Source organism: Mytilus galloprovincialis, chromosome 3 (genome assembly GCF_965363235.1).
Source record: "Mytilus galloprovincialis chromosome 3, xbMytGall1.hap1.1, whole genome shotgun sequence".
In the NCBI taxonomy this organism is placed as follows: Eukaryota; Metazoa; Mollusca; class Bivalvia; order Mytilida; family Mytilidae; genus Mytilus; species Mytilus galloprovincialis.
In genome coordinates, this window is record NC_134840.1 from 6,463,886 (window position 1) to 6,535,974 (window position 72,089).

Here is a 72,089-nt window from a genome sequence, read left to right on the forward strand (position 1 = left end):
TCTGACCTCGACCCCATTCAATGGAACAGTGATCAAGGTTACAATTACATAATTAGGTTCTTTCTCAAATACTATAAGGATTGTAATGGGTATATGCCAGTCTAGCAGGTTTCTTTTTTCAATGTTAAGTTTTTGTGTTTTAGTCTGGTTTTTTTTCAAGAACTATAAGAAAAAGGTAAACTAAATGTGATGTATGAAATGAATGTAAGGTGCGGAAGCCTGTCTGACATGTATCATCTGACTTTGACCTCATTTTTATGGTTCATTGGTCAAAGTTAATTTTATATTTGTTTTTTCCCTTCTGTTTTTCAAGTACTTTAATCAATATTTCAGCTTTGTTTGGTGAATGGAATGATTGTAAGGTGGAGATATATCTCTGGCAGGTACAATATGCCTTTGACCTCATTTTAATAGTTCATTAGCCAATGTTAAGTTTTTGAATGTTTTTCGATTAGCATACTTAATCGGTCAACTATATTTCGTGTTTACTAAATTGTAAGGTGTATATGTAAGTCTGACACGATTTATCTGACCTTGTCCTCAGTGCCATAGATCTCTAAAAATGTTAAGTTTCTGTAGTTCTTTTCAGAAAAACCTTAATCTTGATAACTTTTTATTTAAAATCAATGGTCAGAAAAGCAGTCAAGACGTTTTAGTGTGTGAACTCGTGTTTACATATCGGGTGTTTAGTGTCCCCTTGATCTTTTACCTTCGCTTTGTTAGTTTGTATAGATACAAGATGTGGTACGAATGCCAATGAGACAACTCTCCATCCAAGTTACATTTTGTAAAAGTAAATCATATATATAGGTCAAAGTACAGTCTTTAACATGAAGCCTTGGATTACACCGAATAGCAAGCTATGAAGGGCCCCAAAAATGACTATATATATAGTGTAAAACCATTCAAACAGGAAAACCAACGGTCTAATAATACTACCAGAAGACCATTACTAGACGTCCAGTAATGGACTTCTGATACTACTATTAAAAGGAAGAGACCAATTTCATTGAGCCGCAACTCCTCTGAAACCATAAAAAGGCGGAAATATTTGTGATATGACGGCATCTTCTAGTTTATATATATAAAAAAAAGAGAAACAAGAAACACTTAAAATGAATGAACCACACCCACAAACGACAACCACTGAATATCAGGTGTCAGGAGAGGTGCAAACGAGTGCGGCCGGTTTAAACGAACCTTCATCCTTACATGAAACAATAGTGTAACATCAAAACATGGACAGACACACTATAAACTTATCAATTGAAATGGCATAACTCAACAAAAAGACATTATAACAAAAAACAAGTGAACATACACTGAACGAATAAATTTGATATATGACACAATGTAAATAAAAAATCAATAAAACAAGGGGTGAGATGTTAAACAATTCCAGAAAGACAAAAAACAAGTGAACATACACTGAACGAATAAATTTGATATATGACAATGTAAATAAAAAATCAATAAAACAAGGGTGAGATGTTAAACAATTTCAGAAAGACCACTATAACCTTGGACAAAAAAGTATCCATTGTTTTTTTTATTTTTTAATTGTTTCATATTTATCCAGGTTAGGGTCTTTTATGATATACTGAACAGTATGTTTATTTTTTTGTGACTGTTCTCAAGACCCTACAGTACCCTATAGTTGTTTACCCTTTCGTCCTTGTTTACTCCTCATTTTATGTAACATTATATATATATAGCACTTAATGTCAGCTGGTTATAATAACTCCAGCTACCAGTTAAAGTGTGATGCGCAACTTGATTAGAGGTGGAAGAAAGCAAAGGGACATTAAAAATTCATCCTTAGTAAAACAGAAACTGACCCTGCTGTTGAATTTAAAGACATTTTAACTGCTCACATACACAGGCACTTGTCTCAGATTTTTTTCCCTCTATATTTTTCCTTTATATTACACAAGATACTTATCTCGCATTTTTGAAAAATGTCAGCCGGTCGCGAAAATCCGTGCAATGCCGATTTCTCGGTTGTCAACCCCACTAAAACTTGTTATATCGAAAATCTTATGCTGAGTTCACACGTAATTCATTCTAATTCGAATTACTATGCACGTCAAATTCTCTTTACTGTCCTAACGACGTTAACTTTTAATTCGTATTCACAAAAGTGTATTTCTAATTAAGAAATAATTCCTTCATGTCATGCTCTATTATCATCTATGCTCATTTTAACATGGATAGGCATTATATTTGTCGATATTTTACACTGAGCACTATTTCGATTCTAATAGGACAAATACAGTATTTTTATAGGTCGAAGCGTGTGTAATTACCATAAAAACGTTTGGCCGTTCCCGTTTCCTCCTCAAGGAGTCATAAAGATATATAATAAAAGTTTATGTTAGCTGTTTAAATGTATATATTTTAAAGGATAACGATGGAAATAAAGTTAATATAAACAGTAAGTTCGTGCTCATGCGTCAAACATATTTTGTGCTCATTAGAACACGGCTTTGTTTACAAAGCGTAATAATGACGTCATATTAAAATGCAAATTAGACTAGTAATTCGAATTCGCCAATTCGAATAAATTCGAATTAAAAAAGAAGAGTGTGAACCCGATTTGCGAATTTGATTCGAATTTAATTCGGATTAAATGTCCGTGTGGACGAGGCATAAGTTGATTTTTCTACACAACCGACGCAAGTATTATAACGTGAGTTATTTTTTCCGGTATACATATTTTTTTCAAACTTTTTTTTTTTTTGGGGGGGGGGGGGCGTATTTTAAATCTTGATTTAATGAAATAAAAAAAATAATATTATCTCTTTTGTTGCATTTTTAACAAAGCTTTCGCATACATAGCGAATGGTACAAAAAAAAAAAAAAATTAAAAAAAAATAAAAAAAAAAATAAAAAATTAAAAATTAAAGATTAAAAAAAAAAAAAAATAAAAAATCACAGATTAAGAATAAAAAATAAATAAAAAAATAAAAAATAAAATTTATTTAAAAATGATAAATACATAAGTGCAGTAGTCAGTATAAATGTATTGACGATTGAAGTATAAAACCAGCTTAATAAATAAATAAATGTCCGGTTTCAATTTCACGAATAATTTTGCATAAACACCGATAACAAGGGGAGATAATTCACAGGAATACGGTGCACCCTCAAAACCACGCCCAAAATTTGTTTGTAAACAAGTTTCATTTGGAATTGACATTTTAGTAAGTTTTTGTCTAATATAATGTAGTATGGAATTACCACTCAGTTATTTGTAACTAATAACAAAAAGTAATGTATAACAAATAAAATACGTAAGCATGGTAGATGGAGAAAATGCCAAAAATTAAAGTCCAGAGACTACACCCCAAAAATTAAATGGTAAATACCCCCAAAAATAACAAAATGATTTTAATTATGAAAAATCAACATGTTTGAACAACCTCTCAAATGAGGTATATTCCTAAGATTAGGGACTGTCCTTCAGAAAAGCGGCCAAAATGACTGTTGTAGAAAAGAAAAAGAAAAATTTTGATTTTTTAACTTGAAAGGGAAAAAATCATATTGACAACTGGTTAATCTGGCTTCATATTACTATTTAGTTTTGTATTGAGAAAATTCACTACACAAGGCTAGCTTGACAAATGTTTTGTTTTATCATCTGCTTTTAAAGATGAACTTTCAGACCAAATAAACCGTAACGTATTTACACTTTCAGACCAAATAAATGTATTTACACTTTTGGTATTTAGCTGCGAATGCTAGTCAATTCTTTCCAAGTGGGATTCGTTCCTAGCCAGTTCGTTCCAGATTTGGACAATTCATACCAAGTCAATTGTCAATTCGTTCCAAGTGATTTAGTTTATTATTAATCAGACTTACCAATTTGTTCCAACTTTTTTTGATAATGTAGAATTATATGTCCGTATATCACTGTATTTGTGTAAATCAACCTACAGTGCATGGCAAAAATCGGCAATTCCTTGTCAATTTTTTTATATATATATATATATATCATGTATATATGTCATATAAAAGATCGTTTTTCATTAATAACTTTGAAACCTTTTATGGTTCGATTTTAACAAAAAATTGGTTGAAAAACGCAGATATATGTGTATAATATTTAAGAAATAATTCATGGAAGCCATAGATTGTTGGAAATTTACACATGGCTTGGGCCGTGATATTCGAATTTTATCCTGAGCGTTAGCGAGGGATAAAATTAACGAATATCACGGCCCAGGCCATGTGTAAATTTCCAACAATCTATGGCTTCCATGAATTATTTCGATTCTAATAGGTCAAATACGGTCATTAAAAAACTGAAGCGAGGGTGGGTATGCTGTGTATGTGGCTGTTCTTTTTTACTCCCTGTTAGATAAAGCTCAAATATCTTTATAAATATGTAACTTGCGTAGGTTATTTCGAGAATAACTGCTAGAAAAAAACTTTTTCATTCTTTAAGTTCTCAAACCCAACATTTGTCATTTTTAATTTACATGTTTTTCTCGTAAGCTTCCGTCAAATTAAAAGTTGACATTTTGTAACTAAGGAGCCGCCATGTTGACTTGCTGAAATGGGTAAATATGCGACTTATGCAATAGAATAGAAAACAAAACAAAACCTACCTCAAAAAATCAGTTTTAATACAATATCATACGAATTCCGATGGTTCACGTAACAGAAAACTTTCAAGTTTAGCAGTTTTGTATGACGTCATGTTTTGAAATGACTTAAATGCGCCAAAAAGATTAATAGACTTTCGCGGAATTTTATTTAATTTTTATTTTGTTGATTTCTCCGAGCTCTTGTGCATTACTTCTTTTTATTATGCATACGAATAAGAATAAAAGTTACTTTGTCTTTTTTAATTGCACTTTTTAAAACAATAAAATCGGCAAAGGATCTGCAAATAGGTTCCAATACATTTAGATTTACGTGGGAAGGATATTGTAACAGCCATTATTATGCATATCTCTGAGTCTGCGCTAAGTATATTTTATCGAGAATTTTATCACAGTGTTGTTTACAAAGCTAAAGAAGCACGTCATATTAGAATTGTTTATTTAGTCATACATTTTTTGGCCGGGTTGTCTTTGTTTTTATTTTTTTTCCTTTTTTCCGGTCAACTTGTATCATATTTCGTAACTGAGACTACTGTAAGTAGAAAATCTAAATGTCTTATGCAATAAAAAATAATCTAAATGTCTTATGCAATAAAAAATAAGTTTAAGGTTTAGGGATAATCTAAATGTCTTATGCAATAAAAAATAAGTTTAAGGTTTGTATCCTTTAGTATTTATGAACAAAACGATGACACCAAAACACACGAAGATTCCATAATGGAATATAAAAATAATATATGGAATTAGAAATCTTTTAGAACATTTATGTTTCAATTTTTTTTTCATTGGTTTGAAAGAAGTTGACCTATCAAAAATATGTATCATAATTCCACACTTCCAAGCCCATACTTTTGTTTTTTTTTTATCTTTCTTTGAAGTTACTTTTTTTCGGTTTTGTACAGGAAACTGAGTAAAATTTATCTTTCCTCCCAATAAATAAACCATAGATTTTTTTTTAGATAGGTATTTAAATGTATATAAGTACAGCCTCAAAAATTAAACTAATAAGGCTATTAAAATGGTTAATATTGTTTAATATTGTTCTTGAATAAGTTGGAACAAACTGACCAGTTTTTGAAAAAAGCTTTTTAGTTGTGACATCAAATGTTTTGAATTTATGATGTCAAAGTTTACGGGAACCTGTGTGGTTATATGTAATGGCGGACAAATTTGCATACAAGGGTAAATATGTCTATTTAGACTAGTACACTGTAACTATGTTGTCTTGGGATTTGCCGTCAGTGGCGGAACCAGAGGGGGGTTCTAGGGGTTGGAACCTCTCTATTTTTGGGACGATTAATGCATTTAAATGGGGACATACAGTTAATAAAAATGGCAATAGATATAGGAAGATGTGGTGTGCAATGCCTATTTGTTTTGTCTAGAGTGAAAGTAATTCAACATTCTGATAAGGTCAGTTAGTCAAGATTACTGGCAGACTGTGAATCAGCTGTGAAACTGTACGAGTTTGATTTTCCTTGAAGTCTTGAATCAGTTTATATTCTGGAGGACTTGAAGCTTGAAAGAATAATACATGGCAAAATCTGTATCATATGTCGTATCATCCTGAGACATCAATATCAGTGTGATACAGCATGTGATACAGATTTTGCCATGTATTATACGCTTTATCATATATTTCAACAGAAGAGTATTATATTATATGAACTGTTTTCTGATCCATAGCACTGGGTTACCTTCAGTTCTACTTTTGTCTTGTTTCAAAGGCCTTAAAAGAACTGCTCAATTACTTATCCGAAGCACCTGGGTTACCTTACAATTTGCGTGCTGTTGTTTTAAAAATATTTTGTTTATTATTGTATTTATTTGTGTGTTTTGTATTTTTATGCCCCACCTACGATAGTAGAGGGGCATTATGTTATCTGGTCTGTGCCTCCGTTCTTCCGTCCGTCCGTCCGTCTGTGGTTCCGTTCGTCCGTCCAGGTTAAAGTTTTTGGTCAAGGTAGTTTTTGATGAAGCTGAAGTCCAATCAACTTGAAACTTAGTACACTTGTTGCTTATGAGATAATCTTTCTAATTTTTAAGCCAAATTAGACTTTTGACCCAATTTCAATGTCCAGTGAACATAGAAAATGAAAGTGCGAGTGGGGCATCCGTGTACTTTGGACACATTCTTGTTTATAGATGCATTTAGTGTGCCAATAAATATGAAAACTTGACGTTCGTGACGTCACATACCAAACAATGACGTCATTCAAAAAATTTACCTATTTTGAGGAAAATTTTTCTTTAGCAAAAAAAACAAAAAAAAACTGACTTTATGTAAAAAAAAAAAAAAATAGTGGTGTGATAAAGGGTATGCGATAAAGGGTGCGCATCAAAGTTATGCGATATGGATTAAACAGCAGGCTATTTATCAAATGTGCAAAACTACTGTATTTACTACTAAACATATGATAAATACATGTATAGTACATGTACATTATATGTATTGATAATTTGCAATACATTTTGATAAATTTACTTTCTATAAATTAAATCCGACTATTTAAATTTTCACGTATGATTTTAATTGTACTTGTTCAATGTAATATAAGTTTAATTTAGTAAAAATAAAAATGTCGCGAATTAAGTGTCCATTTAAATCAGACGTGAGTGTTAAAGACATGACGTAAAGTATGTTGTTCCAGTATCTAGGCACAATAGTAAATAAAGAGTTTTCAATTGTATATTAAAAAACCGGCAGATAATCTATAATTAGCTCACAGGTCAATAACCAATATCTCTAGGTTAATATCAGCCATTCAGGTAAGAGGATAAATTGGTTTCAGATGATAATTGATAAAATAATGTAAATTTGTCACATTTGTAGAAACTAAATGATCAATTAATAGACATGTTTAACTTGTGCTTGTAAATAAGTTATTACAACATATACAAGCTAAATTTTGAAATGATACCAAGTAAGATATAATACTTGTAGAACAGGTAACTGAGGTTGTACCTTTAAAACAGTTTTTTGTTAATGCATAAACTGGCTTTATAATAAGTGCTCTTTGTGAGTTTAAAATGCATTTACATTTACCTCATTTATTTCAGTGGCGTATCCAGAACTTTTCATAAAGGGGGGCCGCTGACTGACCTAAGGGGGGCTGCTCCAATCATGCTTCAGTGATTCCCTATATAATCAACCAATTACTTTCCACTAAAAATAAACCGCATAAGCCTAAAAAGGTGTTCCAAATATTTAAATATTATATAAAGAAATGATGAAACATGGCAATTACACATGTATTTATAAAGTATTAACACTGTCATGAGGAAGGTATTACATAAGACCTATTTTATAATCCCTTCTTTTCAACCACCATTTAAAGTGTGTAAACATGTACATTGTACTGCACAGAAGTTCTCCTACATTGATTATTTGAGCTATAACTGAATTGAAGGAAGTTTAATTAAAATGGGGAAACTCATTGGCCCTACACATATATTATAGAATAGAAACCTGTAAAAATTTAAAAATTAAACAATTGTTTAGTTTATTTGGAGTACTAGAAAAGAACTCTCTAGCTAGGTTATGTATGAACACCATGACAAATGATAAAAGCCTGATCATATGCTGCCAATGAGACTATTCATTGTGGTGTGGAGTCAACAAAACTCTTTTGAACCAACACAAGTAACAATGTCCGAAAGTAATCTTTATATTAAGTTTATATTTCTTAGCTGCTTATATAATTATTACCAAAGGGTTGTTGGGGTACAAATGTATACATTGTAATTGTTTGGGTTGACATTTAAACTTCTTTAATCCAGCATTGGAGCTTTTAGGGGTGGGGCACCAGTGGCGGATCAAGAACTTTTCCTAAGGAGGGGCCCGCTGACTGACCTAAGGGGGGCCCGCTCCAGTCATGCTTCAATGATTCCCTATATAGTCAACCAAATTTTTCCCATGAAAGCTAGGGGGGCCCAGGCCCCTGGATCCGCCTATGGGCAGTTTCATCCTATTATGATAAGGATTCATATGTGTAGCTTAAACAGAACCTCTCCCTTTTCATATATTTTGATTGTATTTTTTTTTATTAGAAATATACTTTTAGCTATAATCATGAATGGTGATTATGTTATTTTATAGATGAATAAATTTGACAAATATCTAATGCATTAATCATATTCATTATTGATAACTGGTTTTAATCATACATGTACATTTATTTTTATGTAGAGTACTGACATGTGACAAGTTTCAGGTTCTGATATGATTATCATATATATTATAAATATTTGTTTCCATTATTCATGTTATTATTCATGGGATACAAATGTTTGTGCATTATGTGGGTATAGGTGAACCACAAATTTCCCATAGGCTTGTATACTGCAAATTTTTCTAAACCTTGAAATCAAATATCCATGAAACTAGCCATATATTTCATCCTACTTTCTCACCCTTACCACCATACATTAACAAGCTTGAATAAGCTAACTATTACAGCATGTACAGAGACTAAAGCCTCCCACTCATTAAATAGTAGGTACATATAGTCACTCCTTGATTTGCTCAAAATTTAGTATTCTGTTCATTTGTTTGAAGACTTTTTTTTTCTATTTGACAAATTCCATTGTGTCATGATTTTTTCTGTCTTTCTCTAATATGCATGCTTTTATTTTGTCACATAAGTTTGTCAAAAGTTCAGGAATCGCAAACAAAGTTGTTACTGAATTTAAAAAGTCTGATGCAAGATATATCTGTCTAGTTTTCTATCAAACCCTGTATGAACAAACTTTGTATCCACAACTACACTTAAAGCACTTGATAGCTTGAACAAGTTTATAGTTACAGTGGGATGATACCTTGTACATTGTATGAAGACGATTCATGATAACAAATATCTGTAGAATTAAATAGGCAGCCATTATATAATATGGAACAAACATGTGTACTCCACTCGTACTCCACAATAAAATAGGCAGCCATTATATAATATGGAACAAACATGTGTAATCCAGAATAAAATGTATAATACCAATTTCACAAATGAGCATCAAATTTTCTTAGATAATTTTTAGCACTTTAGTAGAACATGATGCTATGTTGCTGAAGATGGAAACATCTAGGAAACATCATGTATGGCAGATAGGATTTTATTTGTAACTTTAGGAGTCTATAAGGATGGCTGTATTAATTTTAAGGATCCTCATCATTTTAAATAATTCAAAAGTAAAAGCAAAAATTTCCTGTTAAAAGGAAGGTTAAAACTATTGAATAAAATGATATCCTCTCCTTTAGTACATATTAAATTAAGATGGAAAGTTACTGATTAAATTTGCAAACACTTGTTCTAAACTTCATAACAAAAGAACAAAGTAAGGCTTGTTAATCATGGTGGCAGTAGTGGGGAAATCACTTAAACAAATTTTTTTTTCAAACAATTGTTTAAAAATATTTTTGAAACCATTGTTTAAAAAACATTTCTTAATTCCCTGAAATAGTCGTACATGTAGGACATGCTGTGAATTCATTATCATTCGTGGAATAGCAATTATTGTGGATTTTTCAGGTATAGGTACATTTGTACATTACAACATTTAAAAACACAAATTTAAGATGAAATAGCATTGAAAATACAGTTTTCCTCAATCCTCTATATTTGGTAGCCACAAAAGTAAATGAATTTACAGTGTATTTATTATCATTTTTAATTTAAAATTGCTAGAATGTACATTAACAATGATATGGAGCATAAAAGTAAAGGTAAATAGACGGCATCATGTTTTAAAAGAAGTTATTACTAGAAATTTATATATTTTGATGAGGTTTCTTCCTGAATGGAACAGGCACACTTTCTTTTCAGATGATGATAATTTTATATATCCTCCATTTTACAGAGGTCATATATATAGTGTACAACCTCTAACCTATAGATGTCATTACTGTTGTTTGTTTGTTTGCCGTTGGATCTCATTGAAACATTCTCCAAATTATTAACGCATACCATCATAATTTTAAAAAAAAACATGAAAAATTTTAAGATTTTAATGTCTGCTGTAAATGTTGGTATAAATGACATAAAGCAGTGTTTATTTCTGTCAGGAATTATTTAAGGAATGACTGTAATATTTTTTCTGTCTATGAAGAAATAACATAAAAAATTTGGTGCACACTGAATAACGCGCGAAGCGGGTTATTTAACAGTGTGCACCACATTTTTTATGTTATTTCGAATAGACAGAAAAAATATTACAGTCATTTCTTATAATTTAATTTTAAATTCCATTTTATACCGTAGAAAACCATGAAAAAACGTTGATGACGTCACGGTCACATGACTAAATTATGTCTATGGGCTCATAACAAAATAACGTCAGCCAATCAGAAGACGCGTTACATCCAAAATTAAATTATTCTGCTATATGAATAAAAATATAAAACATGCAATTTATGTATTCATATATTTTATTTTTCAGTATTTTTGGAAATAAGAAATAATAAAATAAAGAATGTCCTATCCAAAGGCAGAAATGGCAGCTGGTGCAGTTCCCCCAGGTCCTGCCCCTGTTGTGGCACAGCCTGGAGCAGGTAGGAAACTTTTTATAATATCTTAATCTGTCTCAAACATTCGTGTCAAATTATGTCTGAAGACTATTTTTGGGTCTTACTTGGGATGTTGGACATCAGAGGGCAGTACATTATAGAAACCACAATAAATTGCTGACGACTTTGGTGCAGAAGATTTTATCTGAATATTGCCCCAAGGAAAAAATAAATAAATTGGAAGTTAGAGCAATTTTGAACTACCTATTTTAAGTCTATTGAAAACATCCGTGTCTGTTGTTTACTTTTCAGTCAACACTGCACAATAAGAAAAAAATGTCAAACATTCAAATAACTTGTTATATTTTATATCTTCTTGGGTTAATGTTTACTTCTATTCACAAAAATAAAAACCACATGAATTTCCAAACTTAATCAAATAGTTATTACAATGAAATAAACACCTAAGTTGCTGTTTAAAGGTATGCAGCAGATAAATTTACAAATGATGGCAGGTGAGATCTGCAATAGTGTGCAGCTAATATTTATCTTGTAACGGGTAAACTCATTGTATACTTACATCTACATATCAATGTATACATGGGAACTTCAGTTGTCAGAATTTATTTGTCATTTGTATTAGTTAACCCACTGAAACAGTTCAACTCTCATTTGAAATTATGAAAATATTTTTATATTTTAAGTGAAGGGGGCATTAAGTTTTATCTTGTCCGTCTGTCCATTCATCAGTACCTCCAAAAAATGTTTTCCTTTCTCTAACTTCAGTTTATCTCAACTAAATGGTATGAAACTTATACATAATGTTTACTACAACAAAATACTGATCAAGTATGAACTTTTGGGGGCTTCACTTTAACTGTTCTAGAGTTATGCCCTTCACAAAAGGAAAAATTGCTGAATTTTTCGTTTTAGTTCTCTAAATTAAGTTTGCATCAACCAAATTTATGAAACTTTTACACAATACTTATTACCACAAAACTCAGATCAAGTACAAATTTGGATAGGGTCACTTTTACTGTTTTTCAGTTATGTCCCTTTATAACATTATAGTCATCATATGAAATGCAAGCAGGACATCATCTTTGTCTCATGGACACATTCCCGTTTATTTTTTCTCCAGTGTTTGACCATTGAAGTTTTACTGTATATTAACTTCATTTTAACTCTCATGTTGTCATATTGTAACAGCTTATTGCTAATGCTATTAGTGGTTCCTTCTGTTACTTATGTCTGTATACGGGAATCTTCTATGTGAGAGTTTAAACTATTTATGATCATCTGGACCTAAGTTGTGGCAAATATCTTGCAGTTACATCTACAGAAATTTCGAATTTTGAAAAATAGAAATGTCACAAAACTTACTGAATTTTTTAGTCCTTGTTATTAATTTCACTAGGCAACATATATGTTTATATTGATCAGATGATCTGCACATTTATATTGTGCAATACCAGCAAGGAGACACACTGTTTAATTCAAAATTTGTTTAATAGTTATTGAGTAAAGCAAAATAGCCAAAAAGCTTCACATTGTGTCAAGCAAGCAATATTTTATAATATCTTTATGAAAAAAAAACTACAGAGTGACTAAACAAAGTGGTAAAGGTACAAGTAAGTACTCAATGAACATATGATAATGTTCAGTACTATAGATAGATATAGGAAGATGTGGTATGAGTGTCAATGAGACTACTCTCCATCCAAATAACCAGAATCTACAGTTGTACGAGAAAGTACAGAAATACATGTAGCAAGTTGCTTATCACAGTTACAATGCCAAAATGAATATTCGAAAACTTAGTTGATACAATTACAAATGAACTATTAAATAGCAAGCTAACATAAAGATGATCAATGAAGAAATACAAATGTGCACACATTTATATTTTAAAATTGTTTTTAAATTTTGATGCTGTCTTAAATTTGCTTGTGTTTAAATTTTAAGCTTCATCTGATGGTATGCTAGCTATATATATAGCATGATGCTATGTAGAGGCATACAATGGTATGCTAGCATGATGCTATGTAGAGGCATACAATGGTATGCTAGCATGATGCTATGTAGAGGCATACAATGGTATGCTAGCATGATGCTATGTAGAGGCATACAATGGTCCTATGCATGCTGGTGTACAACAAGATTCCAATTGTTGTTCATTCATTTTACATCTAACTCTGTTGTTTTGGTTTAATATTAAGTAAACAATTTAATTAAAAGCTGATTTAAAGTAATAAGAAACTTTGTCTACATATATTTTATAAAATAATGCTGTGCCACCAGAGACATATATTTTATAAAATTATGATGTGCCACCAGAGACATATATTTTGTAAAATTATGATGTGCCACCAGAGACATATATTTTATAAAATAATGATGTGCCACCAGAGACATATATTTTATAAAATAATGCTGTGCCACCAGAGACATATATTTTATAAAATTATGATGTGCCACCAGAGACATATATTTTATAAAATAATGATGTGCCACCAGAGACATATATTTTATAAAATAATGATGTGCCACCAGAGACATATATTTTATAAAATAATGCTGTGCCACCAGAGACATATATTTTATAAAATTATGATGTGCCACCAGAGACATATATTTTATAAAATAATGATGTGCCACCAGAGACATATATTTTATAAAATAATGATGTGCCACCAGAGACATATATTTTATAAAATAATGATGTGCCACCAGAGACATATATTTTATAAAATAATGATGTGCCACCAGAGACATATATTTTATAAAATTATGATGTGCCACCAGAGACATATATTTTGTAAAATTATGATGTGCCACCAGAGACATATATTTTATAAAATAATGATGTGCCACCAGAGACATATATTTTATAAAATTATGATGTGCCACCAGAGACATATATTTTATAAAATAATGATGTGCCACCAGAGACATATATTTTATAAAATAATGCTGTGCCACCAGAGACATATATTTTATAAAATTATGATGTGCCACCAGAGACATATATTTTATAAAATAATGATGTGCCACCAGAGACATATATTTTATAAAATAATGATGTGCCACCAGAGACATATATTTTGTAAAATTATGATGTGCCACCAGAGACATTTTATTACAAATGGATTTAATGTATGTCTCTGGTGCCACTAAATCATCCTCGTAGTTAGTTTTTCGTCTGATTGTCTTACTAACAATGTTACACTAACCGTTAGCTACATGCTTTTATTGTGAAATTACTCCTCCTTTTCCTTTTGGTGTTATGAATAAAAATTCAATCAAGAAGTATATTGCACTATATGTTTACAATGAAAATAAAAAATAAGGCATGATTTGAATTCGAATTTGTTTTGCTCAAAATCAATATTTGTTTTTTTGGTTATTTTCTAAGGTAAAAAGCATGTTGATCTTCCCATGTGCATGTACAGTATCAAGGCATTCCTTTTAAAATAGCAATATAACTCTGATTTTTTGGTTCTTTTTAATGTACTCTTGCGCAAGTATTTTCTTCTCTTTTTTTTTCTGGGAACATCATCATTTTGCATTACATTTATTACTTTTCCTCCATTATATCTGATGAAAGCAGGCATTCCTTTTCCTCCAAACACGTGTGATTTGCGAAGACTGCAGGTATTTCTTTTCCTCTGAAATCCGTGATTTGTAACGAAATGTAGGCATTTTTCCCTCCGAACACTGATTTGTGATGAAAGCAGGCATTGTACTTTCCTCTGGACTCCATGATTTGTGATGAAGCTTGCATTTATTTTCCTCTGAAGTTCGAACACAATGATTTGTGATGAAAGCTGGCATTTCTTTTTACAAATTCCATTGCCAATATTTGTGCTGTATATAGCAGATGAAATAAATATAATACAAGGTTTATAACTTGCTTGAAGAAATTGAAAAACAATTAATTTTACACCTATAACATGTTTTGTAAGTGAATATAAATTAATGTTGGGTAATTTTGAAAAGGTTGATGACTGTAATTTAAGATATATATAGACTTTTTATGAACAAATGGAATTGGGAGATACATACACAAAAAAAGAAAGCACACACAAAAAAATAAAACCATAAAAGGCATGATACAATCAGAAGATATACTAGTACCATATTTGCTGAGATGTCAAATAGTTATCCAATTCAATGAGACATGTATTGTTATGGAAGAAAAATAGAGAAAAATAGTTAAAAAACCTTCAACAGGAGTGGGTTTTGGAAAAGTGATTGAAAACATTCTTTCCTGTTCACTTTATGTGTTGGTTTTACTTGCTTTTTATGAGTGATGTCTCTAGGTATTCTTTTCTTTCTTTCTCTCTGACGTTTTGTTTTGAATTTTGATATTGTAACTTGATGTTGTACCTTTACAGCTGCACCAACACAATGGGCCGCGGCAGGACAAGCCCCTCCCGGATGTCCAAAGGGACTGGAATATTTGGCATCGGTAGATCAGTTGTTAGTTAAACAGAAAGTTGAGGCAATAGAGGGTATGTATATATATATATTTATAGGTACGTCAGGACAGAATTGGACGACGGTACCACAAGGTGAATTTTCATGTCCTAAAGGATTAGAATATTTAGCATCTGTTGATCAGCTTCTTGTCAAACAAAAAGTGGAGGTTTTGGAAGGTAAAATTAACATGAAATGAGATAATCATTAGATAATGTTTTCTCTCCCAGTTTCTACTAAGAAGTATAATTTAAAGTCATCCCTTTTGTAATATGAAATTCAGAGAGATATCTTTATTCAAACACATTTCCCATAGACAACTTATACAGCAGTGTATAAGTTCCAGACCGTATTTGGACCGTACGCGTACGGTCTGGACCGTATGCATACTTTTTCAAAATACTCATTCGGTCGGACCGTACACGTACGGTCTGACTATTATTAAAAAGTTGGTTAACTTTATTAGTTACAAATGCATATAGCAGATCAACATAACTTAACTATCAAATTAATATAAAAAAGTTCAATTGTAATTGAAACAAAATTTTATATTTTAACTTTTTTTAAATTCACGCTTATTAAATCTGTTAGTCTCTTGTATTAAGCATGTCGATCAGTAATACATTAATTGAATTATGATCACTGAAATTGAAGATATCGGAGGTAAACATAATCTGGGAGGTCAATTGTTCTAGAATATTTAGCAACTTTACCAAAAAATGGAAATGCAAAGGAACATGCATGAACTGCATACATGGAAACGAAAGAATATTACGTTACTTGAATTGTGTCACCTTGGGCGAGAGTACCAAAATAGGATTCAGATATAAAATTAAACAAATACTTAATTTCAATTGTTGGTTTGTTCATTTTATCTATCTAATTGTAATAAATTATCAATAACAATTTGTAAAACTAAAAACAAAGAATGTGATAAATGCTTGTTTCAATTTAACCCATATGATCAAAATAACATGTATGGTCAGCTCGTACTGGACCGTACGCGTATACTCATACGGTCCAAATACTCATATGGTCTGGAACATACACATAAGAGAAGGCTCCTAGAAATGCCAATTTTCAAAAGCAAAAAAAAAAAAGAATAAAAAGACATTCCTAGCAGCTTCTGAGTGATCTAATTCAATTATAAATATCTGCTGAATCAATACACATACATTTTATCTTATACTAATTATTCAATTAGAGATTAATATTAAGAAATGAATAATTAAAGTACTGAATATTCTATTGAAAGGCAACAAAGTAACTTGTGATGTCATAATATTAATATTGACCTTATTTCATGCAAATTTTGAGTTTCAACTTCTGCAAATGAAATGCTCTCAAGACAGTTATAAATGTATTATTGAAAATTAAATGGTTTTGATTTTATTTTACTCTAGAATATCTTGTAAATTGCATCACTAATAAAATAATTCTGTTTATTTTTCAGCCATAACTGGATTTGAAACAAACAACAAATATGAAATAGTGAATTCTCTGGGACAGAGGGTATACCAGGCTGTAGAAGGTACGATAGAATGTCATATATGGAATCATAAAGACCTGAAATTATATATATATAACCTCCTCAATTCTTTTAAAAATAATTTGTTTCTGTGTCAGACAGTAGATTTGGAACATTCTTGAACTTTTTGCCCTACTTATATTTTTCATTTCAAATCCAATTCAAAAAGATAGTTTATATTAATATTTCTATAAATGAAAACTGCATGAATTTTTGTTACGGAAAAATTAAACATATACTGCTTAGGCCTTTTTTTTTTAATTAGTTGGTTTACGGATCCGCCGACCCGATTTTGTTTAAAAGTGAAATAAAATTAAAATTTTGATTTCGTGTTGTTTTTTATTCCGCTGACCCGATTTTTCGAGTGCTGTGAATAAAAAAATCCGAGGCGTTCCAAAACGTTTTGTCTGTGTCAATAAAGCGTTTGTAGTGAACGGCGTATTTTGAAAAGCTTCGAAATGACGCAGACGAATTCAAAAACCCAACGAGGGAGGACCATGGAGTCTGACGGCTTCATCTACTTTCAGTTGAATATTAACTTTGATGGTCAACGTACTGAGAGCACTTTTATCTTGGGTTTGAACCTTGACCCGGTCAAATCAAAGACTTAAAAATTGGTATCTGCTGCTTCTTCGCCAAGCACGCTGCAATTGCAATTATTAAAGGAGTCAGAATAATGTGTTTGGGTAAGGTAACATATCTTTGGGGGAACTGTTACCTTGTGAGCTACCACATTTAAATTCTGGCTCAGTGTGTCAGTTTAGCATTTCATTTCTCATTATCATATTCTCATCCTAATTATGCATCTGATTAGCCACTAGACATTAAACAACAATTGACCATCCATCCATCAAATGCAAAGCATATCAAGATAAGAGCTAAACTATTTCTCCTCCTCAACCCCTGTAATGTCATGAATGAACAGCATTTTTTTTTTTTTTTTCCTCCAACTCAAATTTTTCAGAACAGTTATACGTGAACAAAAAAAAATCTAAGATTGCTATTTTATTTTTATTTTTTTTTACCTCCTCCGACCCTAACCTTTGACACTAGTTGTCCGTAAACCAACTAATTAAAAAAAAAAAGGCCTTATTATGATTAGATAAATTTGTTCTCTTCTACCCAGTGTACATAATACATGCCAACAACCTTCTACCCAGTGTACATAATACATGCCAACAACCTTCTACCCAGTGTACACAATACATGCCAACAACCTTCTACCCAGTGTACATAATACATGCCAACAACCTTCTACCCAGTGTACATAATACATGCCAACAACCTTCTACCCAGTGTACATAATACATGCCAACAACCTTCTACCCAGTGTACATAATACATGCCAACAACCTTCTACCCAGTGTACATAATACATGCCAACAACCTTCTACCCAGTGTACACAATACATGCCAACAACCTTCTACCCAGTGTACACAATACATGCCAACAACCTTCTACCCAGTGTACATAATACATGCCAACAACCTTCTACCCAGTGTACATAATACATGCCAACAACCTTCTACCCAGTGTACATAATACATGCCAACAACCTTCTACCCAGTGTACATAATACATGCCAACAACCTTCTACCCAGTGTACATAATACATACCAACAACTTTTAAATCTTTAAATAGTTTTTATATGACCGCAAAAATTCATAAATTTTTTGGTCATATATTGGTATCACGTCGTCGTCTGCATCCCAAGACAGATGGTTTCCCGATAATAACTTTAGTATTAGTACATAGAAATCAATAAAATTTTAACACAATGTTTGTAACCACTAAAGGAAGGTTGGGATTGATTTTGAGGGTTATGGTCCCAACGGTTTAGAAATTAGGGGCCAAAAGGGGCCCAAAACAAGCATTTATCTATTTTCAGGACAAGAAGTTGTGTATTAGTATTTCATTAAGTGTATGGATCTCTCTGAAATTTTACTTCAAGGTTTCTCACTACAACGGAAAGGCTGGAATTGAGTTTTGGGGTTCTTTCTCCAATGGGGGAGGGGGTTTCAATAAATGAGGTTTCAAAAAAGGGGCCCAAATAAGCATTTTTGTAGTTTTCAGTCAATAACTTGTGTTTAAGTGTATAAATTTCCCTGAAAATATACCACAAGTTTCCATACTACAAAGGGATGGTTATGGGGGGTTATGGCTCAAATCATTAAGCAATTAGGGGCAAAAAAGGAGGGAAACAAGGGTTTTTCTGGTTAAAGGACAATTTAGACAATATAAAAGCAGTGTAAGGGAGGTAATGCAATTAAAATTTAAAGAATACTGTTATATATATGTTTGATTACTTGATTACCTCCCTTACACTGCTTGTTTTCAAAAGGTTCAAGAAGAAATCTTCAATTGCACAGTACTGTGCAATAGATTTGTTAGATCTATGACCACATTTATGTTGTGACAAAAACCTATATTATGTCAAAAATTTGATCTCAATCAAAATTCAGACAGTATCAAGCTTGAAGATTGTGACAAAATTTGCCCCAACTGTTCAGGGTTCGACCCCTGCGGTTGTATAAAGCTGCACCCTGTGGAGCATCTGGTTCAGAGTTCTTTTACTGTAATGTTTTCAGATACCTGTTGTTGTACAAGAAATTGTTGTGGATCTACTAGACCTTTTGATATTAAGATCATGGACAATAGAAATACGGAAGTAATACATTTATCTCGAGGCCTCAGATGTAGTTCTTGTTGGTGTCCATGTTGTTTACAGGTATGATAGAAAAATAATCTTATTATCTGAGAGAAAAAAAACATTAGAATCAAACCTTTTTAAATGGACATAAAAAAAGCTAACATTTTTCTTGAAGTAAATATCTTAAGGAACCACAGAGTAAAACCTTTTAAGATTTGAATCAAATTTACAGAAATCAGCAAACAGATTCAATTAAAATTTTCATCTGAGCCTTTAAGAGATGTGTTCAAGTGATGCATTTCTCAGGAATTTTTATAATGCATATTTACTGGTTTGAAATGACAAGTAAGTGGGAATAAATTGCTTGGACTTGTGAGACATTTGATATGAAAAATACTCAATAGACCTATTTTAGTGGCGGTAAAAATTTGGAGCCTAGCTCAAATTGTAGATGTCATAGGCTACTCGGCCTGTGTGTATTTTCTTCCCTGATATTAGCTGGCATTTTGAAAATTACATGTAAATCATGTTGCATTTACTAGTAAACATAACAAATCAGGTAAAGGTAAACTAATGTAGAAAAAATCAGCTAAGAAAAAGAATGTAGTAAACCCATGTGTCAAATCAATTAATAAATCCTTTATGTCTTAATTTGTATAATTCTTTGTTAGCAAATCAATATTTTTCATTTAATCTTTAATTGTTTCCTACCATGGTCTATGCACATGTAACATACAGTAGGAATTCTTTGTACAGAGCATCAGCTAAGTGAATTGTTGATTAATTAATATAATGCTTATCCATGTTAAAATGAGCATAGAGCACAAACTATACAATTTACTCTTTTCTAAAAGGTGAATTTAGAAAATTTAAAACAGATCGTCAGACATATTCTAAAGGCAATCTTTTGATTTGAATAATCCAAGCATTTAAAATACTCCACTTTTTACATGACAAATAGATGATCAGATACATGTAAACTAACTTTTCAAAGGATTATCTATAATTTTCTAGCAAGCAACACCAATAAAAATATCATTTTTGATCTTTCTTATTGTTCAAAATACAACTTATGTTGTAATTTTTATCGTCAAGTCATACACATACTCCCCATATTCTATTTGAGTTTGAATGTGACTTTGTTCACAAAGCAAAAGAAGAATGTCATATTAGAATGGTTTTTTTAAACTTAATGGGGCTTGTAGATATATCACTGTCAACCACTATTCTCTAAATTACTTGTATATTTTTCAGCGAGTAACAGTTGAAGCGCCACCTGGCCAGGTTGTTGGATATGTTTCTCAGGCTTGGAGTTTGTGTAAACCTAGATTTAAGATAGAGAATGCAGAAGGAGAGACTGTTTTGAGAATCAAGGGACCATGTTGTCAGTGGGAGATGTGCGGGGATATTGAATTTGATGTATGTTAAAGTATATTATGAGATGTAATATTTAATTTGACTGATTAGGTTCATGTCACCAGTATTTTCATGTTCACATTTATTAAACATATTATTGTTGTTAAGCTAACTAAAACAAAAGTAATTTTACATGTTTGTGAAAATTTAGACTTTAACATGGTGTTTTAAAGTTTTTGAGAAGCACATTTTAGATTTTTTTCCAATTATCACTATACAAAAGACATTAAGGTTAATGTATAGGCACATTCAAGACAGAAAAAAGTACCTGAACTCAAATTGTATTTCTTTATATAGGACAATTATATCCTAGAAATTGCCATGGCAAAGAACATCAACAAAATATTTCAAACAAATGTGAGAATGTTTTTTCTTCCTTTGAACTTTTATGACATTTTGTTTATAACATTTACACAGGTACACACAGAAGATGAGACGACCTTTGTAGGCCGTGTCACTAAGCAATGGACAGGACTGGGTAAAGAATTGTCTATAGACACTGATAACTTTGTTTATAACCTTTACACAGGTACACACAGAAGACGAGACAACCTTTGTAGGCCGTGTCACTAAGCAATGGACAGGACTGGGTAAAGAATTGTTTACATACGCTGATAACTTTGTTTATAATATTTACACAGGTACATACAGAAGACGAGAGGACCTTTGAAGGCAGTGTCACTAAGCAATGGACAGGACTGGGTAAAGAATTGTTTACATACGCTGATAACTTTGTTTATAACATTTACACAGGTACATACAGAAGACGAAACAACCTTTGTAGGTCGTGTCACTAAACAATGGACAGAACTGGGTAAAGAATTGTCTATAGACACTGATAACTTTGTTTATAACATTTACACAGGTGCATGCAGAAGACGAGACGACCTTTGTAGGCCGTGTCACTAAACAATGAACAGGACTGGGTAAAGAATTGTCTATAGACACTGATAACTTTGTTTATAACCCTTACACAGGTGCATACAGAAGACGAGACGACCTTTGTAGGCCGTGTCACTAAACAATGGACAGGACTGGGTAAAGAATTGTTTACAGACGCTGATAACTTTGGAATCTCCTTCCCTGTTGATCTGGATATTAAAATGAAAGCTGTTATGATTGGTGCAGTATTCTTATTAGTACGTATTCTCTTGTTAGAATGTCAGTTGTCTAGTATTGTTATGCCCTTATTCTCTAGTTAGAATGTCAGTTGTCTAGTATTGTTATGCCCTGTCTTTGATAGTAGAGGGTATTATATTGTTGGATGTACATGCCTTTAAGTCATAAAACTTTTGAGTCAGTTTTTTGTACTCTATACTCCAAAATCAACCAATCAAAATGCTGGATTTCATGTTTCGAGCATGATTTTTGTGCTCCGAGCACTGAGCAAAGTTTTATGAATTCAACTCCAGATCTGTCTATTAATGTGAATAAGAAGATGTGGTGTGATTGCCAAAGAGATATATATCCACAGGAGACCAAATGACAGGGTACTTATACATCTCTGCAACAAAAAGACACAAAGTACAAATTTAAGAATCCGAGAAAACTTGCTGTTACTAACAGCTTGTTTTTAAGGTCATTAGCAGTTATATCAAAAATCATGCATCTAAGATTAGAACATCAATCAGTACACATCCAACATCCAATGAGTTTATGTAAAGAAGTCATTAATAGTCAAAGAAAAACATGAACTTGTGCAATGCCAAGATACAGGTATGTGGTGATTGATGTATGTATATAAAAATAATATTTAGTTTGCTTTTAATTTACTGAGAACAAAATGAATATTAAAACCAATATTTGTCTATATGTTCAAATTCCATATTCAAATCAAGTAAGGTAGTTCACTTTGAAGTTGTGGTCTCATCAACTTGAAACTTACATAACTTAGTACAAACAGATGTTCTATATGATGTTACAACTTTAAAAAAAAAAAACAAAACTTATTTAATAAATATAGATCAATGCAAACAGTTTTTGTCTCGCCTTGACAGAGTCAATAAGCGAGACATAGGTATGCTGTTTCAGGCATCAGTGACTTCGTCAACAATGTATTAGTTTGTGATTTGATCTAGTTTATGGTGAACCACAAGTGGTAGGTCAACCATATTTGGTAAGCATTGGCACATCTCATTTCCATGGAGATTATTTGGCCCTACCCCCTCAGTCATGGTCTATTGACTTTGAAACTTTTGCTTATTTTACATGTATTAATTTGTGATTAGGTCAGTTCAAGGGGAACCATTAGTGGAAGGCCAATGTTGATTGGTATTCAGTTGTATAAGCATTGGCACATCTCATTTCCATGGAGAATATTTTGCCTTGTCCCTCAGTCACAGTCTAATGACTTATCTTAGTTTACATGTATAAGTTTGTGATTAGATCAGTTTAAGATGAACTGTTAATTTTAATTCAAGAATATTTGGTATGCAAATTTATTTACATTTGCAAGTATTGTTTCCATGGAGATTATATAGCCCCACCCCCTCTTCATGCTTCATTGACTTTGAAACTTTTACATAGTTTAAAAGTTAATTTTTGTATTTAGATTTGGGAACGACTTGTAATAAGTCAATGGTATTTGGTATGCAGTTGTATTAGCATTAGCAAATCTCATTTACATGGAGATTGTTTAGCCAAGTAACTCAGTCATGGTTCATTGACTGAATATTTGCATAACTTGTTTAAGATGTTAAAGTATTGCTATTTTGATTTCAACATTTGCATAATCAAAATTACAAAAAGGCGAGACATATCTCTGAGATAACAGTTTATTCTATTTAGTGGCAGAAAAAATGAAGGAAAAGAATAAACATTTGGGATAGACTATTTAGAAATAAGAAGTGTGCAGCCCAAAATAGAAATAGTGAATATTTAAAAGGCATAAGAGTAGTTATCTCAAGAATAAGTGTGCCACACTAGTAAATACAGTTTGTTTACAAATCAGATATCTTTTTCATGTCATTATCAAGTTGTTTCCCTTCTACCATTCACCGAACAAATGTGCAAGTTTATCTATAAAGACTAAGGAAGGATATTTCAAAGTTTTGATTCGATCCTAAAGACTTACAGACCACAAAATTTTTTGTTTAGCATGTTTAGCTGACCTTGTTCACAACTTTTAAAATACACTATTTATTGATTTTTTTTTTAATCTGTAGGATTTTATGTTCTATGAAAATAACAAGAAGAAGAACCAGAAAGATGCTAAGAAGGTATGATTCATTTAATTTCAAACACAATTTAAAAAAAAATAATTTGATATCATGATCATTAAGGATATCTTGATGGAAGACCTATAAGACTCAGCTTGGGTGTCTGTCACAAATTGTTTCAGCTCTTTGTCTTTAAAATTCTGTTGAGTTCAATGATGAAATTTGGCAGGATTATTTATTCAACACTACCAATGTGTAACATACAAGGGAGAAAACTGAAAGTCATTGTTAAAAACTTAATACAAATTTGCTGCCCCTTTGCATATGTTCAAATAAACTTTTAAGCAATCAACCCATGGAGTCTGTAAGTGACATATCCAAAACCTCATTTAGAATATGTGAAGTTAATTTATTCCGAAATAAGAAAAAAAAATCTTTTATAAAAATGAGAGTTCAAAATCTTATCTAGGAATGTGATTGGAAGACAGAATTTAGAACTCTATTAAAAATGTCAGTTATAAAATTGAGTAACTTCATTCAGAAAGAAAACATAAAAAAACCCTGTATAAAATAATGGAGAAAAAAATGTCAATTTCAAAATATGCTCATGTGTATTAAAGTCATAAGAAACCTCAAATTAAAAAAAAATATGCATATGTTTTTTATAACTAAATAGATAGTTTTCATTATACAACTTATGTACATATACTTTTTTTCTGAGGAAAATTCTTTAATTTGTCCACATTTAGAAGAAGTTTTCTTATTTTTAATTGCTTCTTTCCTTCCAGGAAGCAATTTGCTGACATAATTTCCGTATGCATTAGGACCTAAGCGTAACTCTCCTCGTAAAAATCCGGTGATCACAATACGCATGGATCTGTCATTAAAATAAACAATTACCTGATTGTACATGTACATGTTAAACATGTGCTCAATACCCATGCTTTTTGTTATTTGTTTACTATAAGGTGACAATCGGTAAACTTCGGCTTCAAAACACGGCATTTAATGAGCAGCCATATTTGTTAAATCATAACAGAAAGAGAGAAAAAAAATTGACGATTATACGATATATTTGCGTTAAAAATGATAAATTTGTGCACAGATAAAATATATACATGCTTTGGTTCAAAAATTGGATAAAAAATATTTTTCACCACTCACTAGTTTCATAAGACTTTAAACAAGTTGAAGTATTTCAGGACTCAAGAGGTGGTTATTATCAGTATATTACTTTTTATCTTTTTTGTGTAGGAAACAGGCAATGTTTCAGATAATGCTGTTACCGATATCTAGGTGAAACAAAGTTCAACAATATTTTTTATATAAAAACTGGATATATTTGGTCATTGGTTCTACAGATTTATTTAAACTTAACTATTTTATTCAAACCCAGATACACATTTATAAATGATAACTTATATAAGAAAGGCATGTTTTAGAAAACTTATTTAGGAAGTGTTTGGACAAACAGATTATGATTAACTGCATGTATATTAAGTGCATGTTCCTGTAAATTAAATGTTATATAATTACGTAATAGTTTGGTTTAAAGATTAAATGTAAGCAGGCTGGACAAAGTTGTTGTTTTTATCTATAATTAACCTAAAAAAGAAATAAGAAATACAATTTACTAATGATAAAAAGTGTATAAATTATTTACATATATTTGTTTCCATCATTATGTTGATAACATGAAATCTATTGCATAAAAATGTTCATCACGTTACAGAAAACGTTCTACCATGATATGTCAGTTACTGTCAATTTAGAAATTATTGTATGCATTTATTATTGCACTTTTTTTTAAGAAAGGACAAAACTGTGAGACTAGATAATGCGATTTCAAGAAAATCTGCATCAGATATCTGATGAGTGTTTTCATTATTGAGATACTCACCAAAATCCACTTATTTGCACCAAAAAATGGTGAACAAAAATTTCTGTATTTACAGTAATTTGAATGATAGAAAATGGATTTAATTTTTATCTTATATAATCATACAATGGAATTTTGTTTACAGGTCATGGGATAAATACATGCCAATATTGGGTTGGTACCCATTCTTTACACATGTAAATCTATAATTATAATATGCTAGAACTGTGTGCTGCATTTTAATAAGCTAGTAATGCTATGTCTGAAAGATGTCATTGAATGTGTCAGTTTTAAACTACTTCTGAACTGCATGCTGCTTTTTAAAACTAGAAAATGAAAATAAAACCTGATTAGTTAGAATTAATGATAGATCCTTATGATAAAAAGGAGGGAAAAGAAACTTCTCTCATTTAGAAGTAGTATCACTGAATCCTAATTGTCTTTATGATAATATAACTAGATGACATATTATATTTTATTTCAGTGGCTATGATGGCTTACTATTATTACTTGTTTTGGAGATTTACTATTTACTTAAAACTATTTTGAGTCCAATTAATTTTGTAATTATTTTGTTTTATTTTGGTAAGGACAATTTCTATTGAAAAAGCCCAATAAAGAGCTATGTAAAACAACTTCTTATAACATGCCTTCATGGAATGTGTCTAAGGTATGCATGTAATACTGCAAAAATCTGAACTTCTTTGTATATGTTCTAGTTAAATGTTATGGGGACAAAGTCCCCAATAACGGTAGAAAATTCAATTAAAAAAAAAAAAAAAAAAAAAATCGGGAAAATTTTCCCGAAATTTTCATTGTACTAATGAACTCAAAATCGGGGAAATTTTTTTTATGTTATGTTTTGAATTCCTGCATCTGCGCAGAAATCTGCAATGTACTTCCTTTTTACAGTCTCGTTTGCATGAAATTTTGAGTAAAATATATATTTATCAGTCTAGTATAAAATAGTAAGGAATTTCATTTTTAATAATTCATTGATATGAAAAAACGTTACCTTATGATAGCGTTTCTTTGTTTACATTGCATATGACGTCATTACTTTTAAAAATAACGTCACAACTAAAATCCCTAACAACAGAACCAAAATCGGAAATGTTACGGTATTTTCGTTTTGAAATTAAGTTATGTTTAAATTTAAAAAAATCATACAGACTTCGTCCCCTTTCACAGGTAATGCCTGCCTCATATTACTTTTCATCACAATGTGATTCCAACATGGCATTTTTTTCATTTAATTTACTATATCATTTGACTGTGTTACTTTAAGACCTTTAAACAATTGCTGTATATTTTTTACTGTGACTGTAAACAAATAAATTTTTTGATGTTTCATGTATCTGAAACTTAACCTAGACATAATTGTGATTTCAAATATGAATTTTGTTTTGTTGTTAGTTGTTTGAAAAGATGCAAATTTTTATGATTTTGTTTTTTTTAATGTTTGGCGGGTATTTTTCTAGATTCATCAATTAATGAGTTAAATAATTTTGGTAAAGAAGTAGAAGTATTTGATATTAAATAATTTGATAAGTGTTGTTTTTTTCTGTTATAAGCAGGTGCTGCTTGTTACGCAATATGCAAATTATATAAAATGTGTATATGTGTTTACAGTGATTACATATTAGAATTAATCATTTTACTTACAATAGTAATAAACGGCATGATGATGAATATCTCAAGTCTGACTCTGAAATTCAATACAATGCATGCTTCATTTCACCAAAGCTTATATGTGTCTTCTAACATGCAAAGCCATCCTATAAACTTACAAACAAGATAAAAATAAAGTGAAAGTTGTGTTACTAAAGAAAATGTGTTTAATGAAGGCAGTAACAGATATCAGCTATTATGTATCATGATAACTACTTACAAATTAAATATTGCATTGTGTATAATTATGACATTTTGTTTACAGGTTACAGGATAATTACACACCTATATGGGTTGGTACATACATGAATACACTTATATCACTGTAGATATGTTAGAAATGTGTCCTACTTGTTGGCTTTTAGTACTATTATTATGCATGTTGACATAGTTTTGTTACTTTAATGAGATAACAAATTCCTGTAGCTGCATGATCATAACCACTATTTTTTAATTAGCTTTAACACATTGTAGTTTATATGTTAATCCAGGATTTTGTGGCATTTGTTTTTGGTGTCATGCAGTTCTCTTTATTTTATTTTGTAATTCATTATTGTAATAGTTTGGTTACTGTGAATTACATTTCTGCTTTTCAACTTTGGTTTTCATTTAAGTTAATTTCCAAATTTTTGATGCAGTAACATTTTGTTCACTGTGATTGATTGATTATTTGAGTTTTGCATTCTTGGCTATTTCATGCTGTCCCATTTTTATTGGTGCACAACCATTACCTTCTACAAATTCCAGTCAATTTTAAGAGCACCTTGCCACACATAGGTTACAACTCACAAACTCAGTGTTGACAGACAACAGATAACAATTTAGACCACTAGGTCACCAGTGGTTCACTGTGAACTTTAAGTTATACTTGAGCAACATTGGTTAAATATTTAGATCATAAATCATAATTCAAAATCAAATGATTTTTTCACCTTGACATATTGTAAACAGTTTTTGACTTTTTTTACATGCCAGGACAGCTCCTAATATTTAGTCTTGCAATAAGTGGATGTTTTATCCCATAGATAACTGGACATCTAACAAACACATTATCAGTCTACGATACAGACTGACCTATTTATATAGATATCTGTTACAGTAACAATTTTTTCAATGGAACTGTTCGTAACAAATTATTTGTTATTAATGTGATTTGATAGGATATTTGATAGTGATTGATTATGTCATTATAAACTCCTTAAGATAGTCTGACTTATACATCTATGTCATTATAAACTCCTTAAGATAGTCTGACATATACATCTATGTCATCTTATACATCGATGTCATTATAAACTCCTTAAGATAGTCTGACATATACATCTATGTCATTATAAACTCCTTAAGATAGTCTGACATATACATCTATGTCATTATAAACTCCTTAAGATAGTCTGACATATACATCTATGTCATTATAAACGCCTTACAGACTGACTTCTATCATCATGATAGGTCAAAACGCCTTACAGACTGACTTTATCATCATTATAGGTCAAAATGCCTCACAGACTGACTTCTATCATTATGATAGGTCAAAACACCTCGCAGAGGGACTTCTATCATCATGATAGGTCAAAACGCCTCACAGATGGACTTCTATCATCATGATAGGTCAAAATGTCTCACAGACGGACTTCTATCATCATGATAGGTCAAAACGCCTCACAGACGGACTTCTATCATCATGATAGGTCAAAACGCCTCACAGACTGACTTCTATCATCATGATAGGTCAAAACGCCTCACAGACGGTTTTCTATCATCATGATAGGTCAAAACGCCTCACAGACAGACTTCTATCATCATGATAGGTCAAAACGCCTCGCAGACGGACTTCTATCATCAAGATAGGTCAAAACGCCTCACAGACTGACTTCTATCATCATGATAGGTCAAAACGCCTCACAGACGGACTTCTATCATCATGATAGGTCAAAACGCCTCACAGACGGACTTCTATCATCATGATAGGTCAAAACGTCTCACAGACGGACTTCTATCATCATGATAGGTCAAAACACCTCACAGACGGACTTCTATCATCATGATAGGTCAAAATGACTCACAGACTGACTTCTATCATCATGATAGGTCAAAACGCCTCACAGACGGACTTCTATCATTATGATAGGTCAAAACCTCATAAGTTTTATAGATAGTAGTCTCCTCAATATAAAAAAATTGATTGGAAACTAAATCTTAATTTGCTTCCAAGGTTTCATCCATAATTGTTATAGAAATAGATGTCTAGCTTATGTTGGAGTTTGATGATCCTCTTTATTGATATTTTCCCTCTTAATTTCAGAGTTTGTATCATTACCCCCTATTTATTTATGATCCATTAAAATGAAACAGAAGTAAGATGATCATGCATTCCAGTAATCCTAAACATGAGTAACTGGTTATTCAATTTGAGCTAGCCAAATATAAAACATAAAACTGAACTCTGATTTACTCAGTTTTTGATAATGAAAATAGATGCTTAGAAATCTTATGTAGATTTTTTATCAAAAAAAAAGGGTTTCAATACTCTTTCACTCTTTGGAAATATTTTCATGGATGACACCTTAAGTAAAATGGCTAGACATACTAATGATACCACATATGCTTTGATAGTTACACATGTTTATTTCAGATGTATGATTAAAGGCAGATCTAGGTATGCCCCTCACAGTGTTTCACAGACAAAATAATCACCACAAATACAGCTTGGTCTTCTCAGAATTAACTTCGTATTGTCTTCTCAATACTTTAATACATGTGTCATTAATATCCTTTCCTATGTTGTGTGCTTCTTCATCAATTTAGTTTTTTTCAACCTGAAAGAAAGTATAAAAAAGATTTGATGTTAAGAACAAATGCCTCTGTAATTTATTTAAATTTTCTATTTTAAGTTGTTCAGTTACTATCATCTACTAAACCAGTTACTCACCTTGTGACAGGCAATGAAGAACATAAAACACTATATATTTAAACATCTTTAGCATTCAAACTTTTAAATCTGATAGTTCCTGTTATTCTTTTTATGTATTAGAAAACAGTCCAAATATTTTAATTTGTCACATTAAACCTGTGCATGATGGGCACATGAAAGTGTGTTATATATGTGGTATCAGGTATTGCTTACACAAAGGTCTGCATTGCAAGCACTCATAATGATTGCAGTATTTTTCCAGTTAATTGCTACAGATTTTATTACATAGATTTATGTTTTCATAACCTCATCAAAATGTGTATTGATTCTTCTTTTCTCATTGCTTCTTTCTTTAACTGTATTTAACAAATTTATAGTGCATTTTAATTAATTATGCTTTGTAAGAATAAATAGCATTTCAGGAAATTTCTAATGACTAATGTTAAAGTATGACAGTAAAGAAATGAAAAACATTCTTGTTAAATGACATTGACAAATCTTTTGTGAATGACTTAATGCATTGATGTATATATTATCCATTTTGCTTGTAGTTTATGATATTAAAATATTTCAAAAATAAATAAATAAAAAATATTTACTGTTCTATACAACAATAAGTTTTTAGCTTGAATTGAATTTCAGAGTCAATATTAAATAACTGTTGTTTTTTTTCTGATTTCAGATGAAACACTGATGCATCAGTAGCCTTGAGAAGAATCTGCTGGAAGAACTCATTTATTTTGCACAATTTCATGTCTTTCAGTGTAGACTTTACCATTCTTCAGTTTTGTTACTGAATTCCCTGATTAGCTATAATTTTATGAGATGCTCTTAAGATATATATCATAACTTTATATTAGTTTTACTTGTATTATTTCAAGTTTCTCATCTATTTGTACTTTATCATGACAAACTTGTTGCAGCTTTTTTGTAATCAAATAATGAAAATCTGAATTGTGTTAAATGTCATGTCTAATAAATTTCAGATGACCAAAAAATTTAAGGTTTAAAAGAAAAGAAATAGAAAAAAAATTAGTAATCAAAATGAACAAACCACAGATTAAAAAAAAGACAACTATATGCATATCATTATGTTTCATAAAATAACAATGAACAGTCCTTAATAAATGTATAACCCAATTGTGAAAGTGTAATTTGCTTATGTAAACATTGCTTAGTAAATTTATTTAATTCATGTATCACATACAACCATATGCTAATGTACTGTAAAGAACTTTTACGTTCATTATTGCTTCTCGTAGCTGGATGTCAAAATTTATAATGAAATGACAAGGTTAAATAAATTTACCCAAATTATTTGAATTTCAGCAGAAAAAAAGGCAATTTCCAAAATAAGTTTTACTTTATTTTCAAAGTATTGTTTTATCAGATGAGTTCACCAAAGTTAAGATTTGATCACATTTACATTTTAAGATTCTGCTTTTAAAATTTAAGTTTTTTTTTATAAAATTTAATATTAGCTTTATCATTTGGTTGAATTGTTCACATTGTATGCCAAATTTTGCATATTTTACTGTGATTAACCAGTTGGTTGTTATTTGAGAAGACACAATGTAGTATCAAATGATTAGGGGCATTGTATGTCTTGTTTATGTTAAATATGTAAATTTCAGTACATATTCAAGCAAATTATACTTGTAGTAACAAATGCACATTAATGTATTGCTGGCATATGCAATGAGTTGTAAGTTACATTAAGGTTAGAAATGGGAACAAGCGACTACTTTTTTATCTTTAAAAAGTATTCTTTATAACAGATTTCATTAAATTTTATTGTTTCACTGATAAATTTTATACATACATACAAGATGATGACAAAATTGATTTGCTGATTGGAAAGAAACATATGATACTCAATATGTGTAAGATTTCTTACATACGAGTGATTTTACCTTAAAACATGTCATTGATACCATTAAGGGTAGAAGTAATATAAATAAGAACCTCCCCTCCTTTGCACAATCTTTTATATTGAGATATGTTTGTTCATCCAATCTGTAGTTAGTTACACTTCATGTATCTGATAGATGTTATCTCATATAAATTCATTGAGTTTTGTGGTTACTGAGTTTACAGGCCTCTACTAAACATTGAGCTTAAACATAAAGTTTTCATCTTTAGGGGTTTTCTATGCTCTTTGGCTACAGTTTATTTACAAATATAGTACCGTTATTTTTTAACTGGCCTACTATTTTTGACTTGCATTTGTGTTTTTTGTTGATGAAGCCTCATCAGATCAGACAGTAACTATATACTTGTATTTTTATACATCAATTTTATTATCTAATATATATACTTTAAGGCAGGCTTTGTTGTAACTATTAACAACTAAGTTTATTTTATATAATTGTTCTTATAGTCATGTGTTGTTTTTACACCTTTTTTTTCTTTTTACAAGATTTTTTTTTTATTCTATTTATTCTTGTATAAAGGAGATATGTTTGTCTGTTTGTCTTTTTCATTCTCCACATTATTTAAAGTATTAGAATTTCTTTTTCTCATTTCATCAAATATATAACGTAATACTTCATACTAACTGTAGCCAGATTAGGTATTGATGTTTTGGGGGTTGCTATCCTGTCTAAAATGACCATTTGTACAAATGAAAGTATTGAAATAAGCTTCACTGCTGTTATTAGCCCATATATATGTGGATATAAAAACGTTCGTAATAGGGAAATACATACAGACAGCAAAGCAAGTAATTTAAGTAACACAAATGTAATAAAATAGATTTTTAAAAATCATACTTTGAATAGGGAAAAACCTTAAGTATATTGTTAAAACCCATTTTTGTCAATATATCTTTTGCTCTGTCCTTTCTTTTACTTCAAACACTCACAGATTTATATATTTAAAAAATTAACCCAGATGTTGTTGTCTCTACATATTATATTTCCATGAGGTTTTAAGACAACCGCAGCATACTTCGGTATCCATCTTGGTTACTCTACCAGCTTTTCCGTTAGAAGGTGTTGGTTCACTCGTCACAAATTTAAAAAAATTGATTTTTTTAGGAAATTTTGCAAAGTGCATGTACTGTTTTATATTCTGAACAAAATTTATTGTATTGAGTTACAGACTGTAAATTCTTTAATGTATAATTTCAGCATTAGATTTATATAATTGTCTGAAATTTACATTGTATTTATAAAAGTTTATTTATAGATGATTATTAAAGAAATTTATTTGTATGATACCTAACTATGATCATGTACATAATGGTGTTGGTAGCAAGTACTTAGCAACTACAAAATTACATCAAAACGACTTTAGTGACTCTCGGTTTGCATGGTAATAATTTATATACGGGAATAACCATATTTATATTTTTATTTTGTGTTTTTATCAAAATTAATATGAAGGTGTAGTGGAAAAATTGAAATCCACTGTCATATATGACCAACCTTAATTCATTTTATGGTTCTAAGAAATTTTCTTTATACGTTTTGTATGAAGATACATTTAGTTTCTTTTGTGCACATAAGAATCAGTGATTCACCTAAATTCTACTGAATATTTTCTATGTTATAATATTCAAATTTAACAAATACATTTTTATGTAAGTGTAAAGTGAAATTAAACAAAAATGTTTTGTTAATACATAATGTTTAATCCTTTGATAGACACTTGGTCTAAAAAAATTCTAAACATGCAAATTGTGATAGACATGCTTTGTTCATGTATCAGTTTAGAGATCCAGAAGTTTTATCCCCTTAAGCATTCAATTTGGGTATTTTTTTTGTCTGCAATAGACAATTTGTGTCATTTAATATTGATTGAACTTCACAAATTATTTGTGTGTTCAAGCTTTGCTTTTGTCGTATTCCCATAGATGTAAGACTACACTTGTATTAATCCGTTATTTATGTATAGTAGTATTATAAGTCTTTGTAATTTATGATATTAAAAATTAAAGGAAATTCATTCTAACTTTGGTATAAATTGAAGATCTTTGCAAATTTTTGTCTTGCTTGCAATGATTTCCTTCACATGATTGAAGAATCTGGTATTATTAAGTCTCCCAAACAAAGTTTGGAGACTTATTGTTTTTGGTCAGTTCTTATTATGTCACCCGATCGACAATGTCGGGTGACATATTGCTTTTTCTCTGTTTCTTTGTTATTATTATTATTCTTCCAACTATTTTGTCCGCCACTTTTCTCAGAGCCAATGGAACCAATCTTAATGATAGTTAAGTATAATAGGGAACACAAAATTGCGGGTTGCAGTAGGGTCTAAGACCATAAAAAATGGCTGCCGTTTCCATGGAAACAGAACAATTGTGAAAAATTCCACTTTTTGTTTTTTTGGAATAATTTGGAGATGCTTTAACTCAGAATCATCATATTTTAATACAATGAAGGTGCCGCCCATATACTGGTTTTGGATAATTTTGGCAATCATTGGAACTACTATGTTGCCATGGATACTACACCAAAAATGTCAAAAATATGGAAATGCTCCAAATTTTTTGAAACTTCACCATAACGATGAGCAACTTTGGTAGATGTGGAATTTGGCGTTGGAATTTCCAAAATGTCTGCCGTTTCCATGGAAACAATGCAAAAAGGTCAAAATGCTCCAAAAACTTCCGGGTTTGGTGAATAACTTTGGTATGCTTGAACTTAAAATCATCAAATTTTTACACAATATAGTTGTCCACTATATACAGGTTTTGAATGATTTTGACAATCATTGGAACTACTCTGTTACCATGGATACAGGATCAAATATCTCAAAAATTTCAAAATGCTCCAAAATTGATGAAACTTAATATTATAGTTGACTGGCAAGTCCGGATGAGACTTTTGACTTTGGAATTTCCAAAATGGCCACCGTTGCCATGGAAACTGCAAAAAAGTCAAAATTTCTCAAAATGCTTTGAATTTAATGAAACTTGATATTATTGTTAACTGCCAAGTACAGATGAGACTTTTGACTTTGAAATTTTCAAAATGGCTGCCGTTGCCATGGAAACAGCAGAAATGTGATTTTTTTTAAAATGCTCTGAATGTACTGAAAATTTACAGAAAGATGTATTGCCATAAATATATGCACATTTACTGTTAAACCATTTTGAAATGGCTGCCGCTTAGTGGCAATAGGGGAAGGGTGACATCCGCTATTGCTTGCAATGGCAATTCTAGTTATTTTTATTATTCTTCCTCTTCCTCTTCCTCTTCCGCCACTTTAAAAAATGAACTTGTCCGCAGCGTTTCTCCAAAACCGCTTGTCAGATTGACTTAGGATTTCGTAAAATGGTAGACTAATATGTCTAGGTGAGCCATCAATCTTTCGTTTGTGCATTGGGGTCTATTAAGGGCTATTTTGGGGGGTAGAAAGAAGGGAGGGTTTTACTATAGAACCCTATGGGATTTTATTTTCTAAAAATTTCAAATGAATATAACTTGAAAACTGTAAGTGGTAGATACATGCAGTCTTCAGAAATGATTATAGGACAATAAAACAAATCACATAAAATATAGGGGGAGTCCCTGGGAGTTCATCCCCACCCCCTTCAATTTGAGAATATGCTTATATCTTGTAACTGATCCAGATCCCCACCCCTAAACCATATATATTCCTGATTGGGACAATAAAACAAATCAAATGCAATTAAAGGGAGGTCCCCGGGGGTCATCCCCACCCCGTTCAATTTCATAATGTGCTATTATCTTGTAAATGGTTCAGATCCCCACCCCTAAACCATATATATTCTTGTAGGGGCCAATAAAACAAATGAAATGAAGTTAAAGGGAATTCCCTGGGGGGTCACCCCACCCCCTCTTGTTTGAAAACTTGTAAACGGTCAACATCCCCACCCCTAAACCATATATATTCTTGTAGGGGACAATAAAACAAATGAAATGAAATAAGAGGGAAGTCCCTAGGGGGTCACCCCACCCCCTCTTGTTTGAAAACTTGTAAACGGTCAACATCCCCACCCCTAAACCATACATATTCTTGTATGGGACAATAAAACAAGTCACATGAAATTAAATGGAAGTTCCTGGGGGTCACCCCCACCCCGTTCAATTTGAGAATGTACTATTATCTTTTAAGCGGTCCAGATCCCCACCCCTAAACCATATATATTCTTGTAGGGGACAATAAAACAAATGAAATGAAATATAAGGGAAGTCTGGAGGGGGTCACCCCACCCCCTCTTGTTTGAAAACTTGTGAACGGTCAACATCCCCACCCCTAAACCATATATATTCTTGTAGGGGACAATAAAACAAATGAAATGAAATTAAAGGGAAGTTCCTGGGGGTCGCCCCACCCTGTTCAATTTGAGAATGTGCTATTATCTTGTAAACGGTCCAGATCCCCACCCTAAAACCATATATATTCTTGTAGGGGACAAAAAAACAAATCAAATGAAATGTAGGTAACTTCCCTGGGGGTCACCACCACCCCCTCCTGTTTGAATACTTGTAAATGGTGGAGATCCCTACTCGTAAGCCATATATATTCTTGGGACAAAAAATCAAATCAAATGAACATATGAATGGCGAGTTATGGGAGCTTTGTTTGGGAGACTTCGTAACAGCATCCTGTTACAATTACTTCTTGTTTTATCTATAAAATTTTAGATAATAATGACGAAATCGTCCCACGACTCCTGTTTGGAATATTGCACATTAATGAGGGTTTTTTCCATTTTTGCGTTTACCTTTCATGATAAAAATTATAATAGATAAATAGACATTATAAACCACTCAAATGATCAGCAAGGAAAGATCTACTAACAAGTCAGCTGATGTAGGTAGTATACTGTCACACTTTATATGTGTGGATACCCTTATATAATGAGGATTTTTTAGCCCTCTTTTAAGAACATAGAGACAAATTAAACAGACAAAAAGATCAACAAAACAGAGATTTTTGTCATGAATTCTATTCTTGTCTACAATGTTAGAGTGTTTCCTTTGTTGAATATGCACAAAGACCAAGTTAAGCTACCCATGCTCTTAAGAGCCTCTAGTTTGGTCAACTATGTATGGTTTTGTATAATCCTGTGGAAAAAATCTGTTTTGGTTGCCTACATCTTGAATTTTCTTTCAGTTTTGTTTTCTATTGTCTTCTCTCGACCATCAGACTGAAATGTAGGCTAGCTGTTTTGTTTTGTGTCTTACACCTGTAGTATGTTTTCTTCAGTATTAATAGTTAATTAAGGCTATCTTTGGTTCTTAATCTAAAATTGTCTGTTGATTGAGTATTGTCTTCAGATTGGTCTGTTATGTGTAATACTATTACCTTTTTCTGACTTTTTGACTGTATTTTCTTATCTGAAATTGGATTCTTTCTTACAGTCAAGGTTGTTTGTTGGTTAGAATCCTTTCGAATGGTCTGGGGGTTTTTTTTGTGTAACATTCACAATTTTTTTTCTTGTCTACAAAGAATTGTCTGATATGATTTGTTGTTGTAAGTGTGTATTCAAAATTTGATTTTATCCACAGTGTTGTTGGCTATAAACGTTTTTTTTTATATGCCTCATGTCTGTTGATGAGAAGTATTGCTATCTTGTTGCTCAGAATAAGTCTTGTTTTGTTTGTATCAAATCTTGTTCAATCCCAAAGAAACGCTAGTCTGTGTTTTTTTGTTGTCCTGCATGGTGTCCTGTTTAAACATTATTATATTTATTGTAGTATTAAACCAATTTTAAGACGTTTTGGCCATAGGCCTTCTTCAGGTTCTTCAATTTTCTTTTCAATGGCCAAACGTCTTAGAAATTGGTTTAATACTTCAATAATGTTAATATAAAACAAAAGATGTGGTATGATTGCCAATGAGTCAACTGTCCACAAGGGACCAAAATGACACAGACATTAACAACTACAGGTCACCGTGTGGCCTTCAACAATGAGCAAAGCCCATACCCCATAGTCAGCTATAAAAGGCCCCGATATGATAATATAAAACAATTAAAACGAGAAAACTAACCCGACCTACGTGAAAATCTAATCTATTTGATCAGCTAATTTCTTCATAAACTGTACATGCATTATTTCTGTATTATTTGATAATAAACTCATCATAGATACCAGGACTAAATTTTGTATATACGCCAGACCCGCGTTTCGTCTACAAAAGACTTATCATTGACGCTTGAATCCAAAAAGTTAAAAAGGCCAAATAAACTACGAAGTTGCAGAGCATTGAGGACCAAAATACCCAAAAGTTTTGCCAAATACAGCTAAGGCAATCTATGCCTGAGGTAGAAAAGCCTTAGTATTTCAAAAATTCAAAATTTTGTAAACAGTTAATTTATAAATATAACCATATCAATGATAATTCATGTCAGCACAAAAAGTGTTGACTACTTGGCTGGTGATACACTCAGCAGTGGCGTCGACCCAGTGGTTGTAAATAAACTCATCATATATACCAGGACTAAATTTTGTATATACGCTAGACGCTCGTCACATAACCGATCACATCCACGTTGCATGTTTGCATGATAATGGGTAGGTCGATGCCACTGCTGGTGCCACAACCCTGGCCGATATGGAAAAGGCCATGTATTAATCTCTATATCTAAACAAGTCTAAATTAAAAACTATGTTCAAACCTATGATTGCGTTGAATAAAAACCGCAATTTTTATACGTGTGCATGTAAAACAAATTTAGTTGTAGAAGGGTCTAAATACAGCACAAACAACATTTTCCAAAAGACCAAAAAAGTGAAAAAGTATATATTAACAAAACGCATTCGACTAACAGGACGAACAACTGATGTTCTTAAACCCTGCCGACTGCCATTGGCGATTGCCAAATAAATTGACCACAAGATGTATCAAAATGGATCTTAATATTAATTCAATACTAAACAGAAAACAATAAACTTGCGGCAAAGATGTAACATTGTTATACCACAAACATGAGGTACAAAAGTGTGTAAACTAGATCTGGATTTCGACAATAAATGTCTCTTCAGTGATGTTAGGGATTGTAACGGTATTTAGAAGACCATATAATTTACCCAATTTAGGATAGCCTCTTGAATTTTAAAGAGTCAAAATAGGATGAACGGATCATATAAACTGGAGGGAAAATATGATACAAGCCCAAACCAAAAATATTAACAAGTCTAAATTGAAAACTATGATTGCTTTGGATAAAAACCGCAATCTTTATCTATATATATATATATATATATATATATATATATATATATATATATATATATATATATATATATATATATATATATATATATATATATATATATATATATATATAAATCTATAAAAACGACCAACCAGCAAATTTACTATGTACCGGATCGTCTAGAATAGGCGATACTATGCAGATAAGGAAAAAATTATATCAGTCTAAAAATTTGCACAACGGTACTGATATAAGATGTTATAATACGAAAATGTTGTTATTAAATCGTGTTGACAAATATTTCGGCTCAACAAATGGCCTTCTTCAAGTGTCACAAGTTTTAACAATACTGATACATAATGTATAAGGTGTAAAAATAGATCAGTAATAATACAGGTAAGTTTTGGTCGATTGATTTTAATCCAAAATCTTGAATATCATAATATAAACAAAACACTATAATTCAATATACGTGACTGTGTATATTAACAATAAAAATGAGTGAAAAACAAAACTGTTAGTATTTCTTATTGATGCCGTTTGGATGATGTACATTAAGTTCCTTTATCCAAAAGCTTTCCCGAACCTGTCGCTGGGCATCACTCCAGTGAATGTTCTGTTCAATCACTAGAATTTTCATGCGGTTAAAGTCATCAGGTTTGTGACCCGACTGTCTGAAGTTCTGAGAAACTGGGAGAAGTGGCTTCTTAGAGATATCACTCCTATGGCCATTGAGGCGTTTGTGGAAAGGCTGCTTTGACTCACCAACATATTGGAGGCCACAAACCGAACATTCTAGTATGTAAATAACATTCATACTTTTGCAGGTAACATTGCAAAATATCTTATAGTTGTTTTCGGTTGCCTTACTGTGAAATGTTGATGAATGCTGCATCTGTAGGCAGCATTTGCAGCGTTTTTCTTCACACGAACGACATTCTCCAGAAGTACTTCTATTATCAGACACTTCAGCCCGTACCAGCAGGTTCCGCAGACTACTAGGTTGCCTAAAAGCTATCATTAGAGGCTCGGGAAAAATCTTGGATAGTTTGGAATTCTTTTCAACTGATTTCCAATGCTCACGAATGACACCAAAGCTGTTTTTGAGAGATGGGTGGTAAGTAAGAACACATGAAGTCCTTTTATTTTTCTTTTTAACTTTGTATTCCAATAGTTCACTCCTGGGAATTGACTCCGCTTTCTGAAAGCTTTTTTTGATATTTCTGTGTTTGTAGCCCCTTTTCTTCAAGCGAGTTTCAAGTTGACGTAGTTGTCTTATAGTTGTTTCTGTGTTGGAACATATTCGCTTGACTCTAAGTGCCTGACTGTATGGAATGCTCTTGGTAAGATGCATATATATATATATATATACATTTGTATATATAGATTGCCTAACAATGTAATTTTAACACACTATTTAGTATGTAAATATAAGAATGTTTAAAATATTTACAAAATGATGAAAATAAACGCAATATTTCGCTAGACCAACTAGCTTTATCAAGCGTGCATCTATCCAGGTGAAATCGGATGTAGATGATAAGAAACTTTTGCAGCTCAACGTCTATGTTACACTGAACTGCCTTCAAAATAAGAAAATTTTAAAAAGAAAATTTTGCAGCTCAATGTATATGACCTCTTGCATTTAGCTGCTTTGAAAATAAGAAAATTTTGCAGCTCAATGTACATGTTGCACTTGGATTTAGCTACCTTAAAAATACATAATTGGTAGTTGAAGTTAGCAACGTCCATTGGCCAATATTACGGGATAAAAAGGACGATGCTTTATTTTAATTTATTCTTTATCTTTCCTGTATCTTTTTTCGTCTTTTTCGTTAAGACCATCAGGTTCTAAAGTGTGGAGTTGGTGGATCCAAAAGTTTTCTCTTCTCCTTCTCGCCGTGGTGTCCCATTCGGTGTTGACTTCTATAATTTGGAAAGTGACATTATCAAAAGGATGTTTCGTTGAACGAAGATGTCTTGTGAGAGGACAGTTTTTGTTGGTTTTGTACGATGAACGATGGTTATTGAACCGAATATTAAATTTGTCCATTGTTTCTCCCACATACTGAATGCCACAAGTGTCACATGTTAATATATAAATTGAGTTCTCCGTTTTACAGTTGGAATTAGAGTAGATGGTATAATTTTGTTTAGTAACGGAGCTGATGAAAGAACTGCTTGTATTGGCAGCTTTACAACACAAACAATTCCTTCGACCACATTGTTTGTAGCAACCGGGCGATGGATTAGGCTGCTTGGTTAATACAGATGTCACTAATTTTTCACGGATGTTTTTAGGTCTTCTGAAGGCCATGACTGGTGGTGAAGAAAATACTTTTTTTAGATTTAAATCATTTTCTATAATTTTCCAATGCTTCTGAACAATGGATGACACATTTTTTAAAATCAGGATGGTAAGTGAGTACAAGGGGTGTTCTATTAGCTGCTTTATTCTTATCTTTGTACTCAAGAAGTTCTTGGCGACTAGTTTTGTTTGCTCTTTCGAAAGCGCTATCAATAATGTTGTTATTGTATCCTCGAACAACTAGATGTTTACGAAGTTGTCCAAGTCTAGCATTTTTCGTATTTTCAGTAGAGCATATTCTCTTGATTCGCAATGCCTGGCTGAATGGGATACCACGGGAGCAGTGTTTAGGATGGCAACTTTTAGGAGAAAGGAATTGATGTTTGTCCGTTTGTTTGGTATGAAGGTCCGTTATAATGGTTCCGTTCTTGATGTAACTCGTAGTATCGAGGAAGTTTATTTTCTCCATAGATGATTCATATGTAAATTTTATTGAATGATGGAAAGAGTTGCAGTGTTCTAGAAATTCATAAAGATGTTCTTGTGAATCTGTCCATTTGAAATCAATATCGTCAATGAATCGGAACCATGATAAGGGCTGATATGGAGCACTAGCCAAGAGGCGTTTTTCAAGTTGGCCCATAAATATGTTGGCATATGACGGGGCCATTTTTGTGCCCATACTAGTACCGTCTATCTGGAGATAGTGTTTTTCATTGAAAGAGAAGTTGTTATTCTCCAGTACTAGTTTCAGAAGTGTAACAAGGCACTCAGTAGGAGGATTTTTTTCACTACGAGTGTTCCATGCCTCTTCACAGGCTGCTATTCCTTCGTCTTGTGGAATGTTGGTATATAAAGAAGACACGTCCATGGAAGCAAGTATAGTATTGCTTGGTAAAGGATTGAGGCTTTCCATTTTCTTGAGATAATCAGTTGTATCTTGAATGAATGATGGTAGTTCTTTCACATGAGGTCTTAGATGTGAAAGAACTATTTATATATATATACATGTATATATATATGTATAGTAGTCCTTATGGCTGTGGACATTCATTGTTACAACCTTTTTCGGTCTCATTGAATGTTTTTGGTTTTTAATTAACCATATAGTACTCATCCGTTTCACAGTATCAAAGCTAGCAAAAATCTGAAATATTCGCAATGTTTAAAGAAGCTGTCCACCTAGCAGATGTGGTACTACGACAGGAGTCTATCGACTCCTAATGTTAAATCCTGCAAAATGATAATTTTCCGGCTCTTAAAAACTAAAATCACAAAAAAAATGAACTCCGAAATTCACTAATCAAATGTCAAAATCAAAAGCTCAAACACATCAAACGAATGGATAACAACTCATATTCCTGACTTAGGTACGGAGCATAACTTTTTTGGAATTTTGGGTCATCAATGATCTTCAACTTTGTAATTATTTGGCTCTCTAACTATTTTGATCTGAGCGTCACTGATGAGTCTTATGTAGCTTATTCTTTAGTTTTCTATGTTGTGTCATGTGTTCTATTGTTTGTCTGTTTGCCTTTTTCATTTTTAGCCATGGCTTTGTCAGTTTATTTTCGATTTATGAGTTTGACTGTCGCTTTGGTATCTTTCGTGCCTCTTTTATGTAGACTAAACGCGCGTCTGGCGTAACAGATTATAAGCCTTGGTACGTTTGATAACTATTGATATATCGCAAGTAGAAAATGGTGAATTGAACTTGGATTTATAGCTAGCTTATTAACTACCACTTGTATGACAGTCGCATAAAATTCCATTACATTGACAACGATATGTGAACAAAAAATATAGACATATGTAAAATGTGAAAAATAGGGACACAGCAGTCAACACTGTGTTATAATCTTAATCATCTTAAACTGATGTCAGGAAAACTTAATTACAAGAGTTATATCGTTACTTCGGAACAAATATTTGTTAAAAAGTAAAAAAATAGAGTCGAACTTCTTTCTGTTTATTCAAAACCAAACAAACACATTCAATGAGACCGAAACAATCAATGTCCACAGCCGTTAGGACTACTATATATGTACATATTATATCTGTCATACAAGTGAGAGGTTTATCTAGCTATAAAACCAGGTTTTTAATACACCGTTTTCTACATAAGAAAATGCCTACACCAAGTCAGGAATATGACAGTTGTTATCCATTCTTTTGATGTGTTTGAGCTTTTGATTTTGCCATTTGATTAGGGCATTTCCGTTTTGAATTTTCCTTGGAGTTCAGTATTTTTGTGAATTTACTCTTCGCAAAGTAGAACAGGATTCATAATATCACATATATAACAATGCATGATTCATTAAGTCGTGAAGTTCTTAAAAAATTTCAAATACATAATTGTTAGAACAACACTGATAACACGCTAATTGGTGCGCCTAAAATTAATCTATTCGAAGTTCAACTCAGAAGAAATAATTTGATGTGAAAGAATTTGTTTCACTGACAGTTAAATCCATTTATGACTATTGAACAGCGGTATACTACCTTTGAGTAATCGTAACCAATTTTCCGTAGACTAGATATCATGTAAAGCAAAGCTCAATCTAAATGTAAACAGGCGGAACTTAAAATAATAGTGACCTTCTGTCTATTAGCAATTTAAAATGTTTTTTCTTTTCTTCTAATGAGGTCAATATATATTTACTCTTAATATTTCTAGGCCATAAAAGATCTAGGCCTCCTTCCACTTTCTTATTTTAATTAATCGTTTCCTTATTGAAAACAAATGGTTTTCAATGAAAAAGGCAACCTTCAGAGGAACATAAAAAATAAAAATGCATGATTTCTGACAACATGGATCATCTGTTTCTTATTAGTTAGCTTACTGACATGATATTTTGTGTCGTGCGAAGAACAAATAAAGTCATCAAAACTTTAATAAAACTCATCATGATATCCACTCATAAGTTAGTGCGCCAGGCGCATATTTTTTTCTTTATACGAATCGCCAGTGGCGCTTACATAAAAAGTTTGATGGGCAAATCAATTAAGAAGTTAAAGAGCATTGGAAATCCAATGTTGCAATATGGAAAAACATTAAACAATACAAAAGCAAAAGTTGTGACGTAAAGTCTGTACCTATGCCACTTTTAAATACATTATGTATTCCCTAATGGCTGACCTGATTGTCCGTTAAAGGTTTTGCCGAAATGATTTATTCCTTCAGACTTTCGGTTTTGATTATTTTGGCTCCTTTCTTCCCTTGTTATTGGCTGTTAAAGGTTTTGCCGAACTAGTCTGTTCCTACAGACTTTTGGTTTTGATTATTTTGGTTTCTTTTTGCCATGGCAATTGTCTGTTAAAGGATGTGCCGAACTAGTCTGCTCCTACAGACTTTTGGTTTTGATTATTTTGGTTTCTTTTTGCCATTGCAATTGTCTGTTAAAGAATTTGCCGAACTGGCCTGTTTCTGCAGACTTTTGGTTTTGATTATTGTATCTGTTAAAGTTTTTGCTGATATGATATATTCCTTATGAGTTGGTTGGGATTGTCTAGTCCTAGCATAATACAGAATGTCCGTTTGCGTGCTTAGCCCATGTAGGATAGTCTTTTTTAGTGTTACTCACCTTGTATTGTGTATATTGGTTGTGTTTTAAGTTATTCAGCCCATGTAGGATAGTATGTTGTCTAACCCAGGCTGGATAGTCTGTTTTGAGTTACCCACCTTGTATTGTGTATATTGGTTGTGTTTTGAGTTGTTCAGCCCATGTAGGATAGTCTGTTTTGAGTTACCCACCTTGTTTTGTGTATATTGGTTGTGTTTTGAGTTGTTCAGCCCATGTAGGATAGTCTGTTTTGAGTTACCCACCTTGTATTGTGTATATTGGTTGTGTTTTGAGTTATTCAGCCCATGTATGATAGTTTGTTTTGAGTTACCCACCTTGTATTGTGTATATTGGTTGTGTTTTGAGTTGTTCAGCCCATGTAGGATAGTCTGTTTTGAGTTACCCACCTTGTATTGTGTATATTGGTTGTGGTTTGAGTTGTTCAGCCCATGTAGGATAGTATTTTGTCAAACCCCGACTGGATAGTCTGTTTTACTTGTATAACCCAGGCTGGATAGTCTGTTTTACTTGTCTAACCTAAGCTGGATAGTCTTCTTTACTTGTCTAACCCAGTCTGGATAGTATGTTTTGAGTTACCCACCTTGTATTGTGTTTATTGGTTGTGTTTTGAGTTGTTCAGCCCATGTAGGATAGTATGTTGTCAAACCCAGGCTGGATAGTCTGTTTTACTTGTATAACCCAGGCTGGATAGTCTGTTTTACTTGTCTAACCCAGTCTGGATAGTCTTCTTTACTTGTCTAACCCAGTCCGGATAGTCTTCTATACTTGTCTAACCCAGTCTGGATAGTCTTCTTTACTTGTCTAACCCAGTCTGGATAGTCTGTTTTGAGTTACCCACCTTGTATTGTGTTTATTGGTTGTGTTTTGAGTTGTTCAGCCCATGTAGGATAGTATGTTGTCAAACCCAGGCTGGATAGTCTGTTTTACTTGTCTCACCCTTACAGGGTAGTCTGTTTTGAGTTGTCTCACCCTTACAGGGTAGTCTGTTTTGAGTTGTCTCGCCTTGTATTCTGACGATTTGTTTTGTTTAGAGTTTGACCCATGTGGAATACTTATTCTGTTTTGAGTTATCTAGCCCTGACAGGATAGTCTACCTTAAGCATTCACTATTATCTTCTAGATTGTTTTGGTCCTTATACTTTATAATCGCACAACTTACACATGCTTCATTTGATTTAATTCACTTTACGACCTCTGTTATCGAATGAAGGGCAGGTTCACAATTTCATAATACAATTTTATTATCTAACATCCGATTTACTCTCAATAACTGTATCACTATTTTAATCATGGGGTCGTTGCTATTAATACGTTATATCATCGTATTACAAAATATCCAATTTTCAGTTAAAAATTAAAAGTACAACATTTTTGAAAGGAAGATTTCTTAAGGCAGAGGACTACTTGGTATAACGTATTGTAATATGACGTTCAATTAAAAAAAGGTAAGATCTTAAGCAGACAAAATACTTCCCTGTTCTCCGAGTAACAGATTTGTATTTTATCTTATGGAGGTTATATTGTATCTTTTTGATTTTTATATACGATAACTAGAAGAACTCTTAGTAGTGTCAATCTTGTAATATTTCTGGGGGAAAAAATCCTGAGCAAGAACTGCTTACCCTTCCGGAGCACCTGAATTAACACTGGTTTGGTGGAGTACGTGTTGTTCAATCAATACTTTTCTGTTTAATTTTTTGTAAACTTCTTTTTGTCGTTTGTCTATTGGCTGTGTTGGAGTGTTTTTTTTTTGTCTTAAAGGGATTCATAGTAAAATACTTTCAGTTTAATATTCTTCTTTATTATTCAGGTCCAGCAATGACCATAAATACTGAGAACTCTGAAGAAAGTCCGTTATTAGAAAACAAAGTGTTATTTGGAGAAATAAAATTAAAATATTCGAAATGGGTGGCTTATACTATAGTAATGTTGATTGTTTTTACCCAATGTTATTCAGTTGTTTCAAGTATTTATATAATGAACCAGTATGCTTACTACGCATTCATGAATGAAAAGTATCCGACCAGAAACACTATGCAGACTGTCGGTGGAAGTGATTCAGCGTGTACAGTAAACACCAGTAAAGTGGAATATAAACAACAAATTGTAGTTCAGAAATTAACTTCAGAATGGAATATTTACTGTGCCTTAGCCCAAAACATTCCAGCAGTTTTTATTTCGATGAATTTAGCTTCTTATAGTGATGTGTATGGCCGAAAGCCATTTTTCCTTGTCCCTTTAATAGGAACATTTCTAAAAAATCTGGCTTGTTCACTAGGAATATATTTCAAAATAGGCATACAATGGTTTATCGGATTTTACGTTATAGAAGGCAGTACCGGAATCTGGGCCTCCACACTTTCCATGGCATTTTGCTTTGTAGCGGACACTACAATGCCAGGTAAAACGAGGTCATTTGTTATAGCTTTAATAGAAACCAGCATCGGCCTTGGTGCCATAATATCAACCTCATTAACTGGTTATATCATACAATGGACAGACAGTTACATGTATCCAGAGTTTCTATCAGTCATTATAGTTACTATTGGAATCCTTCTTGCAGTGTTTGTTTTACCTGAAACGCTCCATCCGTCACGGAAACGAGACGATCACGTGTCAATATGTCAGAACATGAGGAATGTAACTGAGTGTTACACATCAGAGTTTTCACCGTTAAGTAAGAGATGGATGTTTATATTACTCATTTTTATATTCATAATGTCTGCCTTCGGAAATCTAGGACGACCTAATGTGGAACAAATTTATCAGATGAACAGTCCATTTTGTTGGGATTCTGTGAGGATTGGCTGGTACGCCGCAGTGCGGAATTTGGCATGGAGTTTTGGTAGTATCGCTATCATTAAATTATTTCACCTTTGTACAACAGACGATGTAATTGCTTTAGTAGGGTGTATAACATGCGTGGCTTCTGCTATTCTGGAAGGTATTGCATCAACCGATCTGTACTTATATTTAGGTTAGTATGTATTTTTCTTTTTAAACCAAATTCTTACTCTAGTCTTTGAAATCATGGGCTATTGTTTTAAACAAATATAAACAGTGAAAGGTTTTTAAAATTCTATTACACACTCAGGATAAAAGTTATATATTTATGTTGAGTACACTCACAATTAAACCTAGGCCTAGCTCGATTTGGAGCCTTCAATATGGCTCTATTTTATTTGAGAAACTGTATTGTGACCTACGAAAGCATGTTTATATCTTATAATATTCATTGCTTCTTTCTTTTCTACATTCGTTTTATTCATTTCACTAGAATTATTCTGAAAAGTGTCCAACTCTATTGAAAATTATTTTTTTTAGCTGCTGGTGCTAGTATTGGTAGTGTTGTAACCTTGCCAATGGTTAGAGCAATTATGTCCCAAATGACACCTCCACACAAACAAGGTAAAAAGTAAAATAGCAAAAATACCCATCTCCAAGTAAAATTCAAAACGGACAGTCAAATGGCAACATGAAAAGCTCATACATTTCAAACGAATGGAAAACCGCTGTTATATTCCTGACTTGATACAGAAATTTCTGTGTAGAAAATGTTTTATCACATCTGGTTTTATAGTAAATTTAGCTTAAGCTAAGACAATCGCATATTATTATATCACTATGAAAACAAACAAGTAGGTCAACAATAAAAAAAAAATCCAAATGGAATATCGACAAAGCACATAAGCAAACATGAAAAAAATAAATGTAGTTCTGGTAGAATTGTAATATTACCAATGTTTAGAGTAATTATATCCCAGATGACACCTCCACACAAGCAAGATGGACAATGTTTTATTCAGTATAACATTATGATATATCATCTCATCAGCTATGTGCTGTTTATGTTATAACCCTACTGTCCGTAATCTGTATTTTCTGACTACTGTAAGGAAGGTGGAGATATAGGTGATTCATAAATCAGTCGTTCAAGGTAAATGGATATCCCGACTTCGCTACAGACAACAGCATATCGTTGAGCCTGGCAAATGTTCTTCTTAGCCTGTTGCATTCCATGAATAACTCTTGTCGTTCTTCCCTTCTCGTATATTACCCTGCATAGTCGCTCCGTAATTCTCGCATAACGGCTTTGAGACATGGGCAGTGTCTCAGTAGAAATTGATACCGACTTCACAGCGTATGAGGTGGCGTTATCAAGCTTCCTTTGGTCAAGGTAAAAAAATGGCAAAAAGACCACAAATACTATTAGAACGATAAAACGATTATTCTTGCGTAAAGATATTGTAAAATAGTATCATGCATGTAATTTTGTAATTATTGACCGTTCACATATTACCCTAATTTGATTTATTACCAACTTCACCACACCAGTTAAGGTTCGTAACAGGATACGCTTCCCGTACGTCTCTCCTGCTATCAGTCCAAGTTCTGTGTTTGGATTTTTTTAACAAGTAATTATATACGTTTTCTATGTTCGTATGTTTATTTCTTGTGTATATTCGTCTTGTAGCTATTAGCTTAGTTCCCCTTTTAAATAGTTGCACAGTCTTTTACCTGTGTAACCCAACACAGAAAGTTCTGGATGTTTTACATTGATATGTTATAGTGACAGTTGTAAAACTATTTTTGACTTGTTTATATGACATATATCTAATGAGGAAGACGTTTTTTTGACGAAATATAGTATGGAGCAGAAAAAAAAAACAAGAGAAGATGTCCATGAATCAAAGTAACATAAAATGTTATAAAACGACCAAAGAATAATAAATGAACTGCGTGTTTATTACCGCTTGCCATCTTGACGATATTTTGTTTAAAAATTAGAGAAGTTGTTAAGGAAACATGTATATATTTTATGTTATTAGGTTCAATATTTGCCGGAGTGGCAGCTGTAGAGGTGATCTGTAATATGGGAGCCTCTGTTAGTGCTAACGCTATATACGATGCCACAATAGACTATTACAAAGGGATGACATTTTTTGTTATGGCCGGGTACGGTGGAGTAGGAATCATTTTATGTCTGTAAGTACGAGAATAGTAATAAACATAACAGTCATATGATTGTTAGTATAAGGTAGACCATTACAAAGGGATGACCATTTTTGTTATTGCCGGGTACGGTGGAGTAGGAATTGTAAGTACGAGAATTATAAATAACATAACCGTATTATGCTTGTCAGTAAATCAGCGGTAGTTAACACATTGTAAATTGTCGCATTTGTAAGAATTATAACGATACTATTCAATAATTCACCAGAGTACCAATAAGCTCATCATTGATACCAGGATTGAAATTTGTATTTACGCCAGACACGTCTTTCGTCTACAAGAGAGGCACCAGTGACGCTCGAATAAAAAAATGTTAAAAAGACATATATTATTTGCTTTAGTCCCCTAATAATTTAAAAATGCTTCACCAACAAAACAGCTTAACTTGTTATGTTAAATATTAAACATCGGAAGTAGCTCATCAAATCTTAACTGAGACCAATCTGAGATACACTATAAAAGCTGACAGTCCCTGTCCATTAACCGTTAATTGCATGTATTATTAGACCATTTTAGTTAAAATTACATTTTGAAAAATTCCTTATCATTTGAAAATTAATTGAAATTTAAAAGAGAGAACATATATAGTATTGAACTACTTCATGACTTTTGTCAGTATCAAATGATATCAATTTTAAGTTTGAAATTGATTGTGCTAGAATTTTTTTTATTAAAAAATATAATTCATAATATTTAACAAATTCTGCATTTATAGAAATATGGTGGCAATTGTTTGAAACATTATCATAATGTTTTTTCTGTTTCTATTTGTAGATTGTTTATAAGCGAGAAGAAGAGGACATTATCAGACGTAACACCGAAGTGAAGACATTGTCATAATAAAATACAGAAGAAAAGAATACAGACTAAAAGAATTCCACACAAAACACACGCTACATCACTGCCTCCCAAACAAATCTGAACTTAATTTTTCTTTTTTCTTGAGGTGGCAATCACGTTCAACTTGTTGTATTTTTTGTTATATCTTTAAGACAATGATTATCTTTAAAATCTTATCCAACATGATGTTTCCATCTACCAAACACATATTTATAGCACGGAATTAACGCAAAATATACTTTGAAGATTGCAGATAACTTTCCTAGATTTAGTCCCGTGAATAGCGTTTTCTTTATTGCACTGGTTTTTTTTTTTTTTTTCGTCTTTTAAAAAATTGATCTTAATATATCATACAAACCAGGATTTCAAGGTACTCGGAATCTTTAATACTCTGAACTATTAATTGTCATATTATGATCTGTTATCTTTATATGTCATCGTTCACTTAAAGTTATTCACTACATGTCCTCAACTTGAAGTATGTTACCACATCCTAAGGATTTTGCGTGATAGAGGTATGGCCAATGACATGTCTGTCTGCCAGGATTCATCTGACCTTTACTTCATTTACAATTTACTTTTTATGTGTAGTTAAAGATTTGATTTTGTTTGTGTAATACTTTTAATGTAAGCATTTATCTGTGGATAATTTCTAGATAGTGTATTTCAAATTAGTGCTTTTTTTGTTACAAAAAAATTTAACATGCGAAACTAGTTTTGTTTTTAATCACTGTTTGGAAATTAGTGGTCTTTGTTTAAATAGGAAACCGGTCAATGCTCAATCTTTATCAAGTGGGATTGAAACTATATGATAAGAAAGCCAAAACGACTATCGACATAAACCTTAAAAGGGCCTGGCATTACAACCAAAAAACCACCAAGAAGCACAAGCCCATACTAATAAATTTGAGAATGGAAATGTGAAATGTGTCAAAGAGACAACAACCCGACCAGAGAGAGAAACACAGAAGAGGCAAGATTGTTTCTGAGGGGTATTAGAGAAGATCAATTTTGTCTGAGAGAGCAACAACATGATACTTTATATATTATTATTTTTCAGTGTAAACTACATCGGAAATTCCACAATGTTTAACGATGTCAACTTCTTTTAACAGACACAAACTGCAAACATATTTCTATTCGTATTGGTTAAAACAAAACAGCCATCAGCTGAGGACGTCGAAATGAAGTTTTGATTTTAAGCCAGGCAGCAAAGAACGTTCCATAATATTTATCTTCACTCTCCAGTAACCAATGAATCGACTTTTATCACAATATTTGACCGACTTGTTTGATTAACTGCTGGTCGATTCCTCTTTTCCATAATTAATATTCTACAAAAAAAAAAAAAAAAATAATTAAAAATAAACATGTAGATAACAAGCATCTTACAATTATAGTTAACATAAAAGGTAGTTTCGACTATAATCTTGAAGCCCCCGCCTTCCTAAAGAAATAAACTTATTATAAAGAAAACAACCATGTGAAAGCCGAATATCAATAAGCCCAGACTTGAAATCCTTCTTTAATCAACATTGCTTGATGAAGACGTAAAAAAGAGGCAGACGATAGAAAAGTTACAATCAAAGTTTTAAGAGAAACCATGATGAAAAAGAAAAACAGTGTACAAAACATTACATGGAAAACTTAAAACTAGCAACTTGAACCAAAGGCCGAGCTGACGTGGTCTCGGGTGGTAAGAAGGGTAAGCAAATTCTGCTCTACATGTGTCACCCGTCGTGTTTCCCACGTACATACAAATTCGAGGATACATGTACTTTTTTAGTATCCTTTGGAACATCCCATACATATTTGACCTAACGTAAGGTTTACCAGCCAAATATCTTATCTCTTCTATGTCTTTTAAACCATATACAAATACATAAAACAAGATTTCTTCCTAACTGTGACTGAGGTAAACTATATAATCTAATCATACTTACAATGACAGAATGATGCCAATACCGCCAATTCCCGCCCATATAAGGAATGTTAGTCCTCTATAAATAGTTACTGTGGAATCGTATATTATACCGATAATCACTGTACCAAATAAACTGGAAAACGATTCTACAGCAGCAACGCCAGCAAAAATAGATCCTGAAATGTATTTCGATAATCATTAATCAATAAACACATATTTCAAGAAGTTTTTAAATCTGAATTAAGTCTCTATAATTATCCACTTTATTTTCTTTGTACACGTTTATAATATGTATATAAACTTTGTCAATTGATATATTGCCCGACAAAAGCCCATGATTGGTAAACATAACGTCAAATGGCTAATGTTTTGATTGGTAAACATGACAATTGATGCTATGGGACGTACGCGCAAGCGCAGACGGCATATGACAGATTTTAAATACATGTTTTACCTTTGTTTTCTGTCAGTTTCGTTAGAATGGAGATAACAATATTGTATTTTAAGCTCCAACGGCATCAATTGGGGATTTGATGGTCGCAAATACCCGTTTACTGTCTCCGCTAACGCGTCGCAAGTAAACTTAATTTGCGACCATCAAATCCCCAATTGATGCCGTCGGAGCTTAAAATACAATACAGTTATCTCCTAAACATAACGTCAAATGGCTAATGTTTTGATTGGTAAACATAACGTCAAATGGCTAATGTTTTGATTGGTAATCATAACGTCAAATGGCTAATGTTTTGATTGGTAAACCTCGTCAAATGGCTAATTTTAAAATATTAGTGTCAACGGGCTCCAGTCAAGGTCATTGATATTATAATTCCAAAACTTTTTTGGGATGAACCGAATGTTGATGCCTGGTACTATCCAATATCCAGAACTTGTTTTGTGGCAAGTTTTATTTTCCTTATTTGAAACTGATCCGAATAAAAATCTGACATAGTACCTTGCTTTTCAGGAGGTGTCATCTTGGACATTATCCCTCTGATCATGGGCATCGTCACAATACATCCTATACTGGATAGAGCAGCTGAAATAAAATGTTTACCTACAGTACAAGCTAATATAGACAGGGACATTCTCCCTCTGATCATTGGCATCGTCACAATACATTCCATACAGGATAGGGCAGCTGCAATAAAATGTTTACCTACAGTACAAGCTAATATAGACAGGGACATTCTCCCTCTGATCATTGACATCGTCACAATACATTCCATACTGGATAGGGCAGCTGAAGTATATTTAACTACAGTACAAGCTAATATAGAAAGGGACATAATCCCTCTGATCATTGGCATCGTCACACAACATTTTATACTGGATAGAGCAGCTGAAATAAAATGGTTACCTACAGTACAAGCTAATATAGACAGGGACATTCTCCCTCTGATCATTGACATCGTCACAATACATTCCATACTGGATAGGGCAGCTGAAGTAAAATATTTAACTACAGTACAAGCTAATATAGACAGGGACATTCTCCCTCTGATCATTGGCATCGTTTCAATACATCCTATACTGAAGGGCAGCTGAAATAAAATGTTTAACTACAGTACAAGCTAATATAGACAGGGACATAACCCCTCTGATCATTGGCATCGTCACACACATCTTATACTGGATAGGGCAGCTGAAATAAAATGTTTAACTACAGTACAAGCTAATATAGACAGGGACATAATCCCTCTGATCATTGGCATCGACACAATACATCTTATACTGGATAGGGCAGCTGAATTAAAATGTTTAACTACAGTACAAGCTAATATAGACAGGCACCTTATCCCTCTGATCATTGGCATCTGATCATTGGCATCGTCACAATACATTCTATACTGGATAGGGCAGCTGAAATAAAATGTTTTACTACAGTACAAGCTAATATAGACAGAGACATTATCCCTCTGATCATTGGCATCGACACAATACATCTTATACTGAATAGAGCAGCTGAAATAAAATTTTTACCTCTGATCATTGGCATCGACACAATACATCTTATACTGAATAGAGCAGCTGAAATAAAATGCTTACCTCTGATCATTGGCATCGACACAATACATCTTATACTGGATAGAGCAGCTGAAATAAAATGTTTACCTACAGTACAAGCTAATATAGACAGGGACATAATCCCTCTGATCATTAGCATCGTCACAATACATTCTATACTGGATAGGGCAGCTGAAATAAAATGTTTACCTACAGTACAAGCTAATATAGACAGGGACCTTATCCCTCTGATCATTGGCATCGTCACAATACATCTTATACTGGATAGGGTAGCTGAAATAAAATGTTTACCTACAGTACAAGCTAATATAGACAGGGACATTATCCCTCTGATCATTGGCATCGTCACAAAACATTCTATACTGGATAGGGCAGCTGAAATAAAATGTTTACCTACAGTACAAGCTAATATAGACAGGGACATTATCCCTCTGAGCATTGGCATCGTTACAATACATCCTATACTGGATAGGGCAGCTGAAATAAAATGTTTACCTACAGTACAAGCTAATATAGACAGGGACCTTATCCCTCTGATCATGGGCATCGTCACAATACATCTTATACTGGATAGAGCAGCTGAAATAAAATGTTTACCTCTGATCATTGGTATCGTTACAATACAATCTATACTGGATAACGAGACCTCACCACGATCTGAATTTATTTTAGATCACGGTGATCGTAGTGCGATCGTGGTCTAGTGGGACTGGGGCTTTATATAACTATCCATCCAAATAACAATTTATAAAAGTAAACCATTACAGGTCAATGTACGGCCTGACCATATTCTTTATTTCAGAAAGGTAAGCACAACATATAGTGACATATATGTATCCACATTTAGAATTGAGACATGTTAGCCTTTTTTTTTTATTACTATGTAGAAAGAATGTTTTAATGGATTTGAAAGTGAAGCACGCGTTTGATAAACGTTGAAAGTTTGCCTATAAAAATATGTATATGAATGATCTGACACCAATTATACATATATTTAGTAGTACATACCTATATACATCATAAAATTTGTTTTAGCCAGTCCTTGTATAATTAATGCTGCTGTAGTGGTTATACATCCAACAAGCGATATAACCTCATCTGTAGTACATATCTGTAATATTATTATCAAAATTACTCCGCCTATGTTCCACAGAACGATTCTTATCCCAGTGTATAGTCCAATTGTAATAGAGCTCCAACAAAAAGGAGCGCTAACAAAATACAGACTATCCACACTCGTCCTGCTTAAAACAGTCAGTGCCGACATTGCAAATGTAATAATGAGAACAACGAACACCCATCGCTTCCCGAATGGAGAGAAATTACTTCTATAACAGTCGAATACTCTTTGAATGTTTTGGAGAATTGAAACATTTGACCGTCTTCTTGATATTGGCAGCGTTTCTTGTACCATGGTCAGTACACACAGAAATGGAATAATTGCTATAATGACTGCCATGAATTGTGGATAATGATACCCATTAGTCCATGTGATCAAATATCCTGACAAAAAAGAGGCCCCAATAGCCCCCAATCCTACTCCACCATCAAGAAGACTTATAATGAGCGAACGACCTTTCCCAGGTGTCGTTGTGTCAGCAACAAAGCAAAAGGACATTGAAAGGGAAGCAACCCAAGAACCAGTGCACGCTTCAATCATATAAAATATTAACATCAGTCTCACATTCATTTTATAATACATTCCTACCGCACACAAAATATTCTTGATGATCGTGCCAGCTAAAGGAACTATAAAGAACAGTTTTCTACCATGGACGTCACTATATGTTGCTAGATTTATATTTATCAAAACACTAGGAATAATGAAAGCAAGATTTGTATAGATGGCCCATTTGGCTGAAGTTTGTTGTATACTGGATTCTATGAAGTATGCAATGGAAGATTTATTTATATTACACGACGAAAGACTTCCGCTCAGAGAATGTGGAACACCGGGAAACTTTTCTTCCAGGAAATAAACATAAGTATATTGTCCAATCACGTATAAACTTAAAATATAGGACAGCATATGTAGGAATGGTATGCTTATTAAAACGGAAAATGTCAGCCATCTTGGATACCTAAGTTTGATATCTTCACAGTTGTCTTTATTTACCAATAATGGTGTCTCCTCGGATCTATCATAGGCTACCTTGGATGTCATACGATTCCTGATAAAAAAAAATAAACAAATTAAAAAATAAATAAACAAATAGTTCATACCCCAAAATATCTAGATTAAATTCATGTTGATATTTGTTATCTAGTCCGAGATTGCTCTGACATGGAAAATGGTCCAGCTAGTAATAAAAAGGCACCAGAGCAATCAACAACCCAATCAAGTAATCAAAAGGTCATTAAAATCAGAGTAATCTCGGGACTAATTATTATTATTAGTAAGACAATAAAAAAAGTAAGGTATTTGGATATATTGACCATCAATCAGTGGTCAAATCCAAACAAACATCTCTTGAACTGAATTTTAATGTGCGTATTGTTATGCGTTTACTTTTCTGCACTGGCTAGAGGTATATGGGAAGGGTTGAGATCTCACAAACATGTTTAACCCCGCCGCATTTTTGCGCCTGTCCCAAGTCAGGAGCCTCTGGCCTTTGTTAGTCTTGTATTATTTTAACTTTTAGTTTCTTGTGTACAATTTGGAGTTTAGTATGGCAAGCCGTTCTCGTCAAAACTATGTTTAAACCCTTTTTTCGAAAAAAATACACACTGAGATTTAAAAACCTAAAATAACACACTGAGAAATCGAAATTACGCACTGAGATTTAAAAAAATAAAAAACACACACTGAGAATTCAAAATTACACACTGAGATTTTAAAAAGACACACTGAGATGAAATAAATTGAAAAACACACACTGAGAATTGTTAATTACACACTGAGATTAATATGCAAATTACTAATGAATATTCATGAGATGAATAATTTAACAGATTAATATCTTGATCTGAAGAACTCTTGTCATTATAATATGAAATGCGATTCCTTTAACCAACATTCGTAATGACTTGAAATCGCTCATATTCATAAGTTTGTTGCCTATAATTCAGATCATTACTACCAGTAATTAAACATGTGTCCCTTTTCAAAAATCTTCCAACTGTTTCCCTGATTTCGCCAGTTATTCTTTTATATTTTTGTTACGTTTATATGCTATAATAGACACTTGAGTAAAAATTTCACTGCATTCTTTTGCAGATTGTTCCATGAATGTTTTCTTATAATTTTGATAAAGTTTTTCACCATTTGGTTATATTTTGTAATAAGAGTAAGTGGGTATCTTTCTTGTTCTTGTATTTCTAAAGTTTTTTTTATTAATAATTTGGAACCAAATCGAAGGACTAACGAGTTCTGTCCCCTTGTTGTTTTAAGCTTGTAATAGATTCAGATTAAGTATGCTAATTAGATATGTGCGCATAAAAAGTGCGCACAAATCTCAGTGTGTAATTTTAAATTCTCAGTGAATAATTTTAAATTCTCAGTGTGTAATTTCAAATTCTCAGTGTGTGTTTTCAGTTTATTTATTCTCAGTGTGTCTTTTTGAAATCTCAGTGTGTAATTTTCAATTCTCAGTGTGTAATTTTCAATTCTCAGTGTGTAATTTTCAATTCTCAGTGTGCGTTTTTCATTTTTGTAATCTCAGTGCGTCTTTATGAAATCTCAGTGTGAAATTTTTAATTCTCAGTGTGTAAATTTTACGAAAAATGGTTTAAACATAGTTTTGGCGAGAACGGCTTGCCATAGTTTAGTATGGTGTTCATTATCACTGAACCAGTATATTTGTTTAGGGGCCAGCTGAAAGACGCCTCCAGGTGCGAGAATTTCTCGTTGCATTGAAGACCTGTTGGTGACCTTCTGCTGTTGTCTGCTCTATGGTTGGGTTGTTGTTTCTTTGGCACATTCCCCATTTCCATTCTCAATTTGATCAACAAATAATATTAAATCCGGTATCAATAATTGCATAATGATACGTCTACCCTTCAAAAATAGACTATTATATATATAACAATATATGATTTATAAAAAAAACCCGACTCCTCCGTCGAAAAAAGCCTCACATAAAACAACAACAGCAACACACACGCACTCATATTTAACTGTTAAGTAAAGTAATTGAAACTACTTTTGATACCCCTTTCTATGTAAACCCACAAAAAGTGCACGGAGCTTACATTTTATATTATTATGATAATTGATTGATTTTTATATAATTAAAAAAATAGAAGATGTGGTATGATTGCCAATGACATAACTCTCCGCAAATGACCAATTTACATAACAGTTTACAACTATAGGTTCCAGTACGGCCTTCAACAATGAGCAAAACCCATACCGCATAATCAGCTATAAAAGGCCCTGGAATGACAAATGTGAAACAATTCAATAATTAATATACAGCAACAGACGACAACCACTGAATTACAGGCTCATAGCTTGGGACATGCACAAACATAATGTGGTAAGGTTAATTTGTTTATGTTTGTGTGTAGTACATTGGCCTAGATGGACGTTAAATGTATCTAAATATCAAATATCACAAACTGTATAAACATAATCTTACCTTTGATCTTCCTTTACTATACTCTGCATTGTATTTGAAGTTAAAAGTGTATATACTAATTATAAAATCTGTTTGTCTACTTTCGGAAATTTTTCTATTCCAAAAAAACTAGTTTCTGCAATTCAGTAATATTACAATTAGATATAATTGAGAGTCCGTGTGTATAAATTCATATTATTTTTATAACTTTTCGACCTACTTCCCGACATTTAAGTTATCTGACTTGATTAACATATTATTATCTAAACAAAGAGATGACTGAAAACTTATTTGCATTTGTTTCTGTTTCAATACTGAAAACTGAAAATTAGATTATCACATATACAATAATTGTTCATGCTGTGTAAGGTTGTACCTCTTTCTGGCTTTTTACTATTCAGAAATTAGTAATATTTTTTTTATTGTACTGTCTTAAGTAAATGTTGACTTCATGTTTATTTTAAGTACATAATTATGTAGAAACTTTAAAAAAAAAATACACATTTGATACAGTTCGAATCTCAATTCAACCCACTTACTTTCCATCGCATTTATAAAAACTGTACACATTTACCACTCAATTACTTCAGATTATATTTACTGTTACTAAGTGCAGACTATATTTACTGTCACAGTAACTTCAAACTTTATTTATCTTTACAGTTACTGTATTTTCCGTTACACTAGCTACATTCTAAATTTACCGCTACAGTTACCGCAGACTAATTACCGTTAAGTAAACAGTAACTTAAAAGACTATATTTACCGTTACAGTAACTTCATACTATATGTACGTTACAGTAACTGCAGACTATATTTACCGTTACAATAACTGCATAATATAGTTCCCGTTAAAACAACCGGAGACTATATCTACCGTTACAGTAACTGCAGGCCATATTTACAGTTACTGTAACTCTAGAGCATATTTACCGTTACAGTAACTGCAGATTATATTTACCTTTACAGTAACTTCAGACTATATTTACCGTTACAGTAACTGTATATCATATTTACCGTTACAGTAAATATTTACTATATTTACCATAAAAGGAACTGCAGACTATATTTACCAGTAGAGTAACTGCATACTATAGTTACCGTTACAACAACCGGAGACTATATCTACCGTTATAGTAACTGCAGGCCATATTTACCTTTACAGTTACTGCAGACCATATTTACCGTTACAGTAACTGCAGACCATATTTACCGTTACAGTAACTGCAGATTATATTTACCTTTACAGTAACTTCATACAACATGTACCGTTACAGTAATGGGATAATGGTCAATCCCATGGGATTTTGCCCTGTCCCATGGAATAAAAAAAATCCCATGTTTTTTTCTAAAATCAAATTGCAAAATACATCCAATCAAAACAGCAGAAAAGCTATGAATTTATTGAATCCAATGTTATATTCTGCACTTTTTTGTTACATACATGACACTGTAACTTTAAGGAGAGGCGGCGACGGATTAGCACATGAGTGTTTTGCAAATTAAAAGTGTACAGTGTTTTTACAGTAACTGCAGACTATAATTACTTTGACAGTCATTTCAGACTATATCTACCGTAACAGTGACTGCAGTCCTGCATGCAGGACTATACTTACCTTTACAGTCACTTCAGACTATATCTACCGTTACAGTAACTGCAGACTATAATTACTTTTACAGTCACTTCAGACTATATCTACCGTAACAGTAACTGCAGACTATATTTGCGGTTTCAGAAATGCTAACTATAATTGTCAATGAAAAACAGAAAACACAATGTTACAGAAAATCAAAGAATATCAACACAAGTTTTCTACCGAAAAAAGCGGGTTTCAAAAATCGAAACAAACAATTTTTAACTTAAATATCTTATAACAAAGCCCAATACCATCGTTTAATGATTAGTTACAAAACGTTTATCAGTATTTACACTATAAAGGAAACAATGTGTGATAACAGTCAATATATAACTTTAAGTTAAATGTGGCAATGTAGATCGACATTATCAAAATAATATATACCCTGATTAGAAAGAATGATACATGTTTGATGGTTTAATGATGACGAGAAACGAATATTTTTGACAGTAAACCATCTGGTAAGTAATAACAATATTTTTTTTATATATGTAACACATGATATACAATTATGATATTTTTACGAGTGATGTACAATCCAAGACAGCGAAACAAAGAAAATAAAGAAATGCCATGTTGTTGATTTACAATTTCAGAAGTTAGATGTTAAAGAAAAAATTTATCAAAGTATATAAATTATTGATTGATAATATCTTAGATGCATGATTTGTTTTATTATTTGTTATTGGCTTTGAAGTAGCAGTCAGTAACTGCAAGTACTCTCAGATCTTGACTAAGGGTCTCTTTGTTTTGGGATGTACACGTAAACGGCCACGTCCACTCTGTGGAGATGTTAGATGTATTTCTATATTTGTATCCATATGAAGCCTTTTTCAAACGATTTTTATAGTTCTTAATACAGCACTGTCCCAGATTAGGGTGAGGGTTGGGATCCCGCTTACATGTTTAACCCCGACATATTCAGTATTTTTGTGTCCAGCGCAAATCATGAGTCTATAATTCAATGGTCGTCGTTTGTTGATGTGTTACATATTCGTTTTTCATTCATTTATTTTTACATATTTAAGGCCGTTATTTTTCTCGTTTGAATATTTTTACATATGTCATTTTGAGGCCTATGCTCGTAGTTGAAATCAGTACAGTGACCTACAGTTGTTGATTTCTGTGTCACTTTGGTCTCTTATAAAGAGTTGTCTCATTGGCAATCAAATCACATCTCTTTTTTTTTTATATTAATTGACTACAAAATGTTATAATAATTCATCTACCTTATTCGTATGCAATTGTTATTGTTTTAGATCCTTAAAGATTGAAACTATGAGCAAAACAGAGAACCTAGAGGAAAAACCATTACTTCACAGCAACAAACTAGAATTCGTTAAGCTTAAATATCCAAGATGGCTGACATATTCCGTGGTAATAGCAATTCCATTATGCCACATACTGTCCTTCATGTTGAGCCTGTTTCTTTTAAACCAGTATACTTATTATAAATTCATGAAACAAGAATATCCAAATGCTTCCGATACTTCCGAGAAGTTACCAACATGTACTACTAATACAAGCACTGTTGGATATCAACAACAAGTAGCCGTACAGAAAATATCAGCAGAATGGAGCATGATTTGCAGTCTTTCCTATATCATTCCAGGGATGTTTTCCAATATCAATCTCGCCACGTACAGTGACGTATACGGTAGAAAACTATTTTTCATTATACCATTAGCAGGTAGTATGCTTAAAAGTGCGCTTTGTGCAATTGGAATTTATTATGAAATTGATGTGAGATATCTTCTGTTCTTTTACATGATAGAAGTTTGTACTGGATCCTGGTTTGGAACACTTTCTATGTCCTTGTGTTTCATTGCTGACACAACAGAAGAAGGAAAAGACAGATCGATTCTAATTGGTTTGTTAGAAGGTGGTCTCGGGATTGGTGCTTTCATTGGAACATTCATATCGGGGTATCTGATATCGTTAACCGACGGGTTTTTCTATCCAGATGTTATTGCCTCGTGCGTTGTAAGCATTGGACTACTTCTTGCGTTAACAATGATTCAAGAATCTCTTCCAGAATCAAGAAAACGTAAACATGTTTCACCTTTAGATAACACGAAGAGGGTTTTCGAATGTTACTCCTCAGACTTCTCACCAAAAGGGAAACGCTGGATGTTCATTATATTAATATTTATATTTTCAATGTCAGCCATTTCAAATTTAAGCAGACACAATGTAGAAACGTTATACGAGCTAAATACCCCATTTTGTTGGGACTCTGTGAAAATTGGAGTATACTCGTCTATACGGATATGTTTCTTTAATTTAGGAGCAGTAATTATAATTAAAGTATTCCATTTTTGTTCATCAGATGAAGTGATAGCTTTAGCTGGTTGTTTCACCACATTAGCATCATTGATTCTGGAAGGCCTGGCACAGTCGGACCTAATGATGTACTTGTGTAAGTATAATCTGTATTATTATTATCACAAATAACTTTATAATCATGACTATAATTATCGTTATTTCATTAATTTAGAATTTCTGATGATATTGCTATCATGATATAATTTTCCAGATCGCTATTTTCTTAATCTTTGATTTGATAGGTTTTGTTGGGTTCGTGTTTCTTAGTCTTTGGTTTTCTATGTTGTTTGTTGTGTACTATTGTCTGTCTGTCTGTTGATCTTTTTTTCTTTTTTGGCATGTTGCGCTGTCAGTTTATTTTTCATCTCAATTTACCCAACTAAAAATGGGTTTTCTCTGTCGACTTAATAAAGAACTCAAATTGGCGTTGCTTAGGGGGAAAAATAAATATACTATGCACGGTCTTTGTGTCTCGGCTAGTGTAATGTGAATATATTCAACAAATTATTTTGTTCATAAAAGATAAGTCATGTGTATCGAAGCTGTCGTCGCCAGATAAGGATTATATTAGCTATTGATGTATATATTTAGTATATGTTATGTGAAGTTCATATTATAACCAAAAAACAACTCTCCACAAGAGACCAAATGATTTAGAAATGAGCAACTATAGATCACCGTACGGCCTTTAACAATGAGCAGAGTCTAAGTGTGTTAGTTATAAGTTGTACAAGTTGACAATGTTTCAATTTCAGCTGCTGCCGCCAGTCTAGGTTGTATTGTAACCATGCCAATATTTCTATTTCAGCTGCTTCCGACAGTCAAGGTTGTATTGTAACCATGCCAATATTTCTATTTCAGCTGCTGCCGCAAGTCTAGGTTGTATTGTAACCATGCCAATATTTCTATTTCAGCTGCTGTCGCCAGTCTAGGTTGTATTGTAACCATGCCAATATTTCTATTTTAGCTGCTTCCGACAGTCTAGGTTGTATTGTAACCATGCCAATATTTCTATTTCAGCTGCTTCCGACAGTCTATGTTGTATTGTTACCATGCCAATATTTCTATTTCAGCTGCTGCCGCCAGTCTAGGTTGTATTGTAACCATGCCAATATTTCTATTTCAGCTGCTGCCGCCAGTCTAGGTTGTATTGTAACCATGCCAATATTTCTATTTCAGCTGCTTCCGACAGTCTAGGTTGTATTGTAACCATGCCAATATTTCTATTTCAGCTGCTGCCGCCAGTCTAGGTTGTATTGTAACCATGCCAATATTTCTATTTCAGCTGCTGCCGCCAGTCTAGGTTGTATTGTAACCATGCCAATTTTTCTATTTCAGCTGCTGCCGCCAGTCTAGGTTGTATTGTAACCATGCCAATATTTCTATTTCAGCTGCTGTCGCCAGTCTAGGTTGTATTGTAACCATGCCAATATTTCTATTTCAGCTGCTGTCGCCAGTCTAGGTTGTATTGTAACCATGCCAATATTTCTATTTCAGCTGCTGCCGCCTGTCTAGGTTGTATTGTAACCATGCCAATGTTTTTATTTCAGCTGCTGTCGCCAGTCTAGGTTGTATTGTAACCATGCCAATATTTATATTTCAGCTGCTGCCGCCAGTCTTGGTTGTATTGTAACCATGCCAATGTCCAGGAGCATAATGTCTCGAATGACACCAGCTAATAAGCAAGGTCAGCAGATTTATTTTAAAGTCACTTTTATGTTTGTACAAATATTTCTTTATTTCAAAAAATATCAATATTTCCCGACTTGTATCAACATAAAGAAAGCCAGAAAACTGACACACAAAAACATATCAAAACGTTTTGAATATCTTGTGAAGTACTTCTTTTGTTTTTAGCTTTCTTATTTAAATGAAAATCTTTTTATAACACGTTATTATATTTGGTCTCGTGATTGGTCATATATTTTCTGTTTGTTAGTGGATATACACATTTTGTTTTAGGTATGACGATTTCACCAACACAGGTGTTCTAAGAACATACCATATTTATATATTTATATATGTCCATTTCTGCTAATAGGATCTGTGTTTGCCGGTGTTGCCGCAGTAGAGCTCCTATGTGCTCTGGTCGGGGGACTACTAATGAATGGTATCTATAAAGCGACTGTCGATGTCTACAGAGGCATGGTATTTTTAATATGGGCAGCTTTTAGTGTTGTAGGGATCATACTGTGTTTGTAAGTTATATGTTATAAAAAAATAATGTTGCTATCAATAAATTGAAGCTCAACCATTTACTACTGCTATTCAACTCATTATCATACAATGTACTACATTTTGTTCACATGAAAATAAAAAGATTTGGTATGATTGTCAATAGTCAAGTCTCCACAAGTGAACAAACGACATAATTTGACAACTTTCACCGTACGGCCTTCAACAACCTTCATTTTGGCATTGCACAAAATTGTTTATTTCTCAGATTGTTAATGACGTCTTTTCAATAAACCCATTGGATGTTAGAGGTGTACTGATTGATTCTTTAGTTGAATTATACAACAAGACGTGTATATCTTTTAAGTCTTAAAGAATTAAAGGTGAATAGCATCACTTTTATACATCATGCAATGGGTATATCTTTAGATTTTGATATAAAAAAGAAGATGTGGTATGATTGCCAATGAGACAACTCTCAACTAGAGACCAAATGACACAGAAATAAACAACTATAGGTCACCGTACGGCCTTCGACATGTTTTGTGAGATCTCAACCCTGAATGCTTTGTAAATGTACATACTTATTCTCATAAGAGTTAAACTGAATTGAATTTTGATTTGTTACAAAGTATCAATTCTACAAAACTCTTTAAGAACCGAAAAGCCAACTTCATTGGCACATTTTGATAATATCAAAAAACCGTCGATTTTAAAGTTATCATTTTTTACTTGTACAGAATTCTGATAAAAGGAAAGCGGAGAGGAAAACTTGAATTCAAGCAGGAAGAAACAACTATAAAAGTAGAATTTACAGCCAGTGGAAAGAAGTAGAAATACATGTAATTGGGGAAATTTGAATTAAAGCTAGAAAAAAACAACTATAAAGGTAGAATTCACAGATAGTGAAAAAAAAAGCAGAAACACGTGTAATGTGGGAAAGAGAAAATTTAGACATACATGTACATGCTGTCATACATTAAGTTTTTTTATACAATACAATGTTCACCTATTTTCATCATGTCCATTTTACTTATTTCTATGTCATTTTGTCTATAATAAAAACCTACCACTTACATATTCAAAAGTAATGTAACGAAACATATATAACAGGATGGGGTAACTAACCACAGTTTGTCTCTCGTGTTGTTTGAAGGCTGAAGAAAAATCCCCTTGCATGAGAGGGTAAGATATTCTATGATCAAAAGGTGTTCTGAAAGGATCTCGCTAAATTGAGATGGTAAAATATTGATTGCATAGCCAGATTAATTTTTATTAATATTATTCTATGATCTTGTTTTTCTGTCCACATTTGTGGCTTGATCGTAATTTCTCAAAGAATTGCAAAGCGGTGCTAAGGACCGTATTAAACTTTCAGTTAGGTGAGGATGTTTGCTCTGTGTTGAAGGCTTTACCTTGATTTTAAGATGAAGAACAGCAATAACAGCGCTGTTCAATTTTATTTTTTGTTGTTTGCTGTGCATGTACTGATTATGTGTCGTTATTATTAATAGACACCCAATATTATTTGTCCCTATTATATATTACAAAACACGGCAACTATAGATATATCGAATCGCTGGCAAAGTTTGCCAAGAGGGCACTTACATACGTCTGAATACGATACAGTTCCTTTCGACTTCACTGCTCAGATTGAAATGCATTCACTTTTAAAAACATGAAAATTTCAACAACAATGTCAGACCAGTGTGGATACAGATCATCGTGTTGTCTGGTTATATTGTCTGTGATTCAGTACAACAATGTCAGACCAGTGTCGATACAGATCGTCGTGTTGTCTGGTTATATTGTCTGTGATTCAGTACAACAATGTCAGACCAGTGTGGATACAGATCATCGTGTTGTTTGGTTATATTGTCTGTGATTCAGTACAACAATGTCAGACCAGTGTGGATACAGATCGTCGTGTTGTCTGGTTATATTGTCTGTGATTCAGTACAACAATGTCAGACCAGTGTGGATACAGGTCATCGTGTTGTCTGGTTATATTGTCTGTGATTCAGTACAACGATGTCAGACCAGTGTGGATACAGATCATCGTGTTGTCTGGTTATATTGTCTGTGATTCAGTACAACAATGTCAGACCAGTGTGGATACAGATCATCGTATTGTTTGGTTATATTGTCTGTGATTCAGTACAACAATGTCAGACCAGTGTGGATACAGATCATCGTGTTGTCTGGTTATATTGTCTGTGATTCAGTACACTGCTGTTCTCAATGAAAAGGCTGTATTTAAACATCTAGTTTCCATCAACAAACATACATTTAAAAGAAAGGGACGAAAAATAACAAACTTACAACATGGAACTCATACAACAAATCCAAAACTAAACAACTTAATGACATCAAAACAAATAAAAAAGGAAGGACAAAAATATACAAAAAACCAACAACATGGCGAAGAAATACAGACATCAAAAACAATTAAAAAAGAAAGGACAAAAATAAACAAAAAACAACAACATGGCGAAGAAACACAGACATCAAAAACAATTAAAAGAGGAAGGACAAAAATATACCAAAACCAACAACATGGCGAAGAAACACAGACATCAAAAACAATTAAAAGAGGAAGGACAAAAATATACCAAAACCAACAACATGGCGAAGAAACACAGACATCAAAAACAATTAAAAGAAAATAGAGAAAAATATACCAAAACCAACAACATGGCGAAGAAACACAGACATCAAAAACAATTAAAAGAAAATAGAGAAAAATATACCCAAACCAACAACATGGCGAAGAAACACAGACATCAAAAACAATTAAAAGAGGAATAGAGAAAAATATACCCAAACCAACAACATGGCGAAGAAACACAGACATCAAAAATAATTAAAAGAAAATAGAGAAAAATATACCAAAACCAACAACATGGCGAAGAAACACAGACATCAAAAACAATTAAAAGAGAATAGAGAAAAATATACCAAAACCAACAACATGGCGAAGAAACACAGACATCAAAAATAATTAAAAGAAAATAGAGAAAAATATACCCAAACCAACAACATGGCGAAGAAACACAGACATCAAAAACAATTAAAAGAGAATAGAGAAAAATATACCCAAACCAACAACATGGCGAAGAAACACAGACATCAAAAACAATTAAAAGAGGAAGGACAAAAATATACCGAAACCAACAACATGGCGAAGAAACACAGACATCAAAAACAATTAAAAGAGGAAGGACAAAAATATACCGAAACCAACAACATGGCGAAGAAACACAGACATCAAAAACAATTAAAAGAGGAAGGACAAAAATATACCAAAACCAACAACATGGCGAAGAAACACAGACATCAAAAACAATTAAAAGAGGGAGGACAAAAATATACCAAAACCAACAACATGACGAAGAAACACAGACATCAAAAACAATTAAAAGAGGGAGGACAAAAATATACCAAAACCAACAACATGGTGAAGAAACACAGACATCAAAAACAATTAAAAGAGAATAGAGAAAAATATACCCAAACCAACAACATGGCGAAGAAACACAGACATCAAAAACAATTAAAAGAGGAAGGACAAAAATATACCGAAACCAACAACATGGCGAAGAAACACAGACATCAAAAACAATTAAAAGAGGAAGGACAAAAATATACCGAAACCAACAACATGGCGAAGAAACACAGACATCAAAAACAATTAAAAGAGGGAGGACAAAAATATACCAAAACCAACAACATGGCGAAGAAACACAGACATAAAAAACAATTAAAAGAGAATAGAGAAAAATATACCGAAACCAACAACATGGCGAAGAAACACAGACATCAAAAATAATTAAAAGAGGAAGGACAAAAATATACCCAAACCAACAACATGGCGAAGAAACACAGACATCAAAAACAATTAAAAGAGGATAGAGAAAAATATACCCAAACCAACAACATGGCGAAGAAACACAGACATCAAAAACAATTAAAAGAAAATAGAGAAAAATATACCCAAACCAACAACATGACGAAGAAACACAGACATAAAAAACAATTAAAAGAGAATAGAGAAAAATATACCCAAACCAACAACATGGCGAAGAAACACAGACATCAAAAACAATTAAAAGAAAATAGAGAAAAATATACCAAACCAACAACATGGCGAACAAACACAGACATCAAAAACAATTAAAAGAAAATAGAGAAAAATATACCGAAAACCAACAACATGGCGAAGAAATACAGACATCAAAAATAATTAAAAGAGGATAGAGAAAAATATACCCAAACCAACAACATGGCGAAGAAACACAGACATCAAAAACAATTAAAAGAGGAAGGACAAAAATATACCCAAACCAACAACATGACGAAGAAACACAGACATCAAAAACAATTAAAAGAGGAAGGACAAAAATATACCCAAACCAACAACATGGCGAAGAAACACAGACATCAAAAACAATTAAAAGAAAATAGAGAAAAATATACCCAAACCAACAACATGGCGAAGAAACACAGACATCAAAAACAATTAAAAGAGGAAGGACAAAAATATACCCAAACCAACAACATGACGAAGAAACACAGACATCAAAAACAATTAAAAGAGGAAGGACAAAAATATACCCAAACCAACAACATGGCGAAGAAACACAGACATCAAAAACAATTAAAAGAGGATAGAGAAAAATATACCGAAACCAACAACATGGCGAAGAAACACAGACATCAAAAACAATTAAAAGAAAATAGAGAAAAATATACCGAAACCAACAACATGGCGAAGAAACACAGACATCAAAAACAATTAAAAGAAAATAGAGAAAAATATACCCAAAACCAACAACATGGCGAAGAAACACAGACATCAAAAACAATTAAAAGAAAATAGAGAAAAATATACCGAAAACCAACAACATGGCGAAGAAACACAGACATCAAAAACAATTAAAAGAAAATAGAGAAAAATATACCGAAAACCAACAACATGGCGAAGAAACACAGACATCAAAAACAATTAAAAGAAAATAGAGAAAAATATACCCAAACCAACAACATGGCGAACAAACACAGACATCAAAAACAATTAAAAGAAAATAGAGAAAAATATACCGAAAACCAACAACATGGCGAAGAAATACAGACATCAAAAATAATTAAAAGAGGATAGAGAAAAATATACCCAAACCAACAACATGGCGAAGAAACACAGACATCAAAAACAATTAAAAGAGGAAGGACAAAAATATACCCAAACCAACAACATGACGAAGAAACACAGACATAAAAAACAATTAAAAGAGGAAGGACAAAAATATACCCAAACCAACAACATGGCGAAGAAACACAGACATCAAAAACAATTAAAAGAAAATAGAGAAAAATATACCCAAACCAACAACATGGCGAAGAAACACAGACATCAAAAACAATTAAAAGAGGAAGGACAAAAATATACCCAAACCAACAACATGACGAAGAAACACAGACATCAAAAACAATTAAAAGAGGAAGGACAAAAATATACCCAAACCAACAACATGGCGAAGAAACACAGACATCAAAAACAATTAAAAGAGGATAGAGAAAAATATACCGAAACCAACAACATGGCGAAGAAACACAGACATCAAAAACAATTAAAAGAAAATAGAGAAAAATATACCGAAACCAACAACATGGCGAAGAAACACAGACATCAAAAACAATTAAAAGAAAATAGAGAAAAATATACCGAAACCAACAACATGGCGAAGAAACACAGAC

General features: G+C 32.5%; 4 protein-coding genes across 19 annotated transcripts; 3 read left to right on the plus strand and 1 right to left on the minus strand.

The window, feature by feature from the left end:
* Positions 1 to 3,098: 3,098 nt before the first annotated feature.
* LOC143067050 (phospholipid scramblase 1-like) lies at positions 3,099 to 34,760 on the plus strand. Of its 14 annotated transcripts, none has more exons than XR_012975832.1 (12): positions 3,099 to 3,203; positions 11,040 to 11,151; positions 15,504 to 15,620; positions 17,039 to 17,116; positions 19,704 to 19,843; positions 21,020 to 21,184; positions 22,159 to 22,320; positions 24,346 to 24,399; positions 25,594 to 25,635; positions 28,155 to 28,182; positions 30,528 to 30,551; positions 31,489 to 34,760. XR_012975832.1 is itself a non-coding variant. In XM_076240040.1 (11 exons), the coding sequence occupies exons 2-9, from the start codon at positions 11,073 to 11,075 to the stop codon at positions 25,633 to 25,635; spliced, it is 837 nt and encodes a 278-aa protein (XP_076096155.1). In that variant the 5' UTR covers positions 3,099 to 3,203; positions 11,040 to 11,072; the 3' UTR covers positions 28,155 to 28,182; positions 31,489 to 34,760. The 14 variants fall into 14 exon arrangements, 9 of the variants coding, with proteins under 9 accessions (XP_076096155.1, XP_076096156.1, XP_076096159.1 ...); XR_012975835.1 differs by lacking the exon at positions 25,594 to 25,635 and adding an exon at positions 26,364 to 26,415; XR_012975834.1 differs by lacking the exon at positions 25,594 to 25,635 and adding an exon at positions 26,364 to 26,392.
* Positions 34,761 to 40,140: 5,380 nt separating this feature from the next.
* LOC143067052 (proton-coupled folate transporter-like) lies at positions 40,141 to 52,401 on the plus strand. Of its 3 annotated transcripts, none has more exons than XM_076240054.1 (5): positions 40,141 to 41,062; positions 47,648 to 48,514; positions 49,162 to 49,245; positions 50,667 to 50,823; positions 51,625 to 52,401. In XM_076240054.1, the coding sequence occupies exons 1-5, from the start codon at positions 41,056 to 41,058 to the stop codon at positions 51,674 to 51,676; spliced, it is 1,167 nt and encodes a 388-aa protein (XP_076096169.1). In that variant the 5' UTR covers positions 40,141 to 41,055; the 3' UTR covers positions 51,677 to 52,401. The 3 variants fall into 3 exon arrangements, with proteins under 3 accessions (XP_076096169.1, XP_076096166.1, XP_076096168.1); XM_076240051.1 differs by having other exon boundaries at positions 40,145 to 41,062; positions 47,648 to 48,814; XM_076240053.1 differs by lacking the exon at positions 40,141 to 41,062 and adding an exon at positions 46,729 to 47,282 and having other exon boundaries at positions 47,648 to 48,814.
* A 324-nt stretch (positions 52,402 to 52,725) lies between these two features.
* Positions 52,726 to 60,426, minus strand: LOC143067051 (lysosomal proton-coupled steroid conjugate and bile acid symporter SLC46A3-like). The gene is made up of 5 exons (XM_076240050.1): positions 60,220 to 60,426; positions 56,648 to 57,810; positions 54,567 to 54,650; positions 53,634 to 53,790; positions 52,726 to 53,024 (listed from the first exon to the last, which is right to left on the minus strand). The coding sequence occupies exons 1-5, from the start codon at positions 60,246 to 60,248 to the stop codon at positions 52,928 to 52,930; spliced, it is 1,530 nt and encodes a 509-aa protein (XP_076096165.1). The 5' UTR covers positions 60,249 to 60,426; the 3' UTR covers positions 52,726 to 52,927.
* Positions 60,427 to 62,163: 1,737 nt separating this feature from the next.
* LOC143067053 (lysosomal proton-coupled steroid conjugate and bile acid symporter SLC46A3-like) lies at positions 62,164 to 67,353 on the plus strand. Its single transcript, XM_076240055.1, has 5 exons — positions 62,164 to 62,296; positions 63,095 to 64,254; positions 65,764 to 65,847; positions 66,202 to 66,358; positions 67,076 to 67,353. The coding sequence occupies exons 2-5, from the start codon at positions 63,114 to 63,116 to the stop codon at positions 67,167 to 67,169; spliced, it is 1,476 nt and encodes a 491-aa protein (XP_076096170.1). The 5' UTR covers positions 62,164 to 62,296; positions 63,095 to 63,113; the 3' UTR covers positions 67,170 to 67,353.
* Positions 67,354 to 72,089: the final 4,736 nt, after the last annotated feature.

Coding starts and splice junctions, on each gene's coding strand:
- LOC143067050 (XM_076240040.1), top strand. CDS start 11,073: ATGTCCTATCCAAAGGCAGAAATGGCAGCTGGTGCAGTTCCCCCAGGT. Junction 15,621..17,038: donor GAAAGTTGAGGCAATAGAGG/GTATGTATATAT, acceptor TTTATTTTTCAG/CCATAACTGGATTTGAAACA. Junction 24,400..25,593: donor ACCAGAAAGATGCTAAGAAG/GTATGATTCATT, acceptor TTTTTTGTGTAG/GAAACAGGCAATGTTTCAGA.
- LOC143067052 (XM_076240051.1), top strand. Junction 49,246..50,666: donor GACACCTCCACACAAACAAG/GTAAAAAGTAAA, acceptor TTATGTTATTAG/GTTCAATATTTGCCGGAGTG. Junction 50,824..51,624: donor GTAGGAATCATTTTATGTCT/GTAAGTACGAGA, acceptor TTCTATTTGTAG/ATTGTTTATAAGCGAGAAGA.
- LOC143067051 (XM_076240050.1), bottom strand. CDS start 60,248: ATGCAGAGTATAGTAAAGGAAGATCAAAG. Junction 57,811..60,219: donor ATAGTAAAGGAAGATCAAAG/GTAAGATTATGT, acceptor TTTTTTTATCAG/GAATCGTATGACATCCAAGG. Junction 53,791..54,566: donor GACACCTCCTGAAAAGCAAG/GTACTATGTCAG, acceptor AATACATTTCAG/GATCTATTTTTGCTGGCGTT.
- LOC143067053 (XM_076240055.1), top strand. CDS start 63,114: ATGAGCAAAACAGAGAACCTAGAGGAAAAACCATTACTTCACAGCAAC. Junction 64,255..65,763: donor GGACCTAATGATGTACTTGT/GTAAGTATAATC, acceptor TTTATATTTCAG/CTGCTGCCGCCAGTCTTGGT. Junction 65,848..66,201: donor GACACCAGCTAATAAGCAAG/GTCAGCAGATTT, acceptor TTCTGCTAATAG/GATCTGTGTTTGCCGGTGTT.